The sequence below is a fragment of the Trichogramma pretiosum genome, unplaced genomic scaffold, assembly GCF_000599845.2.
Source record: "Trichogramma pretiosum strain Unisexual culture from Peru unplaced genomic scaffold, Tpre_2.0 scaffold29, whole genome shotgun sequence".
Lineage (NCBI taxonomy): Eukaryota > Metazoa > Arthropoda > Insecta > Hymenoptera > Trichogrammatidae > Trichogramma > Trichogramma pretiosum.
The window spans coordinates 777,680-849,768 of record NW_019641669.1 but is presented as its reverse complement, the minus strand read 5'-3'; the positions used below and the strand labels follow the sequence as shown (position 1 = coordinate 849,768).

Below are 72,089 nucleotides of genomic sequence, written 5' to 3'. Positions count from 1 at the left end.
GCGCAAGAGTGTACAGCACTCGATCGAGCGACGAAACCAGCCGAGAGATAGAGATTGCGAATCGAATGTGCTCAAGTGCGCTGGTAAACAGATTAGCCGAGAATAATTTTTACATCGACCTCGATAAATAAGTAAATAAATAAATAAATAAACGAGAGAAAAATCACGGTCGGTCAAACGCGCGCGAGAGCGTGCAATATATGTTATGTTGTATCTTACGAGCTGCTGCGCATGAAATAAATGTACGGTCGCGTGGCAACAATCGGTTGAATTAATAATCGTGATATGTACCAATAAACTAGGCGGGTACACGAGCAAACAAACCACATTAAACACGTTGCTCCGGTTGTCGTTCAATTCTCCATATACAAGTAACACGCTCCATTGACTGAATATTATTCTATATCTATATATCGTAAGACAAGGGGAGACTAGTCTACGTGTCTGTCGATAGCAGAATAAGTGAAAGAGAGAGAGAGAGAGAGATGCGATTTGGCTGGTCGCATCAGACTCTTTCTCTCTTGCTCTTTGCTCTCTACGCGATGTATGCATGGTGCGTGTACACGAAATTGAACGGACGGAGAGAGCTATATACACGCCTTGCTGCTGCGTAATCTTGGGCTTTTGCCCGGCACTCGAATCAAAAAAGCTCCGGAAACTGCTTGCTCGGTCGTTCGGAAAATAAACCTTCCTTGAAATATCAGTCTCTCTCTCTCTCTCTCTCTCTCTCTCTCTCTCTCTCTCTCTTCACCTTTACTCCACGCGCAGTGCACGGCATGAATTTCATAACTCGGAAATAATTTCTCAATTGCGTATTAATACAAAGCGAGTGACTAGGCCACAGGCATAAATGCAGCATACTGCGATTGCTGTAGGTGCGGAACTATTACTTACGCGCTATGAACAATTGTGCGTGATTCGTGTCGATGTGGTGAGAGAGAGAATGTAAAAAAACGCCAGAGAAGCAAAGAGCGTGTAACACGGAGGGTAATTTAACCGGTCAAAGGCATGTACGGCGCGGAAGGCAAATGTGTTCACAAAATCGATATACGATACTGGATTTATACATATATATTTACGTGTGGGTGTACGTATATATAAACGCGCTTGTGTGTTCGTGCGTGTGTTTAACACGGCAAATAGTCAGCGCGCGCGGCCATAGTAGTCTAGCCGCACAAACAGAAACGAGCGCTCTTGCATTCTGTGCGTTCACGGGTTAATTGGTTACTAGCCCACCGAGATGAACAAGCATCGAGCAACAAACCAATGGCTATATATACGCACTTCGGCACGAGTGTGCGTGAATCGTGTGCCTGCGTGTGTGATTGCGTGTGTGTATCTACGCGTGGCCGCTGGCCAAGTGGGCACGTGGAACCTCGTAATACCTGTCTGCGTGTGTATAAACGCACGAAAGCACCAACACTCGTACAGATTTAGAGAGACAGAGAGAGAGAGGGAGAAATTCCTCGTAGTGTATGTGCAGATTCTGCACCTGCACTCTGCCATGCACTTGCTGCAAGCTCCAGCTCGCGACTCGCACTCACGATCAGAATGCGCGCCTGTACTCTGGCTGCACTCGCACGTTGTAATACTCGCTTAGCCTATACGATCTGACGTAAACATACACAAACCTGTACAGAGAAAAATCACTTATACACTTATACATGTGCATTGTGCGTTTGTATAACACTTTTTACCGAAACTGCGGCTTGGATGTTATCGAGAAGAAAATTTTAATGCTCATTAGATCGCCACGTGCCTTTTTTTCATTCATTTTCTCTATCTCAAAGCGCGAGTGCCTTGCACCCCTAGGGCGACTTTTTAATGGATGTTCACAGCATCGAGCATGAATTTCGACGCGCTTATATTATATATTGTATATACGGCTGCATCGGTGGTGGCTCACTGCAAGCACCGATGCGTAAACGTATACAGCGTCCGGACTGTATTCACAATCAAACATGCAAAACTAGGACGGAACCCCATTTGCGACAGAGGCGAAATCAAGTTTTCGCGATTGCTGCAACTGTGCAGGCAGAAACCTCCCTCGTTAATGACTTTGTTTGGTATCCACCACAACTGGAGCATATTTTTAAGAGCACGAGAATGAGAGAAAGAGAGAGAGAGAGAGATGTGAAATCGTAAGCAAGTCAGAATTCTTAAAAATCGTTTGTTTGCCTCGAATCTCAAATAATTTTTCTCCTTTCTACTGTGGCCATTTGTATTTATATATAAATGATGAAAGAGGTCGATTTTTCCGTTGCACTTTTTGAGTCTTCGACCGAAGATTATCGTATAATCATCGGTAGACGAGAGGTGGCTCTTCGTTATCAAAAGTTTAACGAAGGTTGCGGCGGCTTCCAGGTCATTTAGTATCATTAGCCCAAGACAGCGGCTGCAGCTAACGTGCAAGGCTTCAAAGGGGCCGAGTTCTCACGCTGCTTTCTTTTTTCTTCGCTAGTCTGGAGATTACGTCTACCAAGATCCACGATCACCGCACCCGTAGAATTAACAAAAGAATTCTGCGGATCGTCGTCATTGTCACAGCCAGCCAGCAGTCACCTACGAATACGTTTACTTTTTTCACACTACCCCGACACAAACTCTTCACGAAACCTTCGAAGTCATTTACTTAGTTTTTTCCTCACTTCTTTTTAATAGCTCGGAAAAATATTGGCTGGTTCGAAACTTCATCAGACTATCATTGAATTTTTAATGAGAATCGGCTTGTCCTCGAACTTTTTTGCACTCTGTGGAAGCAACAAAATTTTTGACTTTTGAATAATTTAATGAAATTAAGTCAGCTTGTAGTATTAATTAAATAATTTCACGAGTTGATAATGAAAAAAGTTGCAGCTCAACTGCAAATATAAAAAAGTTGAAGATTTTTCACTTTAAAAAAAGTTGGTAAATTTCTCGTACATTTGGATGAAAACAAAATAACTACCTAAAGCTAATGCATGCGAATGCACCACAAGGAAAGACTTTAACCAACCTGAAGTTATTTCAATTTTTACTTAGCAGTAGCTTCGTCGAGAAAATCCATGCAGTCTGTAAAAAACTGCTGGTAGCATTTGCATTAATCTTTAATAATCTCATACATCATTGTGGAAAGTGAAAATAGTTTGATAAAAATCAAATGACTTGATTGACAATAATTATGGTCAATCGTTACAATGCAAACTGATAATTACGATTTCTACAAACGACGATTTAAATTTTACAAGAGAAACGAAATTAGACTGTACAGGAGAACTTCAATGTACAGGTAAATAATTACATGAGTACCAATCTAATTATAAAATTATTAATTATCAAAACAACGAAAAAGTTTAAAAACATTTTTATTTCAGACGAGATTACTACCCCCACATTAACCATATTGCCAATATCACACTTTTATAAGGGACGATGGAACGTGAAAAATTAATTTCCGGGAGCCGAAGAATAGTTAAAATTTAAATTTATACCATAGAATTTTTTGTAAACTGTTTTTATAACACCCTTTTTTGATACAAAATCAATGTTACTCTCGTTGTATAAATAAACAATAAGAATATACTAAAAATATAAATTTACCATGGGGGTTGGTGCGCGAAGCGCGCAGGGGGGTCGGATCCCCCTAGTATACTTATTAATTAACAATGAAAAAAAATTTTTTTTTTATCGACGGAACGCCATTTCAAAAGTTTTAAACTCCCAAAAAAACGCTCTACCAAATTTTAGCTCATATGGTTGAAAAACCCCGTGCAACAATACGGATGTCGATTAACATTAAATTACGATGGAGATTGTGTCACGGAGATTATGTCGCGCGAAGATTATGTCGGTAACCCATGGCTAGCACCAGCCTGAGTCACCAGGACGAAGGTACAGCATGTACCAACGTGAACTGCCAGGACCAAGGAACTGGCCGTACCAGCCCGAGCTAGCACCTTAGCAGACAAATTGGAGTGAAAATCAGGTTGGTCTTAGATATACCTATTGAGGACTGAACGATACCGTCACGCTGCGTAGTGGCGAAATTCTGTACTAGCGCACTAGGGCAATTTTGACGAAATAACATGGGAAATTCGACAAATGTACAAAATAATAAATGTTGCACAATGAATTTTGTACATTTATCATTTTTAATTGAAAATACATACCTAAATATGAATTTAGAAATTTTAATCCTATTAAAAAGTTGATAAATAAGTGTTGATAAACAACATTTAATGTCAAATATCCGAGTGCCGCACAGCGCGGCATTATTTAGTCGAATCGTTAAATTTGTAACTCGCTGTAAAAGTATCTAAATGCACCTAGAAAAAAAATGGAACGCATCATTTCGATGGGAAATTGTCTCAGCTTTCCGATGATGAGCTCAGATTTTCCGAAATTTTCCGCTTTACCCGGGAAAATCGATGGAAAAACTTTAAACTCAATCGATGGCAAAAGTTGGACTTTTAGCCACTGCTATTTCGCTTTTTTTTCACTGCGCGCAGCTTTGTCACCTAGCAACCGTATACTGTTATTAGAGGTTTTAGTTCGGATAATCAATCTTATTTATAATAAGTAGCGAAATGAGCAAACATGTTATTGAAAATGCATTTGCAGCATGCTGCCGAAGACTCTGACGATGAAAATGAAATTTGTCGGAAATTCGAAGAAAAAACTGATTTGATTAGGCTATAGCCGGTATATGATAGGTCAAATTTAATACAATTATTGGGAGTAAATTTAATAGTAAATTCTACGACAAATATTCCTAATACTTTTAATGATTATACTTTTGTCAATTGTACGTTTGTTAATTGTACATTTATTAATTACAACCAATCTAATAACGAATCATAATTATAATTAATATTAAAAAATCAGTTTCATAGTAAATAAACATATACATATGAATATGTATTTGTTGTTTTCGATGCCCGCCCCCCTGACCAGCGACACTCGCTGCGCTCGTGCCGCAAATGTCAGGGCGGGCATCGAAACAAAGCTCTGATTTTTTGGCTAACATTTTAGTTGAAAATTCAAAAATTGATGGACTGACTCGTACTTTCGCCCGGGGATCAAGAAAAATTGTATACGGCACGCGGGGCAATAGTTGAAGGCCCACCACTGCGTGAAGTTGGCCCTTCACGCAATGGCGGAACTTCAACTTTCGCCCCTTATACCGTAATGTACTATTAACACTGCGTGCACGAAACACGGGTTTTCTAAACTTAAAGCGTCAGAAAACCCTAGTTTCTCGCAAGAAGAGTTAAAAAATATCGTTTGCAACTAGTCCGCGAGAAAGTTGACTCACCCAGGAGTCTCTGCACCCTCGCTACGCTCGGGTGAAAACAACTCCTGGATGAGTCAACTGCTTTGCGCACTTGTTACAAAATATACTATAATATTCTCGAAATATCTAGAGAAAAATTTTTTTTTTCATTCACTTGGCAAAAGCACCACCACTTTTTGAGCGCTGAGTCATAATTTTTTATAGTCGAGGAGGTTAATGACGCAATGTTGATGTCGATAACTTCCTCCGGCACACCTTTTCTGCTCAATGCTTTGCAGATAGCTTCGCTGCAACCAGGGTAAGCGACTGCCACAGTGGATGATGTTCCTGGCTAGAAGATCGTAATAAATTTACATTAGGTTTGAATTTTAAGATTTTTGAACATATCAAAGATTGAAACATGCTTTGTCGTTAATGATCTTTTTTAAAACTTTCAGAATGATACTGAATGGTGGAAGCACATAAAATTTGAGATTGTCCCAACGCACAGTAAAAGCGTCGATTTCTTCTGATCCTGGATCGACTTTCCACGCGAAATATCTATTATACTTATGATTGGCGCAGCTAGCAAAAAGGTCAATGTCCATTTTTCCTAGCTATTGCTCAATTGAACTAAAGGCAAAACGAGACAGTTCGAATTCAGTATCTTGCCCTAATCTGCGAGATTACAGATCTGCCTCATAGTTATCGGCTGATTTTATGTAAGAACCAAAAATTGACACATTGCGTTCTTCACACCATAACCAGATCTCACGAGTTATCGAATTAAGCTTTTTTGACTGCGTACTGCCATATTTATTTAAATAAGCGATCGCTGTCGTTTTATCGATCCGTAATATTATTTTACAATTGTGCGCAGAACTAGCAAAATATTTTTAAGACCGTAAAAAGCTGCTTTTAGTTCTAAAAGGTTTATATGAGAATCGCTCTCTTCGTCTTTCCAAAAACCGTGTGCTTTTTGATTGCGCATAACCGCACCCCAGCCCGATAAATAGTGCCGCTCATGGCTCTAAAACCGGGATAAACAAAGGCATCAAGAAGCTGACTGGCTTCTGCATCGAGAATTCTCGAGCCATCGTCTCTTTGCAGATCCATTTTGCCTGCACAATCGATGCATCCATGGCACCCACATTTGTTTTGCCTACGATGGTGTAGCCAAGGTGCTAGGGCCCCGGTTCGAGAGGGAAAAAAATTATTTCCTGAAGGAAGCCGGATTCTTCCACGGATGTAATTATCCGAGGGCGTACCCAAGAGCAGCGTACGTCCATGCTAACACCAACATCGACACTGGTAAGTCGGCATTTTTAAATTCTATTTTATTACCTTCTTAAGTTTGCTTTCTAACTCGATTTCGTTGCAGGCATCAAAAACCATGATCGTTCCCGATCATTACTTGGTTATTTAATGACGGGAAAATTGGCGTACTCCGAAAATCGACAATTCCGAGCCCAATTTTCCCGTCATATTACCGAAATCAAGTCGTGGTTAGAGAAAATTCGGACCAGCATGGACGCGCGAGTAGAGATCGTGGAAGTTATCCACAATTTCAACGAACTCTCCAAGCTGTCGGCCATTCCGAAGGAATGGTCGGCCGTGCAGTCAAAGGACTCCCAATCGCGCACGAGTCTGCCCAGCAAGACCCGGGGTGCGGCGCTCCAATGCATCCTAAATGCATTGGTGCAGGAGAATGCGTCCATGCTGCTCCAAGGATGGGACAGTCACGTGAACGCAAACCTGCAGCCACTCGTGGAGATGCTGGACAACGTCCACCGGAAATATCCACTTACTCTCCCTCGAGAGTACTTTCCGGTGGCGTACTCGTGTGAGACGCTGGTGGCGGCGTTCATCTCTGGGTCGACGGGGAGATATGACCCAAAGTTTGTGGCTGAGCTTGACTCCGAGGCGGACAAGTACAGTAAACGATATAAGCCGACCACCGAGTTCCCCAAAGACTTCTTCCGAGAGCGTGGAAGTAGATTCACATTTATTGACAGCACTGGGCCAGAAATGCTGCAATTTATTTTCTACGCTCTGCAGAAATTAAAACCGGTCAAGAACGGAACCATGTAAGAACATTGTACCAACATATACATAAATTATAATTATAAATTGTACCTAATAACTTATCTCTCTATTTTTTAGTATTGCGAGATGGGTTCAGGAAGACCGTGGGTACACCGGAAATATCATCCGAGATACGGGCATTCAATACGACACGAAATATCCTGTTCACAAGCTGATGCGAAGGTTGGCGGCCTACGTGCACTTCAAGAGCACCGATGAGTACCCGCGACTCATCGAAATCAATCCGTGTGAGTACTTCGCCAAGGAGAGAAGGATAGTCAAGTGCATCTTTTGGGACGAGGTTTGTTGAGCTTTTCTACTAATTGACTTGTGAATTTGATTCGATGACGGGGAGGTCCAGCTACGATATCACACTTTCTTTCAGGTCAGTGACAGCGTCGAATCGTCCACGCTCACGATGACGAAAATCTTGACCGGCATTTTCCTTAACGAGCAATGCTCCGTTATCAAGTTCGTGAAGGAATGTGTCCGGTACTGGCCTCTGAAGCTGATGGACTCGAAGAACACGACATCATGGGCCAAGGTCGTATTTAAGTTGGAAGACGTGGTCCAGGGGGTAGAGCTGAGCGGCAGGGTCAAGAAAACGCTCAACTTGAAGCAGTATAAGGACAAGGTTGGTTGTTTTTTTTGAACCATGGCAGAATATTGTTTAGGTGGGGGAGAACTCTAATAGTGTGTGTGTGTGTGCATAGTGTGCATGAAACATAATAGCCTTCACAGTTTAATGTCAATCTATATTTTCAGCACAGTCACAACTTGAATAACGGGCTGCAACCACCAGCTTGAGTACTGTACAACAGGTCCACCAGTCAGTATACTTTGATACACCGTATGTGATATTCAGCAGTCATCTAGCAAAAATGGAAAAAATATTTCTTCAAATTCAAACTACAACCTTAGCTCGTTCCAAAAAAATCATTTTTGAAGAGATTATTCTCAATTCTTCTGTCGAAGAAATAAGAAATAATTATCGTCAACATATAAAACAAATCTCTGATCAATTGAAAACGAGAGAAGACAATAACAAGGACATTGATCAACTTCTAAAAAACAGCCAGGAACTTTTTGTACTAAGACAGAATTTGGATAAAACGAACGTAAGTACTTTTTTGTAAGTAAAAAAAAGTAAAAAAAAGTGTTTTTTAGGGGGGGGGGGGNCGGCTAGGAGGGGATAGTGAATGGGAGGGAGGTGAAATAATTAGTTGAGATTCCCTTTTTAAAGAACTCTGTTTATTAATCCACCTCTCTTTCGCCTCTCTCGAGGCTTCCGAAGATACAAGTCTTTCTCGGGTCTATGCAGGGTGCGACAAAAGTATGGAAACCCCTGGAAATATCGCTGAATATTCGTTAAAAAAAAAAATCAAAGAACCTATATCCGACGTATTTTTCGACGAGGAATCCGATGGTGACCTTGAATTTGACCTTGAACATAACCTCAAAGCTGCAGTGACTCAAAAATCAATTTTTCAAATGTAACCCCCATTTTTTATTGCAGATTTGAGAAGAGCGGAAAATTTCACGTTAAAATGTATGTTTTGTTTTTTTTTTTTAAGACCATTTTTAGGGGCGCTACAGTTAGAAAATGAAGTTATTCCGAGCTTAATTTGAGGTTAAATCGGGGTTTTATTTGAGCTTGTAGCACCCTTAAAATGGTCTTTTAAAAAAAAAACAAAACATACATTTTGACGTGAAATTTTCCGCTCTTTTCAAATCTGCAATAAAAAATGGGGGTTACATTTGAAAAATTGATTTTTGAGTGGCTGCAGCTTTAAGGTTATGTTCAAGGTCAAATCCAAGGTCACCATCGGATTCCTCGTTGAAAAATACGTCGGATATAGGGTCTTTGATTTTTTTTTAACGAATATTCTGCGATATTTCCAGGGGTTTCCATACTTTTGTCGCACCCTGCATAACGCCCAGACTTAACAATCTCACTTGGGTGAACCGCACTTTTACTCCGTGCCACCTAGCGGCGACACGGCTCATTACAATACATACAAAAATTTATAACAAGAAAATACAGACTGGAGACACTGCAACGCCGCCAACAGCAAATTTTGGCTGCCAAAGAGAAAATTAACGAGACCGTGGAAAAGCTGATGGCTTCCTACCTACTTTTCGATGAGGAGGAGGAGCGCCTGAACATCAACCTCGGGGAGATAAACGACGAAATTGCACGCGAGAATAGAGAAAAAGAAGAAGCGAGGCGAATCGTCGAGGAAAAGGTCAGAGTGGACGAATTGCTCGTCGAACAGAAGAACGAGGCTTTGGCGAGGAAAGCCGAGGAGGAGGCCGCGACTGCACGGAAGCGCCAGGCTGCAATCGCCTTCGTAAAGGTAAAATATCTTACTTTCGATTTTCAATAATTAAAATTTTTTACAAGTCCATACGCATTGAATATATTTCAATTTTACTTTTTTACGGCAGAAACCACCCACCGAAAACGAAGCAGTAATGCAGGCTGCCGTTAACTGTTCGAAGTACCAGAATATTTTCTGGTCTTCCAAAACCAGAGTGCCTGGGTTTATTCGGCCTCACAAAATATACCGAAAGCATGCCATTCGATGGATGAAAAAGGCTTCGATACCGGAGTTGATGTCTTACGGCATCGATGACAAGCAGGCCGCAGCACTGAAGAAAGCGTTAAAAAAAACAAAACAACCTAAGTGCAAATATTTTCCCGGACGTAAATATATGAATGTGTGTGTAAATGTGCGAGTGAATGTTAAAGTATGAATTGATGAGTGGAATGCAGCCATTTTATCTTACGATGAAATGCAAGTCTCAAGCCTTGAAAAATGCAGAGAGCACTCGAAAATCATACTTGATTTTAGAAAAGCTTTTTATAAAACTATCAAAGAATAGTTTTGTAGGAACCTTTATCATTGAGCAAAATACCCAAGTTTTGTAACGGGTTAGCCGTCACATTATACTTCAATCCTTGCTCGAGTAATTTAAGAAGTAGTACATCGTTATTCGATGGACTTCACACGACTATTAAGAGAGAAAAACAAAAGCCTCTCTCGATATCGCGGGCGCGCCGATATAAGTTCATTATTGTTTTTCGTGTGGACGTATACACATCTATCCTAACCTAATGGGGAAAATCAAGAGGAAAGAAAATTTGGAGGAACGCCAAATTTCTCGGAGAAGGAGTAGCCGCGAACGACGTAGCCGTGATGGACGTAGCCGTGATCGATGTAGCCGTGGCCGACGCAGCCGTGACAGTTCGGAGAGACACTATGGTCGCCGTACGCACTCTCGTTCCAGGTCGCGCTACTCCCGTTCTAGATCTCGTCGTTCTCGCTCGAGAACGCAGCACTCTCGTCGTAGGAGGTCGTCGTCTACTAGCAGGGACTCCTACTACAGCAGGGACTCCTATTACAGCAGGGACTCCTACTACAACAGCGACAGAGGTAGGCGTCGTGAGCGTCGTCGGGCCGATAGGGAGAGTCAGCGAGATGCTCGTCGACGTCCTGATTACTCATCAGATAGTTCCGAGTCAGAACGATCCTACACCCCTCCGCGGGAACCTACTCCGCCAGCCGCACCCACTGGAGGTGAGAGCCTATAGATCTGACCCGTGAGGTCAGACACTTTAGAGCTTGGACCTAATGATCTTGTCCGAGAGGCAAGACATATTAGAGTAACAACCAAAGATCCTGTCCGAGAGACAGGGCTTTTTTCGGTGCCTACACTGTAATATAAAATGAATACGGTTACAGCAGTGGACATCCCTAAAGCTCCGACGCATGCCGACGCTAGTCAGGAAGTCATCATTGTCAACGACTCCAACCCATCTGCGCTGAGTAAGCCAACTGACCCGATCGTAGTCGAGCTTGATGACATGGCACTGGAAGTTTTGGGCGAGGATTCTTCAAAGCCGCAACCGGCAAAAAACTCCGTGCGAGAAGAACTAATAGTAAGATGGAGTAATTGGATCGTTAATGGCCTAGGTGATAAGCTAGCCGATAACCTCTTCGAAAAGTACGAGTCTGTTCCCGAGCTTAAAGCACAACAATTGAACGACGAGTTTCTATGCTTTTTAAGCGATAAACATAAAAGACGAGACTCGTATTTTGTTAATACACAAAATAAAGCAGCTGCTGCGCTATCGGCTATCGGCTTAGTAATTTCATCACTTTTGGCTGACACAACAATTAAAAATCGTAAATTTATGCTTGAAACTCTGCTTGATGCAGGAAAAATAGTTTCATAATTGCATTTTGGACAATTGAGCGGTAGAAAGGCTTGCATTATTCCACTGGTGAAGAAAAATTTAAGACATATTTTTGGAAAATTAAAATCTGATTCTTACCTTTTCGGGAAAGACCTTTCTCACGAAATTAAAAAATCCATGGGGGAATCTAAAAATTTTCTCTAAAGATAACGAGTTCACTCAACAAAAACATAATAATTATAAAAAATTTCATAGCTCTCGTCCATCTTTCAAACGGAATGTGAGCCAAAAAGATCAAAAGCCGTATCGAAAGTCTACAAACACCAAGACACAATACTCGAAAACTCAACCGAATCGTCGTTTCGGGCAACACCCAAAATAATATCTGAGGGAAAAATTGCTGGGCGTTTATCTAAATTTTTCGACAATTGGAAACGTTTCACTGACGACTTGTTTGTACTGAATTGCGTTAAAGGCTACAGTGTAGTTCCAGATTACCCATTGTTTCAAAAGTACGTTCCTGTCGAAAAAGTTAGATCGCACGTTGAGAATGCCAATGTCATGAAAGAGATCGAACGCTTATTATGTATTGGTGCGATTGAGTCATGTGAGCACGAGGATGGAGAATTTATTTCGCCGTTTTTTCTAAAGGAAAAACCAGATGGTTCACATCGTTTCATTTTAAATTTAATCCAATTCAATAAATTTATAAATGTACCTCATTTCAAAATGGAGGATATCAGATCTGCGTGCCGAATTTTGAATCATGGAGATTATTTGTGCACGGAGGATTTAAAGGACGCCTTTCTCCTCGTACCATTATCGGAAGATAGTAAAAAATTTTTTCGTTTTGTTTTCAACAAAAAGTTATTTCAGTTCACAACTTTACCGTTTGGTTTTTCGCTTAGTCCTTACGTTTTTACTAAGTTACTAAAACCTGTATTTGCGTTTCTACGATCTAACGGCTATAGATCGAATGTTTATCTCGACGATATGTTAATTTATGGATGTTCGTTTGATGATTGTATGAAAAACCTACATAAAACTATCCAACTGTTAACTAAACTTGGATTTGTCATTAACTATGAAAAGAGCAGCCTGATTCCTTCTATACGATGCAAATTTTTAGGGTTTATTATCGATTCTATGAAATATTGCGTAGAGTTAACCGAAAAAAGAAAATTGGGAATTATTAATAAAATTAAATGCTTCAAATTTAATAAAAATTACAACATTCGCGATTATGCCAAACTACAGGGATTACTAGTTTCAGCTTTTTATGGCGTAGAGTAAGGTATGTTATATACGAAAAATTTTGAGGTCGATAAAGCTGCAGCTTTAGAGTCCAGTTTTGGTAATTATGAGCGGAATATGAGTGTATCACGTGCAACGTTTGAAGATTTTGAATGGTGGAAACAGATTGTTATGACAAGTTTTCGACGTATTCGAAAGTTCAAATTTGATATTGTAATTTATACCGACGCTTCTCTGTCCGGTTGGGGCGCATCGTGCGATGGAGAGAATATCCATGGGTTTTGGACAAAGGAAGAAAAATTGCATTCAATCAATTACTTGGAACTGCTTGCAGTCTTCCTGGGTCTTAAGTTCTTTGTTCGATCGCGTGTTAACTGTGAAATATTGTTAAGAGTCGATAACACAACAGCTGTCTCGTATGTTAATAAAATGGGTGGTTCGCGACACTTAAAATACAACAAATTAACGCGTGATATTTGGCAATGGTGTGAACAAAGGTCTTTATAGTTGTACGCGTCTTATATACCTGACCGTGATAATACACAGGCGGACGCTCAGTCGCGTGTTAAAAACATCGACACCGAGTGGGAGCTTTCAAGCTACGCTTTTAAACGCGTAGTGCACATTTTCGGTACACCGAATATAGATTTATTCGCGAGTCGAGTTAATTCGAAATGTAATCGGTACTGCTCATGGTATCGAGATCCTGATGCAGAATTTATCGATGCATTCACGATTTCGTGGGCGAATGTATATTTCTACGCTTTCCCTCCCTTTGCGATCATTGCTAAAGTGTTGCGAAAGATCATACTTGATAAAGCTTGCGGCGTTGTAATCGTCCCTTACTGGACATCACAAACGTGGTTTCCAATTTTCAAAAAACTGTTGATTGGCGATCCTTTGTTTTTAAAACCTAATATAAATTTACTGTTATCACCTTGTAGGCCAAAAACTCACCCTCTGGCTCACCAACTTACGTTGCTGGCAGGGAGATTATCCGGCAGTCGTATATAAATAAGGGCATGTCTGAAGAAGCGACTGCGATACTGATGGAAGGATTGGCTATCAACACAATTAAGCAATATGCCTCCGTACTTGTAGAGTGGGTAGCTTATTGTAAAAATAGGAATGTTTGTTACTATTCTGCTCCAGTTGCTGTAATAATTGAATATTTGACCGCTAAATTTAACTCTGGTGCAAAACATGGTACCCTTAATTCTGCCAAAGCTGCTATTGCTCGCATTTTAAATTATAGTATCAGCGATAATGAGCTTTTAAATGTATTTTTTCGTGGCGTTAATCGCATCCGTCCGACTAAACCGAAATATTTACGCACATGGGATGTGAGCATTGTGCTAGAACATTTGTCACATTGGCTTCCATCGGAACAGTTATCTTTAGACCAATTGGGCAAAAAATTAGTTACATTACTAGCCATTGTCACATCTCAAAGAGTTCAAACTTTAGCGTCAATTGAATTAGAAAATATTATTCAGAGAGAGGGGAAAATAGAAATAGAAATTCCAACTTATATCAAAACATCTGCACCTGGTAGAGCACAACCTATACTTCAATTGCCTTTTTTCAAAGATAATCCAGAGCTCTGTGTCGCTTCTACGCTTCATATTTACATAGACAAAACAAAAAATCTAAGAGCAGAACATAAGAAATTATTCATTTCAAGTAAAAAACCTTTCGAACCCGTATCGTCTCAGACCTTAAGTCAGTGGATTAAAAAGATATTGAGTGATAGTGGAATTGATATTTCTGTTTTCTCGAGTCACTCTACGAGACACGCTGCCACTAGTAAGGCTTGTAGCAAAGGTGTAAATGTGAGTGTGATTAAAGCGACTGCAGGATGGACTGAAAAGTCATCTGTTTTTGCGAGATTTTATAATAAGCCCATCATGAAAGATAATGAATTTGTTAATGCAATTCTATCATAATTACTTCAATTTCAATTTTTACATTCAGTACAGTTACATGTACACTTGTTCTTCTTGGTTTTTTTCCTGTTATTATCCTGTAATTAAAAGGAATAAAAAAAAAAAAAAAAAGTGTGCTTATACATTTAATTCCAAAGTTTAAATGTCACTCGTGTGATTAAATTTAATCGCTATAAATCTCTAAACAACTACTTCTTAAATTACTCGAGCAAGGATTGAAGTATAATTTATAATCAAACGAACTTACCTGTAAGTGAAGTTCGATTTGAATTATACTAAATCCTTGATCGAGTAATTTACACCCACCCATTTATACACACAAACATATATTATATTTTTTCCCTACCCCACTATAGCGATTAAACTTCTCTAAAAAATGAACTTATATCGGCGCGCCCGCGATATCGAGAGAGGCTTTTGTTTTTCTCTCTTAATAGTCGTGTGAAGTCCATCGAATAACGATGTACTACTTCTTAAATTACTCGATCAAGGATTTAGTATAATTCAAATCGAACTTCACTTACAGGTAAGTTCGTTTGATTATAAATTATAAGCTGTAGCACATTCTCGCGGCCCTTTTGTAATTAATAAAATATCATCAATGTATACTATGAGCAGAATACCTAATTTTTTTAAAAATGAAACTACAGGCTTCAATAATTTAGTAAAAAACACGGAGCTACGTTCAAGCCAAATAATAAACAATTAAATTCATAAAGCTTTTTTTCATATTGAAAGCGTAAATACTTTCTATGACATTCGTGGATCGGTACTGAGTAAAACGCGTGCTTGATATCAATAGATGCCATAAAATAATCTTTTTGTAACAAGCTGATGACAGTTTTGTGACTCTCTATCTTAAAGTGAGACGCTTCCACAACCTCGTTAAACTTTTTGAGATTCAGAATCAACCTGTGAGAACCATTTGATTTCGGTATAACAAAAATCAAAGACAAGAATTGGCCCGTAGTCGGGTTACATTCTGAAATTGCTCTTTTTTCTAAGAGCTCAGTAATTTTAGTGGAAATAATGGCTTTTTCTCTCTCAGAGTGTGTATGTTCAGGCTGAGAATACAGCTGGGTAGGTCGAGATTTAAAGGGAATTTTTAGCCCTTTGACCCAAGATAAGATATTCTTATCTGACGCAACGCCTGAACTGTTTACGTATAATAGATATACGACGTCGTCAGGTTAGAGCCTGTGCGACGTACGGTGATGCAGAATAATGCGTGCGAAATTCCTACACATATTATATATAATAATATCAGTCGAGCGGTTAAACTTCTACGACTATCACCGAGCATATAAAAGTTTGTGTGCGAGGTTAGACCTCCACGCAAACATAAAATAACAAGCCGCACGGTCTCGAAGACTTCGTGAGCTCTTGATTGATCGCAGCAAGGCTGCACGAATGTTACATTGTGAGTTCAACTTACGAGTCGACTCGTCTGAGCTGCTAGAAGAAGAACGAGACCGCGAACGTTTTCTTTCCTTCTTTTTCATCTTCCTCCTGAGAATTTTCCAAACCTGCTTGGCTATCAGTTGATGAGACTCATCGACCTCTGATGATGATGATGATGAGTGTCGACGTTTTCTAGATTTCCTTCCCATCCTGAAAGAAAAAACTACTCGCACTATAGGTTAAGTCGCGTGGTCACACCGACACACAAAAAAGGAATGAAGCTCGCTCGGCGGGGCGCGAGGCGCAGTGGCGGCAGCGGGCAACTTTTTCTTTGCTTTAAAAGTGTGGTAACAGTGCACATCTAAGGATACTACCATGTGATCTCTGAAGGAGGAGGCGCGTAGCATAATTTTTCATCATATTTTATCGTCCAAGTACTTCTAACAAAACCTATAAAGTAATATATATAAATTAATTAATAACCCAATGACTAATTAATTAAAATTCATTTTTATCATGCAAGACTTCTGATAAAAAACTAATGTATATCAATTAATTAATAACCTAAATACTAATTAATTTCTTTGACATTTATTTTTCAGTGGGAGAAATCCAAGCAACATGGAATAATATGGAGAAAAGCTTCCGTAAGAATTTTTCCAAAGAGAACAATTTACCGTCTGGCTCGGGAGCTCAAGCTCCAAATAGTTTTCAACAACCACACGATATGTTGTTCCTGGCATCATCCCTCTGCTACCGACAACCTACTTCTTCAATAGCTTCAATAGATTCAATAGCTTCAACATCTCATGGTATGTTATAATTTATGTTCAACAAAATTTTTTTTAATATTTTACCATTTTAACCAATTACAAATAATATTTACAGGTTTTCCATTAGCGACCATTTATAAATTCGCACCTGCTTCTTCAATAGCTTCAACATCTCATGGTATGTTTTAATTTATGTTCAACAAAGATTTTTTTAATATTTTGAAATTTTTTATTGATTAATTAAAAATTAATAATGAACAGCTTTGCACTCATACCAACCAATTACTTCATGCTATTTTCAAACCCGCATTCATACCACAATCCATTCTTTAGACAAGTGAATCCCTTAATCAAGCTGGATTTCCTATCCATCCATCTAATCAACCAAAACCATTTTTATATGAAGCTCCTAAATAAACACAAAAACATAAAATAAACCTAAAAAAACATAAAATAAACATAAAATAAACATAAACAATTTTACGGTTAAATAATACCACTTTATTTCTTTTATATGATGTGCAATATTACTGACCAAAAGGAAAGTATAAATATTAAAATAGTCAAGTTAAATTCATTCACAATATATAATTACAATATATAATTCACTCTTATACATTAGTTTGGAAAAATTTATCATCTTTCAATATTGGAGAGCTCAAATTCACTGTCGCACAAACCACTGTCATGATATCTTCTGCAAATGGAACAAGGTTGGAAGGCATTGTTGAACCTAAAACTTCAAAAGCTTTTATTCTTTGATTCGACCTCTCCACACGGACCCGAGCTTTGGCAACTTTAGGAGTTCTAATGGCATTGGCAGTATTAAATTGTTTTTGTCCTTTTAAGTAAGGAGGCTTAATACATTGTCACTGGTTTTTTTGGTATAATTCCTCAATCAGAAATCCACAGTCTACCATAATATAGTCTCCAGGTTGAAGCAAAGTCATCAGCTCACTCTGTTCAAATATTTTAGAGTCACTCGTCCTACCACCATACACTTTACTTATAAAAGAAATATCCCCTGCTGGAGTTACACCTGTCATAAACTTTAAGGTTACATTTCCTTTGTAGTAGGAGTATGCAATGATCTGACAACAAATTTCTTTTGGATTTTGAATGAAAATTTCTGTATAATCTAACACTATACGAGTATCTTCAAAATCTTCAAAGCACAATGGAATATTTTTTCTTATTTCATCTCTAGATGGCCATCGAATACACCCTTTTAGAACTTTACTCAACGTAACCAAAGTTTCAGTAAATATTCTTTGACACCGTTGTTCACTAACACTATTAAAAATAATAGCTAAGAAGCTGTAGCACAGATTTTGCTACAGCATGCAAAATGTTAATAACACTCTATCTCTTGTCTTCATCACTGTCTTGTGGTCTTCAAATCTATTACCAACAACTTCCACATATCACTTAACAATGGTATTGAAAATATCAAAATTTTCAATTCCAGTGGCGGCACTTAACTTCTTTTCACTTGTAAGGAACTCCATAAATTTACATTTACTTTCATCAGATGCACAAACATCTGCTTCATAAACTTCTTGAACCATATTGACTTCAGGCTCAAAGTGTAAATACTGAGGTCCGCTTGAATTTTGATTTTCCAATAAATCTTCACAAATTTTTTTGGCATCTTGAAGTTCAGCTTTCTTAAGTGTATCGCTCTCAGTGCCTATTTTCTCAATTATCTGTTTATTTGGTTTTAACTGATATCTCTCTATTCTTTTTTCCTTTGCTTCCATAGTTTTAGATGATCCTTGGCCAGGTAAATATAAAGAGGGGATTGATATATTCCTCAATCACCTTATGACTGCATGTTCAGCTGTAAAGTAGTATTTTCAATTAATTTATTCAAATTTAAATGTTTTCAGTATTCTGTTTATTAAGAAATCTTACCTGGAACACAAAAATCGTTGCCAGTGAAATGTCGACTGCAAACACAATCATTTTTGCAAATCTCCTTAAGATTAACTGCTTGCAACCAAGCATTAAGTTTGTCAACAAACCGCTTATTGTTGAAGTGGTCTGCTACCGTAACCTTCAATTTACCACGAGTCGGAAATACGTGCATGCTTATTCCCGGATCTGTTGACTTTTTTAGACACCGAGGAACCGCACAAATAGAAAAACTTTTTTTTTATATCACTACTATTGTTTTCCAACTCCATTTTAGCGTAAATTTAATTGAATTTTTAAAAAACGTCAATGCTCCCATGAGCCACCGTGTATAAGCTCCTTGGCTATAGAGGACATATTGGATTTTTTCCCCCTCCACGCGCTCGCATTACTTCCCAATACCCACTAGGGTATCTCTCGGAGCGACTACGGAAGTTTGCCTGTAATATCAGCGACTTAACTAGAAAAAACTTGCGCGAGTTCTAATGCAGAGCAGTACAGGTATGCCGAGTCTGGATACATCTTGATTGACAATGTAAGTGCGTTTTAATTGCGCAGTCAATTTGCATGTCCGAATGGCATGGCTAGAGTGTGCGTTTAATGGCGTATAAGTGCACGACTTTCAGGCGTAGCCGGCATTCCATTAGACGTACATCACGTGCACGTGCACAGAAAGAGTATATCAGTTTATTTTTCTTACTGCGAAACGACTTGCCGAACGCGTTACCGAACCTCGGAAGAAGTATGGTTCGTTGAACGCATAACGACCCTTTCTCTTGCAGGCACGACTTTTCAATGGCGACGCGCCACCTGGCGGCCGAGTCGGAAGTTTGAAAAGTCAAAAGGTGGGGAAAGGTGTTGAAATAATGAGGCGAGTATTTAGTAATTTAACCAAGTTCACTACTTAGAAGAGGTCCTAGGTCAAAACTCTCGAGTGCTCGTCGCCGTGAACGCGAAGACGAGAGTCGATGTGCTCTGGCTGGCTACCGAGAGACGACTCACTCAGTCGGCCAAAGTGGCTCGCTTATGTACACAGCACACCACGCGCTGATTGGCTGATGCCACGAGATGGGGACGAGTGCAGCAGTGCACGTCGTTTGAGTGGGGACGCACGCAGGGGTCTCGACGTTAGTGGGGATATCACAATTCATTGCCAAATGTATTTAATGAAAGATCATCTCTTATTTTTTAAAAAAATTCTGCTCGCTCCGAGCTCGCCGGTGCACAATGTTTGAAAAGTACAAACAGAAGTTCATAAGTTACTACTAGATACCGCATAGATTCATTTTCGGAAGCCAAAAGAGAAAGAACGAAGCTTCAGCATTTAGTAAGGGTAATTTCCTACATAATGTTACCTTTTCTGAAATATTTTTCAACTTGAATGGCCGTTCGTACATTTTTACCTCTCGTTTAAACATTATTTTTTGATAGTAATAATTTAAACCCCCCGGTAATGCTCAAAATTAAAACCTATCCCAAAAATGTTTCTTGTTCCACTGGTAAAGAGTTTTCTTCTGAAATTTTACGTTATGTGATACAGTTTTTTGCACCCTCTTCAAATACTCTAACAATTTTATAGATTTTTGTATTTTGTAAGTGCAAAATACTTTTGTGGGTCGAAATACGTGTAATCACATTTCTGGAGCTGATAATTTTTCGAATAAAGAAATTAAATAACATAATTCTTGCTACTCATTTGTACTCAAGGACTGAGCCATCAGTTGTTCATTTGGCAGCAGCATCGGAGCATCTCAATTCTGCGCGAATGCCTCTTCTCTCGTAGGTTTCTCCTATGGCGATAATTGTTGCAACTTCGTGGGACCAGGTGAAGCTGACCATAGGAAGAACGAATAGTCTCCCGGACAATCTGCTCATGGCTGGCGCCTGCAATAAAAAATTACAGATTACTAAATAATATAAGCAAACAAACAAAAATTAGATGGAAATAGCAGGGTAATAAAAGAAGTAAAGTTAACCAAACCAGCAAAGTTAGTCCAGCACATCAGTGATAGTTTATGTTACCTATTTATTATTCTGACGGAAAATTTAATAGCAACAAGGTTGATATACGCATCAAGTGAAGCAAAAGTACAATAACCCTTTATTTCTTGAAACGGTAGACTGCGCAAATGGTTCTTAGTATACTAATTCTTCCATTTTTCTCAAAATAGCTAAGTTTATAGCATGTTTACTCTCTTGAGATTTTTACAGGAGCTTGTGCAGATTAGTTTGAAAACGTGTCTCTTGGGTGTCATCAGGGTATAATTATTTATTTATAAAATCTATGAACTGATAAATCCAAATTATTTTTGAAGTTCGTTGCCACATAAGTTAAGACAATTATTGTCTGAAAAATTTTAAATCACTCAAAGTAAAAAATTATCCTTATTTTTCCTGTGTTTCGATTTTGAACTATTCGATGTTATAGACTATAATATGTGCTGTTAACTCAATAACATCTTTTCTGAATCAATAATGAAAATGATAGATATTCAAATCACAATCTAATATCGTAAAATCTGTCTTACATGTTACAGAGACGATAATTTTCGGACTCTTTCAACTTCGACTTTGAATATATTCTATTACATATCCTTGTAACTACGCAATATGCTAATGAACATGATTTGATTTTTTTACAATGAAGATGAATAAATGGTTTCGTTTCACACAAAGTATAGTCATACGTTGGAAGGTACCTACATTCTTATGCACTTGGGCTTCTTTCTTTTCATTTTTAACTTACTTTGTGGTGACCTCAAACGATTTTCCATTTTAGTGTATGTAGCGAAGAGTGAATGCCTCAATCAATTATTCTTCAGCGATGTGAGAAGAAAGAAGTCCCATTATTTTTATACTTTCATTGTGCTTTTAATATTTTAATGGCTATTGCGATCGTTCAATTACTCAAATGTTTTATACTTAAGATTATTCAATAATTAAGACCCTAAAAAGTATGTCTAACTCTTGTGAGCTTGCGTTTGAAGATGTTTTCGAGAGCAAAACAGCATAAAATAGAATTTTTCGAAAAATTTGAAGGATGGTTCACTCATTCAATAATTGTGAATGGAATCTTTATTCCATGGAAATGTCAAAAAATTAAATCATAGATCAATTTTGAAATTGTAATACAATGGTCTTGACACTGCTTGTATGGTAAAAACTTTTTATTATCACTCATTTGTTAAATTACACGAGAAAAGTCTCATGGAACGGATTAGCAGACTCAATTCAGTAGCAATAAAGGAATTCATTTCAAGGAGAGCAAAAGAAAGAGTTCGTAAGAGAGAAACAACAGTAAAGCAATTAGTGTTCCTTCAATTCACTTAAATCGGTGTTTCTTCTTTCAAATGATCTCTTAAATGGCTTTTCCCGCTGTAGTGGCAGTGTCAGATCATCGCGCGAAGTTGCATTTCACGCGAGCAAACGTATGCGACTTTTCTTTTGTAAGCGGAGGCGACTCAAGATTTTCTACACTTTGAACTTTCTTTTTCTCTTGCCCATCAACTCGCTTTCGCTCTTTCTCTCTCCTTTCCCCTCTTTGACAATGCAGCAGGTGGAGTTAAATTTTACTCGAAAAGGACTGTGATTTTCCACTTTCGCAAGAGATCAAATACAAAGTTTTTCAAACTGTAGAGTCGTGCCATTCAAGTCAAGTCCGAACTAAGCGTAAAAACAAGTTTTGAGTGACTTACAGAATTTCATTGCAACGATCTTACCTCATTTGTAAACACCTAAGTAACTATGATAAAACTTTTAGCCTTCGGCTGATTTATGCATTATTGCAATTTATTTTTGTTTGCACACTTGTTGTAAAGTTTGTTTAATGTGATTTTTTTGTGAGGGTCAGCTATCAAAAGTTTATTTCTAAAAAAATGATTTCCTCGTAGATTAAGCCCCTGCAGCTAAATTATAGCTCATGTATCGATGAAAAGACAAAAACTAGCGCGGAAGTGCGAGTTAATAATGTTCAACGACATAAGTAAGATCAAACCAAGAAAAAAACGGAAGAAACTAGCAACCGATTTATTATTTCGATAGTGTTTTAGTGTGAGTGCGAGTGTGGAGAAGGAAAAGCGCGAAGGAAGTTTTACGAGTAGCGTAGCGGCAGTAGCGGCTGAGGGCGCACCTGCATATCCGGAAATTTATCATCACTCGGCGGTGCGCAAAGCTCGAGACAGAGAAGGAAATCGTCTCGAGATAGCGATACGCTGTTGAAAGAGCTGATATAGACGTAGAAAGTTAAGACGCCGTTGTGGGTGTTATACTGACTATCTTGGCGAAATTTGCTTTTAGTTCTATTACAAGCCAAGCTCGGGTATTTATTCATTTATTATGCGCTCTAAAAATTTTCATACCGATTCGCGCTGTATCTCTGTGAAAAACTCGAGAAGGAAAAATAGATAAAATTAAAGAGTATAGAGCACGGTATGGTTGAGGAAAAAATCATTATCGCTGCGAGAGAGCTGCTAAAATTAACCCAAGAGAAAAGAGCTCTCGAGTCGCAAAGAGGAATATTTGCAACCGCAAGAATAATAGGCTCAGTGTAGCGGAACGTACGAGCTTTCGCGCTCGCGCGCGCATTTCGAGAAGCTCGTGCGAGCGAAGGGGGGAAGAGGGAGGCGAATATAAACTTGCGAAAGCTCGGGGTGCACTTTCGCAGGCTTTAACGATCTCTGAGCATCGTAAATTCTGTGCAGTCGAGTATGCGTGTCACTTGGCGACAAGGACGACGAACGAGACAATAAGTAAGAGTTAATGCCGAAACATCGTAACGTCCGTCGCGCTAGTATACCGCTCGCTGCCGCTGACGACGATGAGAAATCATGTGGTGCGCACATCCCTCTTTCGCTCTCTTTCGCTCCCTCTCTCTATTTCGCGAATGAATATCCTATATAGCGAATACGCTCGAGTACCCGCAAACATCGAGCGCAAGAGGAAGAGAGAGAGAGAGAGAGAGAGAGAGATCCCTGTGATTGATTACGATGTGTATACGTTGATTCATGCCTGTATTCATTTGGCATAATCAAATAATTACACTTGGCTCCTATCGAATGACGGATAGCGCCGATAGTCGGCTGCTGCTGCTGCCGCATGTATAGTGGCGTATACGCAGCTCATTGTGTACGTTTGGGTGCAGGATAACTTTGCTACTTCAAAATATATACTATTATACCACTCGAGCTTGCGCGTATACATTAAGTTTCGTCGGTGCGAGCTTCACGCGTGCGCGCTAACTTTGCATTCGTTTCTATCCTATGAGCTATTTTCGTTGTATTATTTGTTTCAGCGATTTCTGCATTGCGTTATTAATGAACAGCAAGCTGCAATCGATAATTATATTAGGGTGTTGCAGGTATCGCGAATTTTCGAGTCGAGATTTAAACCGCACCGCTGCACGATGGTCGAGCTTGGATCGCGCGCTCACACGAACACGCACGTATGCATATGCACGTGTAGAAAAGCTGCAATATCGACCGAGCGAAATGGACGCGGGCGTCCTTGAGGTCCGAGCCGGTCCTATATAGCGGCGCACGAGGTTCGGGCAAGCACACACGTACTACACACATCCATTTATCTGTTATAGTTTTGCATTCGTGTGTACGCGCGAGGGTGGTGTATGCGCTTGGTGTGCGCACTTTTCCCTCTCTCGATTCGCTGGTGCGGCACATACATATCATACTCACATAGCTCTAGTTATATGTGTGTATGTGAGCAATTCTCTAAATGAAACGCATTTTTGGAGGTAGATTCGCGGCAAATTTTTTTTTCAACCTACGCGGATACGGACCCCCAGGAAATGTTTTTGGGGGTCGGAACCATTGAAATTTCAATAGTGCTTACTTTTATAGCTACTTTTGTGATTTAGAGGACAAAAATCATGTTTTCTCGTAAATACGGCTAATTACTCAATCTCTAAGTCGCTGAAAAAGTATCAAAACTCATCTAAAAAAAATAACTGGCTACTGTGTTCGATAGGAAATTTTCTCAGCTTTTCAACGGTGGTATCAGATTTTCCGATAAATCGCACATTCACCGCGAAAATCGCCATCAAACATGCCAAGCTAAATATCTCGAAAAACTCGGTACGGAAAAAGTGATCTTTGAGGTTTAATTTCGATTTTTCCTTTTGAAAATGAAATTTATCGGAAAATCTGACTACACCATAAGAAAGCTGAGGAAATTTCCTATCGAAAACATACCTTCATTTATTTTTTGAGTCGAATTACAATGTTATGCATGGGAATTTCTTTTAGTTTGTTCGCTGTTTTCTGTTTCCGAGCTGATTCAGCTCGGTCGCGAGGTTTTCGGCTCGCTGTAATCAAAACTAGCTCGTAACTCCACTGAAAAAATAAATAAAGATATGCTTTCGATAGGAAATTTCCTCAGCTTTCTTATGGTGTAGTCAGATTTTTCGATAAATTTCATTTTCAAATGGAAAAATCGAAATTAAACCTCAAAGATCACTTTTTCCGTACCGAGTTTTTCGAGATATTTAGGTTGGCCTGTTTGATGGCGATTTTCGGGGTGAATGTGCGATTTATCGGAAAATCTGATACCACCATTGAAAAGCTGAGAAAATTTTCTATCGAACACAGTAGCCAGTTATTTTTTTTAGATGAGTTTTGATACTTTTTCAGCGACTTAGAGATTGAGTAATTAGCCGTATTTACGAGAAAACATGATTTTTCGTCCTCTAAATCACAAAAGTAGCTATAAAAGTAAGCACTATTGAAATTTCAATGGTTCCTACGTGGTTACATGTTCCTAGGACCCCCAAAAACATTTCCCGGGGGTCCGTATCCGCGTAGGTTGAAAAAAAAATTTGCCGCGATTTTACCTCCAAAAATGCGTTTCATTTAGAGAATTGCTCATGTATATGTACCTGTGCCCTCTTAGCGCGCCCCGAGATTAGCTCGCTCGTGAGCGTGACGTCGGGGCTTACGGCGGAGAACAGCGACGGTAACCGAGCCGTCAGACTTTTAAGACCGACTCTCTTTTTCAAAAGTTTTCCGCCAAGAAATTTTCAAGTTCTCTCTCTCTCTTTCTTTCTTTCTTTCTCCCTCTCTCTCTCTTTCTCTGCCCGATGGATTGGCCTCCTTTAAGATTTTCAAAGTCTTAGAGAGGCATCATTTCGCGCTGATTTTCGCTCGCACGCTACGCGAAATTGAAATGTTCGTCATAGTCTATAAAGCTCTAGCGGAACAAGAACTTTAAACCACGCAAAGCGCTGAGTATTTTCTTCGAGATTGGAGGAATTTTTATTTTCTTGCAAATTAAAAAAGAAAAACGAGAAATATTGAGAGAGAATAACGAGGAGAAAATATCACTTCATTCGCTGAATGAAGAGCGCACGAATGACAATTCAAGTAAATTCTTGGGTTAATTTAATTTGATTAAAGAAAATTCTACGGTTGATTCAATATTTAGGACAAGGTAAATGCACAACTTTGGGATTAAAATAAGCTCGAGAATGTGGCATTTAGTTTTGCCATCGAGCAAATAACGTAAATCCCTACTATCCCAAGCGCATCGTCGCCGCTCGTTGAATATCTTAATTCTCGGCAGAGGTGCAGTGGGCGCGGTGTACGTAAGGAGGAGAGAGCGGCAAAACGAGTCAAGCCATACGGCGCTTATGGTGTCTGGGACTTGAGTCAAACGCAGGCTCTTTCACTCGACTTTTGTCACTGCTTTGAGCGCGCGCGCGCGAGTGCGACAGGCATCCCTTATAAATACGAACGAGCGCAATATAATGCGTCGCTCGGGTATACATGACGGGTAAAGGGACGAGGTCACGGTGGGTGGCAGGCAGGCAGGCAGGCAGCGCAGGCAGCCTGTCAGGCGAGCGCAGTACGAGGGAGTGAGAGCGAGAGAGAGAACGAGAGAGGCCGTCGAGGCGCTTGCGCCGAGGCCGTTGCTCCTAGAGGCGCCCCGAGAGCGCAGTCGACGCCAGTACGTCGGGCTGTAGCCCAGTGTTCACGTCTACTGTGTGTGTCGGCGTCTCGATCGCGTTTTACAATATATGTATACGTTATATACGCACATCATTACATTGGCGCGCAACGTCTATGTGATGCTCTCGCCTCGCCCACATTTCCATTGAAAAATCTGCCTGTCGAGAGTTGCAGAAATTGTTGCACTGGGCCGTCGTAGGTATATCGAAGTGTTTTTGTAGACAACGAGAAGGTCGAAGCTCGGTGAAGAAGCTCGGCAGGATTACGTTGGGAGGTTAAGGCAGAAAAAATGCATCTTACAGCTGGCCTGATGATCTATGACTAGTGGTGCCTTGCCGGATAAGTGACCCAGTATCTGAATTACCGCACGTGCGTGTGTGCTATAAGTGAGTGAGAGTGTGTTGTTGCTGTTCTTACCTGTTGTTTTGCAGTTATTGTTGTTGTTAAATTGTTATTGTTATAATTTGAGTGCGACGTGTTTTTTTTATCAGTCTGAATGGAAAAAAAATAATAATGAGAACCAAGAGTGATTAGATAAATTCAACGAGTTACGAAGGCAGCGAGTGTCGTCGGACAGATTGTAACCGGGCTGAACTCTACCAAGTGTTTTTCTCTCAGTTCTCTCTATGTGTCACCACGAGTAGTAGCAGCAGCTGCAGGATGCGCAAAAAGCTCGTAGCCTCGCAAGCTTCCACTTGTTCGCCGTCTCGGTCTCTCTCTCTCTCTCTCCCCCGTCAAAGTGATTAACTAACTGGGCAAACCAATTAGGCCAATCAGTGCTACATTGAGTGAAGAAGAGAGAGGAATATATAGAAAGAGAGTAGAGCTTTAAAGGATGGCAAGAAATGCTGGTTAGGGAACACAGCTGGAACGACGGGCGACTACGACGAAACAGCAGCAGTAATAGTACGCGACGACTGGACCAGCTACCCGAGGATTAACTGAGATAGCAGTAGCAGTAGTAGATAGCGATATAAAGCTCACACACGAGGGGCTACGTAAAACGATGAAAAGGATAAAGTCGAGCGCGAGCTGGCCAACACGGAGGACGACGCTCGACGACGAAGACGACGCACGCAGAGCGCAGCACGATTGATTCGAGTCATCGTCGTGCGTGCCCGTGAACGTGCGTTCCGCATAAAAGTAGAAGAGGATGGGCAACCACCGGCTCTTGGCCTATCTCTGGCTGCTGCTAGGGGCGATGATGGCTCAGCTGGATCGGCGCGGCGCCAAGGCCGAGCTCAGCTCGCGCATAGTGCGCACCCAGTACGGCGAGCTGTCGGGTGTGATCGTCACCCTGGGCCGCAGCCTCGAGAGCGTCGAGGTGTTTCGCGGCGTGCCGTACGCCTCGCCGCCGACCGGCAACCTCAGGTTCATGCCGCCCGTCAGTTCGGCGCGCTGGCACGGGGTGCGCGTCGCCGACAAGTTCAGCCCGGTCTGCCCGCAGAGACTGCCCAGCTTGACCGAGAAGATGCCCAAGGGCCGAGCCGAGTACTTGAAGAGGCTTCTGCCCTACCTCAAGAATCAGAGCGAGGACTGCCTGTATCTCAACATCTACGCTCCTGTGCAAGGTACGTGTACATAGTGTGGCTTTTTGCTCGAGTCTTTGCTTTTGAGATTTGCGCCGCCGAGCCGGTGAGCGAGCGAGAGATATATTGCATAATGCATCCCTCGGCCTAAGATCTCTCCTGCCTGATCGGTTGGAAGAGGGAAAAATGCAAGCAATAAGCTCACCGCGGAGCTTCTAAGATGCTTGTGCGCGCAAGGTACTGGTATAGGCTTAGACTCCCACGCAGTGAATGTATGCGCGATATGGCCTCGCGCCCACCTACCTGTCTGCAACCAGCCAGCCAGTCAGCCAGCTAGCTAGCCTGACTGACTGCCTGCCTGCCTCATGCTTGTCTATCTGACAGTCAAGGGTTTAGCGTGGTTTCTCAAATCGATTTCTCCTTTCTTTGCCGCTTCATTGCGCGCCACAACTGGTACGGAAAATTAATCGCAAAATGCGCACCTGCGGCGGTGGCTGCGGCAGCTCGCTCTCGCATCCGAGAATCTCGAGCAGTTTTCTTACGTTTTAATCGCTACGCGAGGCGCACTACTGCGATCGCAAAGGAATTTCATCCTCTTTCTTTCTGCAATCAGATTTATCCGAGCAGCTCGCATTACAAAATAATGTGAGTATATCGTCGAGTGCGATCATCATTTACAAGGAACCGGTTCGCATATATCTCTTTCTCGTAGGGTAAAAACATTAAATTTTGCCGGTTTGAAGAGTTCGTCCAGATTAACACTTGAGAATGTGGAGGTTTTAAAGCCATGGGCTCGAACGATCTAGTTGAATTCTTAAGCGGCTTTCTCTCTCAAGTGGAAATTCCTTGCAGTGGTAGGGATATGAGGAAGAGAAAAAGTCTAGCTTGGGTTAGTGGGAGTGAAAGAGAGATGAAGGCTGTGAAAACTTTATTATCGGTGTTCGGGAAAATTTTCCACGAAAACTGTTTGTTATGATTATATGCGTAAGTTCGTTGAATTTTGATGAATGAACTTTATTCCCTGGGCAAATTTGTTCTATTATTACTTTGCCGATTCAATGTTTGGCTCAATTTGCAATCTCTAATCTAATATTTTTATGAATGTGCCTCTAACTCCCCCTCTCTCTAGCTCAACTCGTTTGAATATTGTATGCGTCGAAATATGATGATCCTTTTTTTTTATTTATTAGCAGTATAATATGATTTTAAATTATTGAGCCGCGACGATGTGCACTTTCCGCGAAACGAATACAAAAACACAGTGATAGAGTCGGTATTAGGTCAGACGCTTTGTAAATAAAGCACTGCGTGCGCGTGTATGTGCACTCTGCAATATAACGTTTCGATCAGTAACACCGACGCGACAGCACATATACATACGTAAACGGATAAAAGAAATAGATATTTTCCAAACGCCGGGGTCGGCATCAGTATGTCGGATGTAGCAATGAGCATTACACCGACAAAAAGGTCGAGCGTCGAACACATAAACATTAGAGTGCCCATTATTTTATTTTTATAATTATTCTGTTTGTTCTATTGGTTCTCTTAGATTGCTTCAATATATTATGAAATGTCATGAAATCCATAACTCTGAGGTAGATAAGTTGTTGAAAAAAAGAGATTGTATTTTAAAGCATTTAAGGAGGCTGTAGCGATATTGAAAAAATCTTTAGACCGGAGTGAAATTTTAACCGCTGATAGTTCATGAAATGACAAGATTTTTGGTAAAAAAAATTGGGGGTTTCCTTGCAAATTTGGGAAATAATGAAATTCAAAGTTTTGGCTATTTAACATTGAATCAAATGGTAAGTGGCAGTTGTTAGTGTACTATGAGCTCAAATCTCTTTACAAGTTAATGAAATTAACATATGTTATAGGAAATGTCATTAGCTTTCGAATGATGTAATTATAAATGGAGGTTTCCAGGCAAATAAAAAAGGTATTAAGAGTCCAACACATTTTCCCTATGTTCTGCCATGCTAACACTGTGCGCTGCGTAACGCATATAGCCTTGCGCATGTAGCCACCTTGCATCGCTACAGTCTCCTTAAACGGTAGCAAGAATTACTCCTAAATCTTTCCGAATTAGTCAAAATTTTATGACATACTAAAGCATTCTGAGGGAAAAAGTAAAAATTAAAAAAAATGAAAAAATAAATTAAGGTACACGCTAACATACAAATATGCGTTCTGTAAACCTGCGCGGAGCCGTGAATGATGTAGAGCAGCAGTCGTATGGCAGTGGTATAGAAGGCGGTATAGTGCGCCAGTATTATGGCTTGTATAGGAGTAATAGTAGTAGCGAGTCGAACATAGATGACTCGTCAAAGGGGCAAACGCCTTTGTCAACGTCAAACGCACGCACCAAACCGTCGCTCTCTCTCTCTCTCTCTCTTTCCCTTGTAAAACGAAAGAGAGAGGGAGGCAGAGAAGGTACAATGTATGTGTGCATGCTTTTTCAGACTCACGCGCGCCCGCCCCGCTCACTCATCACACACGCCATATGATGATCTTCGTGATGCCTTTGAAAAGGCTACAATTGTGATTTTGCTACTTTTTTTTAACGTTGCCCCACGTCGTCGTAAAGCTCCCTCGCTCCTTTGATCTAGACCTTGACACTTTTTCTATTTTTAATATCTATATGCGAGCGTAAATGAAAAAGGAAAGGAGCGCCCGCGTATCTGAAACTCGGTGTGACGTGCGATATTTGCTTGATTTGAACGAAGAATTTTTTCCAAGTATATAAGCTTGATCAAGCGTATCAGTGAAACTCCGTGCTTGCTTCTATAATATAACTTTTCGAACTTGCATCCACGTATTGCTCGTGAACTGCGCACGTGTGTCTATCCTATACACACACACACACACACACACACACACACACGTGCGCGCGCGCGCAAGAGTAGGTAATTATTATTATCAAACTCCGGGGTTAGGTGGAGCAAGGGGAGTAGTCGAGCTTGCTGGTCAAACTCTCGTCTGCGTGGTGTACGTAAACAGATCGATTGACGCCGGGCCGTGGCCACGGCGAGCGTCGTACTTTGGCCTGCTCCTATAATATACGTGCAGCGGGGGCATTAGCATACAAACAACGCAGCGCAGTGAGCTCGCGCCCACACATCCACACATACACGCACTGCAAGTATATATCTCGGGGCCTGGTGAAATTTCAATCGTTGTCGCTCCGCACGCACAAAACAAAAGCTTTACTACGTAGTGCGTGTACGCCGTCGTGCTTTGGGGAATAGAAATTTGCTGCTGAGATGGATCGATTAAAAGCTTAATTGCCTTTGTTGCTGTTATACAGTCGTTGTCGTCGTTGTCGCCGTCGTTGCTGCTACTGCTGGCGCTGTCGCTCTTGTTGTTGTTGTTATCGTTGTTGTAGTCGCTGTGCCACTGCGCTGCGCACTGGTAATCCTTGTTATTATTATTGTCGTTACTACTTGCGTGCGCTCGGGTGTGTGTTGGTATATTACGCATGCGTGCGTGATACAGGCTAGGCGCGCGCGCTACAGTGCTAGCTGCTGCTGCTGCGGTGACAGACCATGATTTCGAAACTCCATTTACAATACCTCATTGTTTCATTGGGATTTGATGCAATTGTGCAGCCCGAGCTATGCTATGCTGTGTAGCTGCAGGTACTCGAGCTGCTGCTATATTCGATTTGCTCGCAGTCCGTACCTACGCTTTGATTATTGACACGCACTCGCGTGAATCGATTTTTACCTAGCGATGTATAATATAATGAATTCATAAAGTATTCGCTCGAAGTTCATGTATATCACGAGTTGAACAGTAAACGATCTAAAGCGTCATGTGTACCAAATAAAGAGAACACGATGCCAACGACTCGGACGATTGAAGCTGTCACGTTAAAAAATGGTGGATAAGGCGATGTACGTACGTGTATTATATGCAAGCTCGAGGCAAATTTTTAGTCTATAAAAATTTTCCCTCTCACCCTCTTACTATCTCTTTCTTTCTCTTCAATATTTCCTTCGCGAGCTTGCAGCAGCACTACTAGCCACTCGCGTGTAATATACCAGAAAATGAGGTTGCAGCTTTGGCAGCAAAGACCTTTTTTGCTCTTTCTTCACCACACACTCACTCTCTTTTCGGGCTAGTCTATATCCCTCTGTCAGGCTGCCTAGTGTACGCTTCTTTACTCGCGTCAGGCCATGTCAATTTTAGGATTTATCGCATGATCTACGAGCCGAGCCGTGTGAGCTCGCGCACGCGTTACGTTACGTGTGTGTGCATGTGTCAGAGCTGTTGCTGCTGCGCCGTGCAAGCTCGTGCACACGCTCTGCACCACCGAGTATGTATATGCACGTACACGTATATATTTGTGCAGTGTGCAGGGTATATATATAACTATTTTTAAAGAGGCTATCGAGAGTCGAGGCTATATAGCGTGCGACAGAACGCGACTGAATTTTGTAAAGATGAATGCCACACTGCAGAGCTGCATCGCGCATGTATGCGTACATACATATCGTGTGCTTGCGCTGGTTATAAGACTGTGGGCGCGCGGGTGTTTGCTCCGGGAGCTGGTGTGTGCATGCACGGCACGATGCAATCCGCAAAAGCATTTAATGACACCGCACAGTGGGTATACACAACGCGCGCGCGGGTATATGTATATGCATGGCAGTAGTAGCAGCAGCAGCAGCAGCAGCTTTTTACGATTTTCGGAAACGCGACACGCTTTACGATCCGTTGGTCGCTAGCGCGCGCGCGTATATACTACTATCCACGTACACACACTCGCATTTGTGCCGCAGCTTCTATAAATCCAATGCTTATATCAGTTCGGCTTCGTGCATGTTGGGACAAAAACGAGAGTTGCTGCTGCTGCTGCAGAGAGAGCTTTTCACGCCAGGCCCCGCTATTCAAATGAAGTACTTGCCACGCCGCTACCGCTACCACTACCACGCTGCCGTACCTTGGTTTTCGAATCGAGTCCTTGCGCAACATAGTACACATACACATACGCTCCTCTATTACACAACTCGGTATCGACAGATATTTACGTATTGCGGTACTATCGCGAGGTAACTGATAAAAAAATAAAACTGGAAAAAAGGGAGAATCATGTCCTCGCGCACTTCCTTTGCCATTGAATCTTTCACGTCAGCGATAGTGACCTATTTTCAATTCGCGCTCACGTGTGCAGTCCGACACAATATTTAATCAGAGCTCGAGCCCGCGCACAAGCTTACATTTACAACGAGTATAATTATTTACAAGCCTTTATATACGAGGAATTCATTCATTTCGTTACACCAACATCCCCCGTGCGCACGTGATAATTTACAATGTTGGCGTTCGAATGGATTTCGATTTTTCTCTCAGAGCGCGCCTCGTGCAGCAGCACCATCCTGCTGCTGGCATCATCTCGTCTGTGTGTTGCGCAGCAGCTATCGCTCGCTCGCGCGCAAATTTGGTGCATTCCTGAGCATAATGATATAAAAGCTCGGGAGCACGTGCTTAACTCGAGCAACCAACAGCGTGCGTTTATCGGCGAAATTCCTTTCTCTCTCGTTACAGACGTTAAAACGCGCGCTCGCAGCACAGCAGCCATGCTAGCGAACTCATATATTTGTGTGTGTAGCTGCCTCGAGCGCCAGTAATGAGCACACACATATACACACGTGTATGCGCGGCTATTGCAAAAAATCCATCCGGCGATTTATGGCTCGGCGTTGCACGTACATATAAAGTAACACTATCCCTACCCTCTAACTCTCGGCCCCACGAGCGCCACCATTGAAACGGGGCCCTGAGAAATTAATGGCTCTTTTTCGCGTATACGATTATACTCTTTGTTCGAGGCCCTGTACTCACATTTTGAGAGCACACAATGACGTTAGAATTATTATTCGCGCTATATATGTAGGGGAAAATAATACGCAGGTATTTCGCCGGGGAAAACAAGAGAGTACGAGAGAGAGAGAGAGAAAGAGAGAGGGAGCCAAGGTTGGTGGTGGTGGAGGGTGAGAGGTTGAAAGATTTTTTTCCTGTCGACGTATACACCAGCTACTGTACACCCTCCACAGTATAGATGTAGAGAAGCAAAGTAAGAAAAAAAAGGAACGGGCGCTCTTGCGAGGAAATATCGCTGCGCGGAGAGTAGGTTTTCATTCTTTTTAAGCACTGTTGAAGTTCCTTCTCTCTCCGGGAATGTCTGACTGTACGGCTCGCGATAGAAAAGCTCGGAAACAGGGTCATCGTTCACGTGGCACGGACGCACTGCCTCGCTTCGCGTAACGCGCGCGCGAGAGCTCGCGCTGCTGCTACTACTACTAGTACGTACTACCTACTACCCATGGCTTTTCAAGTTCGTTTCTCTTTTTCGCTAACTGCACACTCCTCTGTCTCTCTTTTTCTCTCTCTTCCCACTTTTTCTCTATATCCCTGTCTGCCTCTCTCTCTTTCTCTCTTTCTTTCTCGTGATGCAGTGCGCGAGGCTCGAGTACGTTCAATGCGAGCTTATCGTTATCGCTGTGCGAGCAGTGCTAAAAAGAGAGTCACCTTCTCGAGCCTCGAAGAAATGGCTGTGTCATTCTTGTGTGCTTTATTCCAGGCGGGCTTTTTTGCCAACTTAATAATTGCAACTTAAAAAATTCCCATTATGAGTCTTCCAATATACTTCTTTTAATAATCAAGTTTCAATAATCAAGTTTCAATAGAAATATCAAAGGATAAAGGCGCGCTGGTAATTTATTTACGAGCTTCATTAACGAAAAGCTCGGCGTGTAAGCCGCTGAAAGTTCGTCAAACAATTTCCACCATATACTTTGCAGTCCCAATCGACAGGCTTCTTAATGCACACGGGTCGAAGGGAGAGAGAGAGAAAGAGTGGAGGGGGAAAAAAGAGGTTGCTATGTATAGAAACAGCGCCTGGAGAAGAGAGGCATTTATCACATCCACTTGAGAGTCCATTCGTATTTCACCCTCGACAAACTCTTTGAATCAACTTTTAGCCAAGTATAAAAAACCGTCGAACTACGTACTTTGGGTTCTTTTATTTTGTTCTGTTTTTTTTCACTGAGGCAAGCATATAATTGGCGGAATCGCTTCTCTCTCTCTCGTTCTCGCAGCACACGACCGAAAATTATATGCGTACGAGAGTGAGATACTTCCTTCTTTTTTTCTGCTCAAATCAATTTTTACACCAAATCAACCGTCTGCTGTCAACGATACTTTGCGAAAAGTTTGTTTTTAAATTTCATCCAGTACGTCCTGTATATATATAGATTTCTTTTGGCAAGGCAAACTTTAATCCCTGGAGAGAGAGCAAAAAAGCTCGATCTTTTATTTAACTTTGAAATCTAGATTTAAACAGCAGCCGTGGAAAAGAATACCACGGAGAAAAAAGTCGATCCCAGTACTTTTCAAGCTGTTCATCTTTCAGTTAAATTTATTTTAGAGCAGGGCATTATTAAAAATCGTATCTTCTGCGAGCTTCGGGATCGATGGCACAATTGCGCACAGATATTTATAAACTACCTTTGCCTCATCGAGTTTATTCGCATGTTTACGCGCGGCGCAAAGTACGTCAAAATATTGAAAGGACACGGATCGAATTCTTAGCGTGTGATTGTTACTCCGAATTCAACTGGATTCGATCGTTCTATCCTTTTTTTTGACTCGCTGCATTTATTCATATCAACCTATGGTAAACCAAAAGCGGCATAGAAAACTGACCGATGGCAGCAGCGTGGTGACCAAATGCGTGCTCTATCGTGTACACGCCGTGGATGACGGAATATTCATAGATTTTTTTATTTTCTATTTTCACCTACGATAAAAATAAAAGATGCGGTGAAAAGCGTCATGATCGGAGCTATATTGTTTTTTTTCTTTTTTTTTCTTTTAATTTAAACGAGATTAATTCAAGGATTCGCAACGCGAGAGGATGCCCGCTCAAGCGTATAAACGAGCTGGCACGCAATCGAAAATTATTCAAAATCGTGCAGAATGCGCCCTTGTACTCACGCATGATTCACTTTTGCGTTTTTAATCCTGCTTCAAAGACACATAGGTGCGTGCTGAAGCTAAAAGAGAAAATCCGCGTGCGAGTGACCCAACCACGGCCCATCCGGCTTTGGGAGAATACGTTTATCTGTACATTTAAAGATTGATGCAATGGCTCTGCGCATGTATATATAGGTATAGGTCGATGCGATCGATGCTCTCTCTATCTCTCGAGAATTCATGGATTTCAATTCACGAATACAGTATTAATATAGTACAGTGTTAGTGCCTCAGTGCGGACTTTTACCGGTTCTTTGTGCATGTAGGCTGCAGCCACTCCGAACTATTTTCTCTTTTGCATAGATTATTTCTTGGACAGCTATAGGGGGATCGTCAAAACGACGCGCAACTTGCTTTGTATCCGTCGGATCATCGAGCTTTAACAGGTTTTTATTTCATTTTTTATATCGAGTAGAAATTTCTAATAAGTAGTCTGGCCACACGTTCTGCACGTGTACGCACACAGAAAATCACAGATACACATAGCCAGACTCGTGCATCGCATGAAATATACAATGATATCGTAACAAAAGATATAATAATTGTGCCAAGAGCAGAAAGAAAAAGCATTTGGCTCTGCGAAAGACATTCGGATACGGATACAGCTTATTTGTTTCCTGCTTCCTTTTCTCAGCGAGCGCACATTTCATATTCCATTTCTTTCTCGCCGTTCGCTCGCTCGGCTAGCTCATAGAACTATTTCTCTCTCTCTTTCTCTCTTGCTCTCCTTCTCGCTCTCATTCGGTAGCATAGCAGCATAGCAGCATTGCAGCAGCAGCTTCATTCCATGGTAATTACGCGCTCTGCACCGGACATTTCGATTTCTCGCTGCACACCTCTCTCCGCCCTCGTAACCCTTTTCTCTCTCTCTCTCTCTTCCTCCCCCTCTCCCTCTCTTACAATTTCTCGAGGCGCGGGCTGGTCCAGCGATTCCAATAATGCTCCATCACGTACTGCTATCAAGCCAGATCAGCCTCCGAGTCTCGGGCCATATAACATATAGATATATATATGCGCGGCTCGTTCACCGCTGAGCTGAGAAATAGACCTTTGTATTATGCTATGTAGTCATGTATAGTGTGCGAGCTCGTCTCAAGATGAGCTAGGAAGAGGCGCGCGTATTTGCACGTACTTCAGCGTCGGTCCGAGTTATAAATCGATTCGCCGCACGGTAATAAACGTTCCGCTGATATTGATTCCATTTTAGGATTTGATAAAGCGCGGCAATTTCGCACGTATAATGTTCTGCGCGCGCGTTAAGATGCAGCAGTCTCTTGAGACTTATTCGCGCACATAGATGTATATGTATTGTAAATTCAGTCTGATAATTTAAGTGAAGTTTAGATATACTAAATGAGATTTTTTTTGCCACTTGCAAGTTTTCTCCGTCTGTTGACATAATCAACAAGCTCTTTGACAACTCCTTGACAAAAGAAATTGAACACGTTTGATAATGATAAATCTTATTACGAAATGAATTTTGGCCCATTAATCATTATATTTATTCATAAAAACATAAAACTATAAATAATTTGTGTGTGCATGTATAAATCAACACAGAGAGGTCATGAGCTCTGAGCAATAGTTCCTCGTGGTACTCACCACACCAGAAGAGAGCGATTCTTAGATCGGTCGAGCACCGGCCAATTCGCGAAGTAATTATCGACGCACCTAAGTGCACAACACTTACGATCATCAATTGCTTGATTTTTACGGGTTGAATCGATATCCAATGCGTCTGAAGTAGTTCCACTTCGATAAAATATGAGCCACGCGCATAAGCGTGTTGCGAAAGCTTATTGCGGACGAGCAAAAAAAAAATACGCACGATTTTTATATTATAGACCTCTTCCGATGTCTACAGAAACGGGTCATGATTTGCGCGCGCCCCAGCATACAGCTTTGATCGAACTCTCATCACCCTTAGCCGCCCTTTTTCCATACATACCCTTTCGACGATGCTGCACGCGCGAGCGCTAACTGCGATAAAATGAATTGGAGCTGCCTCATAAATATGAACGAGTTTCGCTACATCGCGTGAGTATAATTGCCCCAGTTATCCGCCTCAGGAGAGTGAGTGAGCGTACGGCGAGCGAGAGAGGGAGAAAGTATAGAGCTGCTACTTGTTAGGGCATATTAAATACAAAACGAATTCCTGCTCGAGCGCAAAACCTTATATTATTACGTGTCCGTACGACGCCCGAGCAATCTCGACCGAACCTGTTAAAAAGAAATAAGCTAAATGCTGTTATTGCTGGGCGTGGAAAATGCCTTTTATACAATCAAGAAAGATGCCTATCTTGACGCGCGAGTCGACAGTGCGATATATATTATATAATATTCGTATAAAGAATTTTGTTAGTTGTCGCACTATATGTAGCTGCTGCTATCTGCAGAGTACTCATGGTTAATTATTGCGATTCTCAGCTTGTATAACTTTTTCAAAATCGAATTTTTAATTCAAACGAACATTTATTGGTAGCGTAAAAGCACTTGCAAAGGTTTAAAATCAAGACTTCCAATACTAAAGCTTCTCCTTTATGAGTTCTCCTCCACCGTCTTTATAATTATATATTATACTGCTCCACGGTCGTTGAACTTTTCGTTAAAAAAAAAGGGAAAAAACATTATAGACAGCATTAGCATACTTACTCATTATCCGAAAATAGCTCGTTCAGAATATTATGTTATACAACATTCGTCTACTCATCGTTCGCACGATACTCCACTCTGAATTTAACAATAGCCCATTATCATCTATTTTACTCCTCCTCTGCCGCTCGCTCGCTCGCGCACTAGTTTTCTCTCCCTTTCGCTCTTTCGTTATATACGCTACTTTACCACTCTTATTCTCTCTCCCTCTCTCTCTCTCTCTCTCTGCTTCCTCTCTTTTCTTTTCAACAATAAAAACACATAAAAGTCCATTATATGCTTTATCTGACACACCGAAATCGAATTATGCAAAGAAAAAAGCATAATAAGAACGAGAATCCGTTCAGCAAAGTTGAGCGCGACTAGTTGCAATAAGCTCGCGAGTTTTCCCCTATTAATTATAACAGCCTTGTGTGTATGCTACGGTATCGTGAATGGCCCGGCTCTAGATATGTATGTATGTTCAAGCGACGCGAGAAAAAAAGTAAATCTGCTTTTGCTGTTGTTGCTGCAGCGCATCTAGGTCAGAATCAATTACGCGTCTCATTATTCGTGTATGTGTATTCGCATCCATGTATGTTTGTGTGTGTAGCCTAAGAGAGCAGAAGCAGAGACCATCCATTGAAATTTGCCGGTTTATAAATGCACGTCGGACGGAAGGTAAATTTTACACCAGCCATATGCACGCGGTTGCGGAGGGGCCAGTGAAGAGAGCCAGAGAGAGAAAAAGAGAGATAAAATAAGCGCGGCGCACACCTGCAGCTGCGCGCATGATGCAGAAATTGCCAACGCAAATTGAACGAGCGATAATTGCGTTGTCGATATTTTTCTGATGCCTTCTGATTGGACTTTTGTGTGTGAAGCTAGCATCGTTTTTGTGTATATGCATATTTAAATTGATGCGGATATACGCGCGCGCGCGAGCGCGAGGGAGCGTGCATGTGTGACTGTAAAATTCACTTTTGTTCTCGCGCCGCGAGCCTGTTTTCTATTATTGCCAATGTACGCACGCGCTTGGATCGCGGCAGAAATGTGCGTAAATCACTTTTAAATATTTTTCATTTTTTAAATTTCGCTCTTTTATTCCCTTACCTATCCCCTCGTTTCTCTTATTTCTCGATTGAAGAGGCCACTTGTGTCTTTTAATCATCGACTATAACGCTGAACAATAGGGCTGTGAGGCGGAGTAGCTCTGAGAGAACGAGGGTAAAAGTTGCCGATATTAAACGTATAATAATGACAACAAAACTTTTTATCGCATTTTCTCATCCATAAAGCTCGAGCCAAATACGACTGAGGTATTTCTTTTGAAGACAGGAGTAGCTGCTGCTCTGGGCAGCTTTACGAGAGCGCACACTATATAAAACGCGATTCTTTCATAAATATAATTAACCATCTTTTGTATACACTTGATGATAAACACAAACGAGTGGAAATAAAATTGAAAAAAAGTAGAAGAAGAAGAAGAGTTAACCTCGTATAAAATATTTCGTCGTCGTTATGAAAACTAACGGGCGCCTACGACAATAATGAAAAGCATGAAACGATGTGCGAATACGACACATAGCCCCGGTGTATTATACGCTCACTCTCCATCGTGATGGAGTATCCACTTGAGACATAAATCCTGCTAGCAGGCAGGCAGTCAGGCAGGCAGGCAAGCAGGAGCCTTTTGCACACAGTTTGCCACGTCGCAGTAGCACCAGCAGTAGCAGTATAGCAGCTCGTGCGTGTGCAGTAGCAGCAGCAGCTTGAGCAACAAAATTTTTCAGCCGAGTCAAAAAGAAGAAGCGCCGCCACGAGCGCGCGAGCTGCGAACGCTATAATGTGAACGGGACGGAGAAAAAATATATATCCCGGTCGCCCGTGTGTATATCGCGCGTGCACGCCCTCGCGTAGCTCACACGTAGTGATACATTGCAGACTCGAGCTTAAACGTTTCTTCATATTTATGCGACAAATCCTCTTATGTGCCATTGCGTCGGCAAGAAGAAGGAGCGTCGTCGTAGCAGAAGAGGAGAAAAACGAGCCAACAGCGTGCTGCGTGACAATGCGCTCACGTGTAGCTAGGTACGTAGGTGTATGAGGAGCAAAAAAGAAGCAGGTTAAGACTGCGAGAGAAAGATAGCTGTGTGGTAGCAGCTGAGGAAGATTTCATCAACATTAGAGGTTTTTCTTTGCCATCCCAGTCGAGTGTGTGCAGATAAACTGGGAAAACAAGCGAGCACAAGCAAGTAGCTCATAAAAGTATCCGCGCGGCCGCAATCTTGACTCTCTCTCTCTCTCTCTCTCTTTCTCGTCTCCGGGTCGACTTTCATTTTTTTGCTCCTTCGCGAGCTCTTTTGCATACACAGCCACACAGGCCTATTACATTTCTGATAGATTCTCGAAAGGCTTTCCCTGGCAATTTTCGGGAACACAATAAGCCTGCACCTCGTCGCTGGTAGACAAAACGTGCACCGAGCTCCGAGCTACTGCGACGCAAAAAAAAGACTAGGAGAGCGAAGAACCTAGGTAAAACCTTAACTACTAAGATGAAGAAGCCGTTTCTTCTCAGAGAGGATGCACAGAGAAAGAGAGAATAAAAGCTCGAGAGCTTCGAACAAGAAGAGAAAGATTGAGACAGCATATAGTGCGTAGTACAAACGCACTACTGCAGGAATGTAATATCGAACAAAAGACTCTCGGGTTACATTTTTTTTCGAACTTTTGTGAAATTTCGCCGCACTATATACGTATATAAGATTATTATTAGGTAAGGTACAGGCACGTATAAATGCTTTCTCTCTCTCTCTCTCTCTCTCTCTCTCTCGCTCTGCCCGACGCCGAGCACCACCGCTATTCTACACTGCCCCTAGAACGGCCGCAATGAACCGATCGTTCGTCATCACGGCCTCACGGATCTTGAACGAGCTGCCTTTCGTGATCGATTTCACCGACATCACCTGTGACCACAGAGCCTCACTCTACGACCACTTTTTATCACTGGACAGAGCTGAATGGACCGACCGCTGCTTGGCGGAGGGTCTGGTACTTGTCCCTCCGGCACTGGAGCGCGGACTGCCCTCCTCCACTGAGAGAGCATGAAGAACTCGAAGAAATGTCTCATTATTAAATATATTCTATTGTAAAAAACTTTTTCTTCGCTTTACCAAATTATAAACTCAACTGTACATATTATCTATGTGGGCCACATGGGGTACTACCCCGAGGTCCGAATCAACAATAAAATCAAATCAAATCAAATCTCTCTCTCTCTCTTTCTCTTTCTCTCTGGCACGCGCGGGCGTGCGAGCTTGGTGAGCTTTCGAGCGCAATACATACGCACAGTATAATATTTATGCAAGAGTAACGATAATAATGACGATGGATAACGATGATGATATAGCAAGATAGAAAAGAGGCTGAAAATCAACGCAAGCACGAACTTTTATGTACAAGCTCCATATATATACGTGCACGCGGATATGTGCAGCTGCACACGCGTATAATAACTCTTCGAAAAATATTTCATGCTCGCATTACACATTTTCCGTTGGTGTATGTGCTATGGTATGTATACGCGTACAGCTGCTCGTTTAGCGGCATATATAATATGGCAGTTCGCAGCAGAGTCAGCAGCATGGAGGAACGGCACGAACAGGCGCGGGGGGTGCGAGCGCATATACTCGCTCCTTTTTTTTCTCTTAAAAATTTGATGGCCTGATCGCGTCATCGCGATACAATTTTTTTTGATTGGTCATTGGAACTTGTGTGGTGGCGCCATCTCCAATTGAGCACGAGTTTTTTAGATCATGATAACATGATAGCTTTTGAATCGTAGACAACTGGTTTGTGGAAGCTCGTTGAACGGTGATTAAATGTTGTAAATCGGTATACTTATGTGGTTGTAGAAGTCTACATTAGGTTCAAATATCTTGAAACAAATCTTTCATGTATCATTGATTACTACGATTGTGATAGTAAAATTTTCGCTGACCAAATCTTCTGGTTTAAAAATTTTTGGAGAAAATCATCTCCTTTTCTCTGCATACTCGCGCACGATAAAGAAATGTAAAAATATTAATGTATAAAAAGTATTTTATCAAAACTACCAGTGTAATTCTAAAAAACAAAACATATGTGTTACATTTTGATGAACGTGTGAAGGTTAGACATGTCACCGCTAGGTGGCATATAACGAAGATTGTAATTCCCATAAAGAAAATAGTTGAGTTTAGTAAATATGTATCACCACAAAAATACTAGTTGACATTTGGCCAAGCATCATTCGGCTCTTCTTTCAACCTGACGAATAATCGAAATTGATGAAGCGATCTTTTGAAAAGTATCATATCAAGCACTTAATAAGTTAAATTATATCCTTGCTGCTTTCCTTTCTTTCTTGGTTATATTCAAAAATTTTCTATCCTGATGATCCCAGAAAGTGAGCTGGCGAAGAATCTCTAGAATCAAAATAATTAATAAATTTCACTTGGGTACCGTATTTATGGCTGTTTATTATTTTGAATATTCAAATCAGATGGCCTTCCCATCAAACCGTCCGCATACCCTAAACTCTCCCACACTCGTATCGAGATGCCCCAGTAGAAAAAAAGAACCATACGTGTGTGGAAGCGCGAACGTTATATTATAAAGCTCACCACTTCTGGACACTTGGAACTTTTCAACGGGCACACGCGTGGCAGCGTAAAGAGCAGCAGCAACGGCAGCAGCAACAGCAGTCGCGAAATATGAGATGTCCAAGTGGAAGACGACTACTAGTAAGGCAAAAAAAAAATACTCGAGAAGCAGCAGCAGTAGTGGTAGTGTTACACGCATAGCGAGGTAGCCGCCCCTCTAATGTCTTTTTTCCCAGGGTTGAGACACACTCACGTATTCTAGAGCTGTGCATGCGGTCGCTCCAAACGACTCCATCCCACTCTATCTCTCTCTCGCTCTTTCTTTTTTCCTACGTCTTTCTCTCTCTTTCTCTCTTGCCCTCACTCACTCTTGAGCTAACTTTTTTTTCTCTCTCTAGCTCACGAGCTCGAGCTGTGCACGTGAAAATCCTTTTCTTTTGCCGCGGCTGCATGCAACTGCGCTGCGGCTTCATTAAGTGCGCAAGCTCCACGCGATCGTTCAACTGTGATATTATAATACCGAGTGATAATGATAACGAGCTCGAGCCATATCCGGGGAAATACTCGATTGTCCTGTACCCAAGCCTCGAAAGAGGCCGCGAAAATAAAAAAAGAAAGAGTAAGATTTTCACGCGTGTGCATGGCTGAACAGCTTGAATACGTGACCGAATTCGAAATGAAGCCGGGAGACCAGCCCCGATCGCATTGCACATATAGGGTATACATATAGTCGACCCCCTGACCGCGACGAGGCGCAGCTGTAGTTTAAGCTTCGCGCCAATAAACATCTATTGGAGAGTCGAATATTATTTAATCAGGAAAATGCAGGCTGTGCGGTGGTACGTATACGGCGCAGAGAGCAGAAATCGGCCTCTAACAGGCTGTTAAATATTCCAGGACATGTGCACACGAGTGTGTTTGTGTGGCTCGGGACGCTTTGCTGGTGATGGCCTCCTCTGCAGTTCCCTCTCTCTTTCTCTTTCCCTCTAGGCAGCATATAGACACATAACTGCAAGAAGCGTATAATAAATGAGCGTTATATACGTATCTACGTGCGCTTGCGCACGTATGAGTCTCTATATGTGTTAGTGTATAAGTGTGTGGGTAGGCAACGTATCCGCGGATGCATATAATTAAAGGCTTACGAGCCACAGGACTCGTATACTTTAATTTCCGGCCGCCTGGAAAATTCATTAGAATTCCTATATGTTAGCTCGCTAAATCTCTCTCTCTCTCTTTCTCTTCCACTGGTGATGCTGCTGCGCAGCTCATACCGAATATATATGTGTATATAAACACAGGCGCGAATACACGACGAAATTCTCCTCGGCTACTTTTACTCACAGCTCTTCCGCTCTCTCTCTCTCTTTTTCTCTCTTATATGATGTTGCTACTACTACTAGTGCTGCCGCTACGGCAGTTGATGCTGCACCAGCTATTGCTCTACTGCTGACTAAATTGAAATTTCAAAAAAGAGAAATTAAAGTTTGAAGCTACTTAAATTATATAACGTATAAGTACGAGTGTGCACTGTAATGCGTTCGTTTTTTACTTTGAGACTGGATTACACGCGTACTTATTTAGACGCAGCACGTAGTAGAGGAGCTGTGCACTTTATATTTATGAACGCGCGCGCGCGCGCGTGGTACTCTTCTTCAGGCCTATACTTGCGAAATAGGATCATCAAAGCTTTACGCGCACGTGCGAGGGAAAAATTCGAGCGTAAACGGTGTGGTACACTCCAGTAAAGCTAGAAACGATACAATTGCAATAGGCTTTGGTTCGAAGGGATGCTGTTACACTACATCAAACACCTTCGGATATATGTCCTCTCTAGGACGGATTTGAACGCGTGCTAACCCAATGTAACGCGGCAGCAGCCGCAAGGAAAGTGCGAGGCCAAAGCTCTAAGTTAGTGGTACAGATCGCTAGTACGTAGCACACTCCCGCACTCGATAGCCCCATACATACATCAAAGTACTCAACGCAGCAAAGCTGCACAAGAAGCTGCGATATTTGAAATAGTTGCAACGCGCTCGAACTGTTCGCTCTATGTGTTCACGTGCACGAGCTTGCGAGAGCTTCTGTGTAATTGCATCAGAGAACTTGCTAGCACCGATACGAGTAGCTGCGTGTGCGGGTACGAGTGCCCGCCGTGTGCTTGTGGAAGGTGTAGAGCAACGTACACGAGAGTGTACAGGTGTGCGTGTGCGTGTGCATGGCTTACGTAACATTTGTGGGCTTTGTATGCGCATAGTCTCGCCGCGTTGTCGAAAGACGTGCATATTCTTGTCTAACGCAAATGTTCTGCTCGAGAAGCCACGATTATTTTGCGCCGATTGATTGCGAGGATCACCAAGTATATACACTGAATTGTATACTATTCACTAGACGCCCGAAAACTTGATCGTTGCACCGCGATATCGAGCTTTTTTTTCTACTTTGACAAAAGTGAATTTCTAGGCGGGTCGGCAAAAACGATGCCAGAGGACTTTGTCCACAGGATATTGTCTCTGATCCGTAAAAAATATCCGGGGCAAAGTAGCGCTCGAGCAAAACTAAGTGGGTGGGTGTGTGTATGTGTGCGCTACAGTGTGACCAAGAACTGCTCGGGACTTTGCAGTGACTATGCGTCTTTAAGAGGAAATCTTGATTTCCCTTGGGTGGATAAGAGACTGGATTTATGCGTATACGCACTCGAGGATCGTTTTAATGATCGCGCACGAACAAAGTGTTTACTTCTAGCAGATATAGCAAGCGATGTATTAAACGTATATATGTTTACGTAATTTATAGCACATTTGGTTTTTTTTTTGTTAATTCAAGCTATAATTGCTTGCGGTAGCAGCGTATAACTCCATTGATATATAATAGAGCCTACCAAACGTTTTCAAAGTAATACGTACACACATGCTCACTTTTTTTTCTCTTAAAAAATGTGTTTCAATCTTATAATCAGGATATTAGGAATACTAGGATTGTTGCGGACCAGTGATCGCAGGTCAGTCAAGCCAGCGTTTCTTCGGTAAATGTTTATCAAAGACTCACGTTTTTTAATTCAAGTTCGGTGCGCTCGCGTTACCACGAGGATGAAGGAGACGTGCGCGTTAATTTTTTTTTCGGATGGCTGGTAGAAAAGTTATCTAGTCAATTATATGTACCTATGTGTTGTTAAGATGAATAAAAAATTTTTTCAAATCATTTTTCTTTAATTAATTTGAATATTTTTTTATAACTTCTTCCTTTTAACTCATGTTTCCCGTATTCACTTGGTTTATTAAAAAATCACCCTCAAATATCTACAAAAGCCTTCGTGAATGGTTTTCTTAGTAAGTTCGGTGGTGATGCCGGCGAGGACAAACTGAGCTTCAGCTTGTGCGAACCACACAGTAGGTTTATCTAACCAAAAAGTCGGTAGACGAACAGAAACACAATGGACTTGAGGAGCACCAAAGCCGGCGACACCAAGGTTGTACTGCAGAAAATGTTGCTGTTGTTGAGGCGCTACTAGACCTCCTGCAGCTTATACTCCTCCTGCTGCGTTATCCAATGCTCGCTGTTGTTCGAGATGCTGCTGCTCGAGACGTTGTTGGTCGAGACGTTGTTGCTCAATCTGCTGTTGCTGACAGATGATTGAGTAAGATTCAGCATTAATACGAATGTATGCGCTGGAAGTAACGATACCTCGTCAAAGGTCCAGTTCACCAATCTATCCTCGGTGCAGAAAGACTCACGCAGTTCACTATATACATGTATGGAGTCCCCAGCGACTCGAGCGCTCGATATAATATTATATACATCCATACGCAGAGACGTGAGCAAAATGATAATGGCCCAAGAGCGGCACGGCGCATATCCGAAGATTATAGCGAGTATTAGTTTGATGCCTGCGCATGAAGCTCGCTTGGCTGCTACTGCTCCGACTCGAGCATCCTTCATTGATCTAAGTGTATACGTCTAGTAAAACTACTCAAAACTAAAATGCAGTATCGATAAGCAATTTCGGCTGCCGAGTCTTGACTCATATATATATAAGCCGCGGCTTTAGAGAGATAAAACAACTTTTCCCTCGCTCTGCAGCAGCAGCGGCAGCCGCTCTAAACACAAATAAGCCGAGAGAAGAAATTACCACGATAAAAGTCGTTAAAAACACTTTTGCCGCCTCGAATGAGATAGGACGCGCTCGAGCTATGCTGCCGCTGCAGTTGAATGCTGCTGCACACACACACACACACACACACACACACACACACACACACATACACACCCAAACGCACACAGAGCTAGCACATAGGATATTCCGCTCTCGTATATTTTTCCTTTGGACGTTGGGAAATAAGGGGGGTGGGACAAATCTCTGTTTAATAGCTGCGGGATTTAATGCCTCCGTTCTCGCCGCGAATCACATGGCAGCCGTGTGCGTAGCCGCGCCGTCGTCGTCGTAGTTTGCTTCGCGGCGAAAGTCGTGCTCTCACACTAATTTCTTTGACACACGCTGGATGAGCGTTCACGTACATCTGTGTGGGCTTTCTGCGTATGTGTGTGTGTAAGCCGCACTCAACATCTATTCTACGCTAATAAGTTATAGTCGCGCGCGCATATAGCCGTCCGAAAGGTGATTAATGGACCGCCGCTGCCTCGTCGACGTCGCACTTTCGGCGCTTTCGGAGCTCTTCACTTTGCCTCCAGCGGCGGCGCAGGACAAGTAATTAAATTGTGATTCGTTTATTGCCGAACTTTAAATAATTTCAGCCGAGGCTTCTTTGCTCCGAGCTCTGCATTCTAAACTGCACTTGCGAGTGGTGGATGTGGGCTGTATGCAATAGTGAGTATACCGAGTGAAAAGCTTGGGCGAGATGAAAAGAGTCGCGGCAAACCAGCGTGGGCCATTGTGCGACGATCGACCGATCGTTGCGAATTCGAGCTCGCTGGGAAAGTCAATCGAGTAGTTCGTACGTTCGTCCGAGCTCTTCTCTCACTGCGATCGCTTGTCGATTAATTAAGCCTTGACCGCAATTGCGAGAGAAGATTCAAGCTCTCTTACTCTCTATCTCTCTTTCGCGCGCGCGAATGCATAGAGCGACTGTACGGAGCGCAGTCGTGTCGCCCCCGAGTGTGCTGTTTTCAGACTTTTGAGGCGCAGATGGTAATGTGGCTTTGGTTGCTCGAGAGTTGCCACTGCCGCCGCCGCCGCTGCTGCTGCTGCTGCTGCTGCTTCTATAGCTACTGCACGAACTTTCGCGAAAATTAGCAGCCACTGCTGCACACAGCTAGCTCCAAGCCGCTGGTCTTATCCGCTGCGCACTTTTATACCAGACCTGGGAAACACGTGTTATGAGGGTCGTTGTCGCTACTCCCCCGCCACATCCTCCCTCCGGTCGAGAGCGAGCAAATAAATCAAATGGCGTATGGTATTTTTGAAACAAATTGCTTCGAACAATCCGAAGCTATTTAAACTTTTAGACCCCGAAAAGTAGCGATAACGTTTGTACGAATCAGTAGGTGGTCGACATCACACACACACACACACACACACTGCACACACACACACACACACACACACACACACACANCAGCCGACGCAAGCTGTATGCCCACGTCGTCGACTCCATACTCCTGTATGGAGCCCCCATCTGGAGCACAGCAGCGCAAAAGCGAGCCTACTTACGCCAGGCGGAGTCAGCCCACCGACGAGCCTGCCTGCGTGTGATCGGAGGCCGGCCGCATGTCTCCTACGAGGCCACATATGTCCTTGCCGGCATACCACCGCTGGCCCTCCTTGCGGACGAGCGAGCGCGACTCTACGGCCGACGCCGAGAGAACGCAGGGGACGAGGAACGCCTGGCAACGCTAAGCAAGTGGCAGGAAGCATGGGACCGGTCGACGAAGGCCCGATGGACGCATCGACTGATCCCAAACATCAGGGTGTGGATCGAGAGGAGGCACGGAGAGCTGAACTACCACCTCACGCAGCTCTTGACCGGGCACGGCTTCTTCAAACACCATAGCCGACGCTACGACCACAATCAAAGCGCGCAATGCCCGGTCTGCCCCTCATCCATCGAGAACGCGGAGCATGTGTTTTACCAATGCCCGAGGTTCAGCGAGGAAAGAGAGAGTCTACACTCCCTGCTCCACGAGGTCATGACGCCGGAGAACACCACCAGGCTCATGCTCGCGAGCGAGCCGAACTGGCTCGCGGTTGCTTCCTTCGCCTGCTCAGTCGTAATAAGACTGAGAGACGAAGGAATGGACAGAAGGTGATGACCGGACGATGCGGCTGGAAGAAGACGCCACCGCATCCAAGCCCCCAAGAAGCGCAAAACGCCAACCCCTCCATCCCCGTGAAGTAATGCCTAACGGCGGTTTCCGCGGGGATGGAACAAAGGGAAAAATAGACGTGGATGTACCTACATACTCTATGTAAACTAATCTGTTATTTTCTTTCTTCTGCTACATTACTACTTAATGTAAACTCCTTTTTCTCTTTCTTCTAAATAAATCACCGTTATACATCCAAAAAAAAAAAAAAAAAAAAAAAAAAAAAAAAAAAAAAAAAAAAAAAAAAAAAACACACACACACACACACACACACACGAAGGGCCACTGGCTGCAGAGTTCACTCTGCCCACGTCCAAAAAAAAAAAAAAAACACACACACACACATACACGACCACTCGAGACTGCTCTCTGTGTGCAGTTGAGCCGAACTTCTATCAAAGCTCGGTGTCGACGAAACGAAAGCAAGAGGGAAAAAAAGAAAGAAAGAAAAAAGAAGGGTGAGATAATCGAAAAAGAGAAACACACACAGAGTCAGAGCAAGTGTGAGCGCGTTGCATTGCTCCGTTGCTCGACGAGATCGCGTAGACAAGGAGAAAATTCAATGGATCACGCTCGTGTATATAGCTGGCGCTCGTGGCTGACGCTCGTTGGCGCGTTACAAGCCGAGTGCTTCCCTGTCTCTCTCTTTCTCGCGTACATACAGCTCGACGAGTCTTCGGACACACCGCAAAACGCTACTTGACCTAATTCGTGCGAGCGCGCGCGAAACTCGTCGGCGACGACGACGACGACGAGAGCCTCGAGCAAAGCCATATACACTAGCTGATGGAATTCGAGCAGAAGAGCAGCTCTCACAAACACGTTATACTTTTTTGCTACCCTTACTTTCTCTACTACCCCTTTACGTGTTCGCGTCGCAATTCTCGGGAGCGAGCTCTCGTTGATTCGTTTTCGCGTTTATATATGGTAGTCGCTTGCTGCTCGTCTGTGTATGTAGTTGCTAAACAGAGTAGTAGTATCAAACTTTTCATATAGAAACGTTGCGTTCGTTTAATTTTCCGAAAATCAAGAGATCTTTCTGCTCGTGCTTCTACGTACATACGTATGAAGCAAAAAATATGCTGCATATGGTTCGATATTGCGCGAGCGTTGGATACTTGCAGGCTGCGTATTTTCGTCGAGAAAATGTGGAAATGTCAGGGCAAGCAGCGAGTGTGCGATCATTCCAGTTTGAGAAACGGAAATCGTCACTAAAAAGCCACTGCAATAGAGGCGTCTCCTTTTTCCCGCACCCACTTTCTTATTCTCTCATTCTATTTCTGGTAAGCATCGAGTAACAATACGTACCAAATGGTGGGAATAAAAGTCATGAAAAAACCTCCAACGGCAGTAAAATTTTTCACACGGTCGCGCAAAAAATGTACCTGCAACTGCGCCCAGGCAAGAAGAGTATACAAGGGAGAAGCCCGAACGTATACTCGAGCACGCGGACGTGCAAATTTCGGGAGGCGTGTTCCGATCGATCGACAGCTTGGGATACGCGCGTATTCGGTACGATCATACTTAGTTCACGTTGGTAGTTGCGCAAAAAAACTTTACCACCACGCCGAGCGAGCGAGCAATAAAAATGATGAAAAAAGCGGGGGTGGGGCGAACATCGCGTGCGCGCCCCGCTCTCTCGAGTCCAAGAGATATAAAGACAGATCAAACTTACTAAGTATCCAGAGCCGTGTAGGAGTGGGGAAGCTGTTGGAGCTGGCTACAAAAAGGCCTGCGAGAAGCGTATATAGCAGGCAGAATTTCAACTGTAAAAACCGGTTGTGATACCGCGCGCGCGCGGCTATTCGAGCTAGTAGTAGTACGAGTGCGCGCTACGCTCAGACGCACGGTAACTTTTTTTATCTGCATGCCGGAGAGCATAGACTCTCGCGCGCTGCTCCTGCTGCAGGTCATATGCCGCGCCGGAGTTTGCCTTTCTATGTTTTTCTCTCCTTCCTCCCTCTCCTCTCTCACCCGCGCTTTTATGTAAATACAAGAGAGGACCATGAGATGGTTAGTTTTTCGGGTGGGGAAAGACAAGCGTCCGCGACGCGCGGACCCATAAATTTAAATAGCGGGGCTTTGCTACTCGGCTTTGTGACATTTTCTTCTCCCTTGAAATATCTCCTCTTCGTATTATATCGAATCTCGTAAAACGCAGCGAGCGTTACTCTTTCGTCTTCTTTTTTTTTATGTGTACGCAAAACAGCAAAAGAGAGATAGAACGAGAGTCAGCATATGTGCGATATATAGGTATATTATATTTGCGTGCTTAAACGTCGGTCTGGAGCATCTCGCGCGCACGTATATAAGCGCGAAGGGGTTCGAGGCTAAGAGAAAGTAGTCGTAGCACGCAGAAGTAGAAACGCAAGCACACATAAGAGTATTAAGAGAGTGGGAGAGACAAAAAGAAGAATATAGAGGGGAAGGGAGAAGAAGAGAGAGAAGAAGAGAATTATACAGTGCTCTCTGGTTGAACGCCAAAAGATTTTCGATATTTTTTGGCAACGGCTCAATCCACCGTGTGTAAACCGGTTAAAATGTTTTCGGGGGGAGAGAAAAAAGGGGGAAACTGGGGGGAAGGAGGAGGTGGGTCATTGCAATACTGCAACTAGCTCTTTTTCTCTCGCTCGCCATATTCGGACTCGTACTACCACTATCCAACCCTTTCCCTGAAACGGCCTGCGTGCGCATTATAAAACTCGCAGAATTCAAATTTCATTCGAGATACTTTATCGCGTCGTGTGCATCATAAGTAATGAGTTTTATGTACTGAGGAGAATTCAAGAAAAATTCGAGTATTTACATTAATATTTATTTTACAGTAGAGAACGATTTTTCTTCATGTAGATCACTTCATATTCCCGTAAAAGCATTAAAATTAATGTGATTTAAATAATCATATTACGTTGAATTAAATTCTATACACTTACATTAATTTTCAAGTTGTTTTATTTAATGTTGTACATTTCTACTAAAAATACATCACAACCGTATTCTTAACCTAGTCAATGTTTTTCGTTACCAGGTGAGTGAGATATAAAAAAAATGTTTGGGTTATATCCTGAGGAGGTCTAGAAAAATCTAGGAAAAACGTTACTAAAATAAATGGCGACTGACAAGTTCGTCTTGTCGATTGATGCACAAAGTTTGTGTTTTAAATTGTATTTTGCCTAAACTAATTATTTAATTCACAGGAGAAAACACAAAAATTTGCAAACAAATTTCATTATTTCATTTTTACTTCTATAGAATGATTTTTACTTTGTCATTTGCAGATTTAAAGATAAAACTATTCGCCATCTAGCGGTGACAGTTAAAATTAATTTGATAAATAAATCAATAAATACAAAAACATTAATTTTCAATAAAAATTTTATGTGAAACTGTCGCAAATAAAAATCAGTATTTGTTAATATAAATTTAATGTCTGATCTCACATTAAATTGGCATCAAATTTAATATTTTTTAATGGCTTATTCTTCTTTCATTCGGTAAATATAAAGAAAAATTCTGCTAATACCTTTATATTTTGATTTCTAAAGCAAAGTCATTCACGTTGTAGTAATCATACTAAGATGTAGGAGCATTCCAATCCAATCGAGGTCTCAATTGGTTTCTTTTTCAATTTTTCTTTTGCTCTTTTATCGACACTTATATATACACTACCCGATATAAAAAATTAAACCGTAGTTTCAAAATAATGAAAACGCTTTAATTAATTAAATATTCTTCAAATAATAGCACAATCCACGATCATAGTTAAGAGGTAGTTTTTTTATCTCAAGACTTGCATGCTCGTTCACTTTTTGCGCGCGCAAACCAACGAAATCCCACAACGAGATCATAGAAAATGTTCCGCTTCACACAGAATCAAGAGTGAGATTGCGTTAGAATCAAATCTACTTGCCTCGAGCAGGGGAAAAATTCTTATTACCATCCACAAGAGCAATGACTTCTCATTTCGAAACTTCCGTTTTTTAATTTCAAAACGAAAAAACTTTTGCGCTCTCAAAAGAAAATCACACTTACTTAAAAAATAATTTCCTCGTAAAGCTTATACGAGGTGAAAACTTTTTTACATAAAGAAAATGCTTAAAAGAAAAACAGAGAGAGAGAGAGATTTGTTATGGTACTTACTTACATCGCGGGAACGACACATTTCATTTGTGTTCATTTTTTTTTCGCTCCAAAATGAACAAGCAGTAGTATGCTACTTTAATATGTCTCTCCTTGCGAAGAGCTAGACGGAGATTATTTTTCATTAAACTTATTCGCTCTGGGCAAGTGTTAAGCGTAAGAAATTTACAATATACATGCACAGTAGGTTACATCGAGCAGCAGCAGTAGCAGTGGCTGCCTGTTTCTGGATCTTTAACGAGTCGAGCGACGTGTAGCCGTTGTGTGTATAGATATACAAGGGCGGCCAGGGTTGCGCGCAAGGTCTTGTCAATTTTGCATTACAAGCGAGCTCGAGCGTCAGGATCAGATGCGAAATGCGCGGGGATTTGTTATGTACGTGCTTTTGGCCAGTGAGTGGCACCATATGCACTCGATGGATTATGAATAAGCTTGTTTTGCTTGCAAGCTCACCGTGTGTACACACACACACTCGTACACAGACCTGCAGACTACACTGCTGGACGGGGGAGCGATGGTTTGCTGTGTATGAAGCTCCGACGGGTCAGCAGCTCTCCGGCGCTCCAAATCCAGCGAGATTGAATTCCGTGAGCAAACAATATCATATGTGTGTGTGTGCTTTTTGTTCTCAATAATTTATATACCTATGTATAGAGCCGACTATGGGCGCGCGCGCGCGTTGTTTATTAGAGTGCCTCCCAGCGTGTAGTACAGCGACGTGGTAACGCGCGCGCGCGCGAACGATTTAACGTGAGTTAATTGACTAATATTTGAATGTATAAGGCACACTACTGCCTCTCGTAAATATACGTTACATAGACGCGAGCAGATGAGCTATAACGTGGCACTACACGTACTAGCTACAGGATAATCAAGTTGTTCGGCTCATCGAGCCGAATTTATCAGAATTCAAAATTCTGTCCCGAAACTATTATAAAGTTATGGCCCCCCAATAATGATAGCCCAAAAGTTTTGGAGAAAAAATAAAAAAAAAAGATAATAGCAGCACTCTAACCTGCGACCGAAGTGGATAATTCGATAAATATTATAAAGCTTTACTCGAGCGAGTGACTTTCTCTCCCTCTCTACAAGTCCAACGTGAAAACTTTTGCCCATCAACGCGCGACCGAGCAAAGAAAAAGTATTTTCATACCCAATGGGGCTTCAATCTCTCTCTCTCTCTTGCTCTGCTATAGTTAAACAGTTTTGTAAAACGAGGCAATATTGATGGTAAAGAGAAAACAAATAGCGGGCAGCTCAAGAGCGCCAAACCCAACATCGGTAAAAAAGTAGTCGTACGAGCTCCATTATTATACGATGCTCATATAAGGATGGGAACATTTGCCAAAGCGACGGTGGTGGCCATCGTAAACGAGGATTAGGTGGGGCGAAAAATCGCCATTACCTCGCACGTTCTTTATTGATAAGGCTCCATCGCCGCATAAAGTGTCGAAGCTGAGAGTGCCGCGGACCCTTACCGGAATATCTCCCCCTCTCGACGAGACAGTCTCTCTCACCCTCGACAATCCAATAAAAATGTAACAGGACAACAAACGTCATATCTGCAAGTTTTCAGCCGTAAAAGCCTGTGAGCAAGCTGCCACTACTACTGGCGAGCTGCTTCAGTGTCGAAACTCCTCTTCTTCTTCTTCTTCCACGTTAAAAAGAGAAAAAGAGACAGATAACTTTGCCACTCGTTTTCTTTCTCGCTCTCTTTCTGCGTTGCTGCGCGCTCCGCTGTCGGACAGAGAGAGAGAGAGAGAGAGAGAAAGAGAGTCTTGTGTGCGCGCGCCCCAGTAACACGCCAGCGCCTGCGCTACGCTAGCTGCTGCTACGTCCATTAGACACTTTTCCATTTTCCTCAATTTTCTTTGGCGCGTACGCTAGCAGGCGCGCTCTATGCTATACTTGTATATAGCGAACAGAGCACGGTACATCCTCTGTTAATGTCAGCTCTCGCCTTTCTCGAGGCCCCTGTATACTAACTCGCGCGCGTGCCTTTTTTTCTTTTTCCCTCGTTTCTTCTTTTTTTTTTTCTTCACTTCCATCGCGTTCGCTCGCCTGCTCGGCTGCTGCTACTACGAGCTTCGTCTTCTTCTGACTCTTCGCTTGTCTTGGCAAGGCTATTTTCTTTGTACTCGCGCGCGCGCGCGCGCGCCTGCTCACTCGCGAGTTCCGAGTGTGTTGCGCGCTCGAGGTACTTAATGACCATGAGGGAGAACGTTACTGCGGCGAGGGCAAAAAACTATCGGCTCGTTAGCCATCGACACATTTCAACCTCTATTTGTTCGCGCTGCCAGTTTCGCAATGCATCATGATTTTTCATTTACTTTTCCGTGAAGCCATATAGCAACAGCGGCAGTGAACATAATGTAACAGCAGCTGCGTCGAAAGAGATTTTATTCTATTTTTTCTTCTTCCGCTCGCCAATACTCCTCGCTCCGATTCGTCGGGAGGCTGCTTCCACTTTTCTGGCTCGCGCGCGCTAGCCGTTCCGGTTTCGGTTCGAGTTTCTGTCTCCAGATACATATTCGGTGCAGGCAACGATGTATATGAATCGTCGTCGCGTACTCGCGCGTCAGCTGTGCGACGACGGAGCCTAGTCGAGAGAAAAAAGCTGCTGCTGCTGCTGCTCGGCCCCCTACTGGCTCGATCGTTCGCGCGCGCACACACGTCTAGCAGTTGTACAGCTGCGCGACATGGTAAGTCGAAGGACATTTTTTGATCGAATTGAAAGGAACGTCCAAGAGTGGCGAGGAAGTGGACTCCATTTTTTTTACATTCGACCCTATTTTTTTTGCTCGCCGATATTATACCCAATGAAGTTTTCAACGGAGAGGCGAAAAGGACGACGAAGACGAGCTAGCTAGCAGTGGATGATGAAACGAGTTGCGGAAAAAGTTCAAATTGGCGTTTTATACAAAATCGTGTAACTAGATTGGGATGAAATTAAAAGTTGAGCATTCGAAAAAAAAACTTTCTACGTCTAGCCAGTGCTCAAATTTGCTAATGAGCTTAAAACTGCTTGAAAAAGTAATAACGATTCACTACCGGGGTAATTTCGTAGCCGCCCTGACCAGCGCCTCTTTCGAGCCCAATATACATTTATCGATCTTTTCATCAGATCAATTTTACGTAAATAGGCTTTTTCGTTGACCTTTCCGCCGACCCGCTCGTTAAACATCACTTTTACGTAAAATTTTCATTTTTGAATTTTCCTTTTCCGCCTATCGTAGAAAGTTGCAAAGTAAACCACACAGACAATCAGCCTTGGCGATCTACCGGAGGTCCGAAGCTCGAGCGTACGGTATAGATGTATAATTCCACGCAGTATATGTCTGCAATGCTAATTTCACAGGGAAATTCGAAGATCCTGGGTACACCTAAAGTTCGTCGAGACAATTATACCGTTATTCTAGGTGAATTCAGATGGTCTTAATCCCAATTAAGTTCAAGTATGGTGTCTGCAAAACCCTTAAAAAAAACATTTGTAATGATCCAGTATTTTCAAACTTTTAACCGACAAAAAAATTGCGTAGTGATTTCGACAAATATATATTGTTTTTTGAAGATTTTTCTACCTCATGTATGGTATGCCAAGAGAAGGAGAATTTTTCGAGGTTTCTCCTTCACAAAATCAAATCGGTTAACAAAGCAGTTATGTATTTTTCACTATCACCTTCGATTGGTTGGCTTAGTAAAAATAAATTAGGATTTATTTTTTCACGTGGAATTCATCTTTTTAAAATATGGCTTTTCTTTGTGGTCGTAAAAATACGATAGCCATAAAACGAATACAAACGAATACGAACCATACAAACAAAGCTCACATTTCTGTCCAGCAACGTATGACTATTTACAAAAGAAAGCCATTATTAATGATGATAAGAACAATTAAAACAATTGAGATGTCAAATTTCAGAATGCATAGGTATCGTTTAACGCGAGGCCGCTACTATGCTTTTTTGAAGTAATCGTATATAAATAACCAATTTATGTACAGACAGATATAGTCTCAGTAAGGGCAAACGCAATCTCTTATTCTCTCGTTGCCTCTCCTTCGTGCTCTCTACAGGGAATAACTTGGACGGTCACCCTAGAATACGAGAATTTTCTACCTTTTGCTCGTTTTATTATTGAATAATCCCCTTAATGAAGCCTAGCCGCACGCTCTAAGCTTTGGCATCGTTTGGATTCTTATGCCCAGGACTTTAGTGTTTCTCTACCATCCCTTCTTTTTCCTTCTTCTTCACCTTCTTCTACCCCAACTTCTACTTCTTCTTCTACTTCATCGAGTCAAAGCCGTGTCCATTTTATTTTTGAGAAAAAAAAAGAAGCGTGTAGATACGGTTCGTTCATTCTTCAATTTGTGATGGTTGCTCGGATAAAGATAACGTCTAAAAAGCTACTTCATAAAAATTGCAGACACAGCTACGATATGATCCGCAAGGAGAGAGAATGGAGAGAAAGAAGGAAAAGAAATAGAACGAGCACATGTTTGAACAATATATTGATCAATCGAATATGTTCTAGCATTAAGAAATAAAAAATAATAAAATCTCTGGGCAATATCGAGAGAGATAGTTTGGAAATAAAAATACGTCGAGGTGCACAGTGGCAGCGGCAGCAGCAACAGCAGCGCTAGAAGTGTAAAGGCAGCTTGCGCACGACTCCCAACGACCATCTCTCATATAAATCTTTCAACTACTTTTTTATATCCTCTCGTAATTCGACTTTCCTCATTTCGTCCACGAGGGCGAAAATTCCTCCTGCACCCTGTAGGCGTGTGTGTATTTGTATGGGTGTGTGTAAGTGTGAGTCTATGGGTGTATGGGTGAGTGCGCAAGTGAGTGAGTATACAAGTTGTTCGGGCAGAGAAAACAGCCGCTGCGTCGATATATACGCGCGCCGAGGCTATTTCCTATATATCGAAATAAGCAACTTTTCGAGCTTGTACACAAAGCTTGTGTGCAGGTCCTGTGCTGCACACACGTACACAGCTTCGCGCAGCCAAGTATTTACGCACAGGCACACAGCCTAGATGTTCTGATTTAACTTGCTTAATGCTTCGACCAAGTTTCCCCGCAGCTGCTTTCAGCCCGAGCTTCTCTCGCTCTCCTAACTATAGTTGGACTTTACACATGTAGAATAGCGATTTCAGCTCTTGTATTTCACGTCGCTCGTTTATTTTAATCAACGAGCTCGTGCGCGCGCGCCAGCACTTCTCTTGATCAACAATAATGGAAAGCCAACGCTCATTATACATTTATCATAGATTCTCGTTTACGCTCTATACCCACCGCTGATATATATTCTTGCGGCCTTGCGCACAAGTATGCGGTAAAAAATTTTGCATTCAGTCACACGCGAACCTGTACATTACAATAATGCAACGATGATCGAAAAAGGAACGAGAAAAATCTGGGTTGAAATCCCTCCGAGTACGACTGCGACACGCGATTAAGTCCGGATCTACCTGCGCGAGTATATCACGCGAGAGCCGGACCTGTCGTAAATTATACACAACTATTTTGAGGATCGACTCACATGTGCCCTGTACAAATCCAAAAGCGCGCGACAAGTACGACGCGAGCGACGTTGCGGCTTAAGCCCTTCGAGCTTACTCGCTCGCGGCCCACATCGTCGCTATATACATCTGCGCGTCTCTAATACTGGGCTCTGGTCCTGGACTTTATACAAACCTCCTTCCATGCTGCAGTCGCTGCTGCTGCACTGCTACTACTGCGTTTCTTCTTGGCCCTAGCCAAGCTCTCGGCTCGTGAGACAAAGCGAAGGAGTAGCGAATAAACCAGTGTGTACATATAAGCGCGCGCGCGGGTAGAGCTTTTGCTCGAGATTAACGACTCCTTCAGCTTTTCTTGCGCGATCCTCTCTCGCTCTGGTTCGTGCGCCACTTCGTCCCCGCGCGCTTTTCTCTTCCTCTCCCTCTCTCTTGTGCAACAAAAACTCATACCGCATGAGCTTACAATATGTACATAATATGCATGCGCAAACGTGTATATATGCGAAATAAATAGACGATAGCGGATTTAGCCGGACGTTTATTCGCTGCTGTGCAGCTCTCGCGTCATGAAGCGAAATAAAAACTCGAGAGCTGCTGCTGCTGTTGCCGGGCCACGACGAGAAAGCTTGAGAAACGCAGAATTTAGCGTGCTATTTAAAAATGATTTAATGTTCTCGACGCAGCTATTCCGTAGGAAAATTACGACGACATTGATCGCATAAATACAAACGTTATGGCATTTCATTATCTTGCGCGCTCCGTGTATAATTATGAGAACTCTCAGGAGAGGATGGAGAAGTTAAAAAAAAGCTCGATTCGTCTTTATTCCGAAGTCTCTCGCGAGCTTTTTACCCAGCGGACCCTGGCTGTACGCAGTCTAGTTTTCAAGCGCAGTATAAAGCTGCAGATAGTGTGCGCCTGTGCGCTACACGTTCGTTATATACGCTTGTATCCCTGTATAAAACGCTTGATTGGAATCGAAAAGTTGCTCGTTTGCCAAGGCGCAGACCTGCCGGAAAACAGAGAGAGATCGAGAGAGAGGGAGAAATAATGCAGCGCGCAACGAGCACGGAGAAGAAAGCGAGCCAGTCCAGGGGAGGGAGAAAGGCTAGCTGCTCTCGCCCGTAAATATTTTTCTTGCTTGACAGTCCTTTGAAAAAAAAAATAGGAAGACGTAATTTAAACTTCCTGATTAACACACCGAAGACTCCCAGTGCGAGCTCGTCCCCCTACTTTCTTTCTCTCTCTCAGCTCGTGTACATTTAATTATTAAAACAAGCTACATCAGATTGCTCGTTGGTACCTGGACCCGGTATAGCTAAGTGAGTAGGGATTCAGACTGTTTGTTCGTAAGCAGCTATCTATCAAGCAATTAAGAGAACCTTTTATTATGCTTGCCCGTACCTTTTTCTTTGTTAAACATTAATTTTTTTCTTGATAACAACCCTGTTGACGATGAAATTATAATGACATAATTCGTTCAAAAAATTATTCATGTCGAAAAGAAAAAGATGAAAAAAAAAAAATTAAAATGCAGGCCGAAGTATTTCTGAGGATGTTTTATCCTGCGAGAGTGAGACAATGCAAAAAATTTTTTACAACACATCTCTTTAAAATAATATATTACGTGGCCTAAGCAGTCCGTAGACTTTATTATAGTGTCTGAGACACGTGTGACTGTGTACCTTTAGAGTGGATTAAAACATGTAGCACTATACTTAGCCTGGCATCTTCTTATCTGCCCTGCGCGCCTCTCCCATCCCTGCGTTCCCTCGGTTCAAAGCCCAGGAGTACGCGCGCGAGCCCCGAGCTTTTGCCTTTTCTGCATTGTGCAGGCTCGATCTCGATAGGAAGCATTAACGCTTTCAATGCGCTCCACTAGCTCACGCTCCCTTCCCTCCCCCTCTCTCTCCTCCACACCCTTATATACAAGCCATACACACATATAAGCTGCAAATGAAGAAACGGACCCGATAAGTCGAGTCGCTTCCAGCTTTTCTTCTCAAGGGAGAAATGCAAGGAATCTCAATACCGTCCGCTCGAGTCTGCAACTTTTTTTGCTTCCTCGCCTCTTGTGCTTGCCTATATAGCGCGCCTCCTGGCTTTCGATCTCTCGTTTTGCTTTCGTGACGAGCTCCTGCTGCTGCTGCAGTATCCAGCTCAGAAGCCGGATTCTTTATACCCGCGTCTATCTTTTAGTACCGAGAGATCTGACACCTTTCTACTTTTTTTGTGCGATCCTTCTCGTACCTGGTTTGTATTGCCAAGGCAGGTGTTCGTGAAAAAAGTGTTCGGACTCACGAATTAGATTTTATGTAGTACGCAATGTAGTATTGACTTTATAGTCATGTTTTGTACGAAGTCTTTCTTAAAATTATTTTAAACAATGGATACATAGAGATCTAGTAAAATTGGATTGTTTTGAATATATACTTATCGAAAAAGTTTTCGCCCCTTGCGAGTTCGCAATACTCCATCTGTTGGCGAAATCAAAGAGCTCATACTCAAATACGATACCTTTGATTACGATAAATCTTGCTCATTTCCACTTCAAAAAAAAGAAGAAAAAATAGAAAAATAGTTGAATAAATGCCATCAATGAATGCTACAGAAAAATGGTACGGTATTAATATACTGAAGTTATTGGACGATTAAATAAGAAGCTGTTTTCATTTCTTCACCCGTTGTAATGATGATCGTTGCCGAGTCATTTGTTTCAATTAGACGAAAAATTCCGAGAATAATTATGCGTATAAAATTGTATCACTACCTACGAATACATTTAAATAAAGCATGCAAAACTCGATCAAGCAATTCATTAAACTCCACGTTACTTTTCTCAATGTAATAATATAAGCTTCGCTCGCTCTCGCGTCCCGTTGTCAGATTTGTTTCCGAAAGAAGGGAGCCAAGCGGGGGATGGTGGTGGTGGCAGCGGCTTTAACAAGCTAATTTACTAACGCAATGATAAAGACACACGCGAGGAGGGGCTGCGCAATTCATCACCGCGCGCCCCAGTCGACTCTCTCTCGCGAGCGAGAGCTAACAAGCGCATTGAATAAGAGTTGAATGCAGGCGAACTCGCGCAGCCGCGAGAATATTATAGATAACGAGTGCGCGACGTACGCGTATTATGCGCTCGAGCGATTGTGTCTCTCGTTCGCGGAGATGTATAGAGCGACGTACGTATGCAAGGTTTCGATATGTCAGCGCGCGTCAGTTGCTTAGAACCGTATATATTGGTGCACAGTTTTAAAACGTATAATAATAATGATTATTATAATAATAGTATTTAGGCTAGGTGATGAAGAATCTGGGCCAAACAAGTTCTGCACCTCTGCAGTCAACGATCGAGGCATTTTCTAATGATTCTAATTACGTATCCCTTGTTCTCGTTGCTTCTCTTCATCCCAGCCGTTCTTTTTCGAACACTATTCTCGCGCTTCTTTCGAGTACCTCGAATCCTCTCAAGTTCTCTCTTTTCCCCAAATGATCGAGTTACAGTAGTCCGCGTTTAAATTATTGCATGTTTACTGCGTTTCAACTGTTCTCTATGGCAACGGCCATCACCGCGGGTCAGATCCATTTTTTGCGCGAACTTCGAGCTCTTGAAAGAGCAACGAATAAAACTCGTTTCGAAAGTTCACGCGAGAATTACAAAAAAAAAAAACTATGGCTGGGGGAAAAGAGGAAAAAAATAATAATTATACCGCGTGGACATGCCACCTGCATCGCAGCGCTCGCGTCGAGTGTTTGTGTGCAGAGAAAAGTTTGGTAAAATACAGTATACTTTATTCTTTCTACTGGTTTGCGTTCACCCGCAAGCTCCCTTGCCTTGCGGAATGTATCCAGCATTTCCAATTCATTCAAAATAACAACTCCGAAATATAATAACAATAACCCGTTAGGGCTGGAAAAGTGTAGAAACAAAAAAGAGAATTATGATTTTGAAAAACGTGATTAGATCTGCTCGGGCTCAAATTCTTGAACGATCGACACAAAATATAACAATTGAGAATCCGAAGCCTTGAGCACTCGTTTAAAAATTTACCTCGGCTCTCCTGCGGTCGTCGTAAAGAATGTGTGCGGCTGAAATCGGAACGGTACCGTCTCATAGCCAAAAGTTAAACTTTAAAACAATTTTCGGACCGAGAGTTATGGTCGCAATTTTCGATACGAGATTTCAGCAGCGCAAATTCTATGACCGGAGCGGTCTTGCACGCATGCAATCACCGGTATGTAAAAGACTTCCGGTGTAATTCTGATGAGAGATAAGCTACACATAGCTTTCGGGTACTCGCATATAATGCCATTAAAACAAAGACGTAAATCAAAAGAGACTCGAGCTCGTGCTCGCTCGCGAGCGATGGATATTCACTAACGCGAGCGAGCTGTGCAGAAGATTAGAAGCGCGTCTAGAGAGGAAGGAGCGAGCGGAGAGAGAAAAGCTTCGCGCGCCCAGAGCTTTCGAGGAGTCGAGCTTGCGCGCTCCCATGGATTAAATACGTTACGAGAGCTCATCGAGCTAACAGGATGCGTTTATATACTTCATTATCGAGAATTCGAGTTGTTTAACATTGCGTTTTGAGCCTGGAGAATTTATATTCTTATCCGTTGACAAATCCCCGCGCTTCCATCCGAACGAGAGACTAAATTATATGCCTCGAACAAAAGACTGCAAAGAAGTAAGTTCATAATAAAATACTTGAAGAGATCTAATTTTTCTCTGGACCTGCAAGTACAATACCTGGACTTACAATTTCGACTTCGAAGATGTAAATTTATTTTGATGAAATTCCAGCAAATTTTCTCCGGCAGCAGCAACAAAATAAAAGAAAGATTACGTGCAAAAACGTTCTGTTAAAAAACAATTCCAACTAGAGTGGCAAGTACGATGTATTTCTACTTCGAAAAGTCAAGCTTCAACTTCCATTTAGGTTGCGAAGTAGTAATGCTATAATTTCTCATTCAATATTCATACCATTGTCTGGTTCAACTTAAAATCTACAAGGAGGATTTTTTCAAAGTAGTAAAAGAATTTTCTCGAGGAAAAATAAATGAGCGGAAAATAATAATTTTTGCCAGAGGCTTCGGTTCGCTTGCGCATCAAATTATTCGCTTCCGTAGCATCAAAGACCAATATGCGATTTTCTGTACTATAGGCGTCGTCCAGCGTAGGTACGATCAACCAGAAACAAAAAAAAAAGGGAGGACCCAGGCTGCAAAAAAACTGCCGTAACTGAAAAAATAAAATGAAATAAAGAAAAAAAAGGGAAGTAGAGGCAAAAAAATTCCTCGTAACCTCTTTTTGCGCCCATGCGACCTAGCAGCAGCATCAAACCCCCGTGTGATACCGGGGATTACACGTCAAGCGAGAAAATTTAATGGGATGGCACACACTTGCGAGTTAGCTTCCACAAAAAAGAAAAGCTTATCTTCCTGCACCCTGGCGCCCGAGTATGCCTGCCGCACACTGTATATGTACACTTGTCTGTGTGTGTGTATGTGCAGACTAGTGCTTAAAGACGCATGTATATACACTGCCTAAGCGCGTATGCTCTTTGAAGCTTCACGCGCTAAACTATTCGAATTCTTGATACAAGCCTCTTTCGGGCTCTCTCTTCGTTCTATGTGTGCGGCACAAGATATTTTGACTTACGTACGCGAGCACAGTGCTGTTCCGTAGGAGCGTGACTATACGTAGAACGAACACGGAAACGACATGGCCTAGCTCGTTCACGACTTCGAGGCCTATTTTCTCTCTCGACTTTCGTGAAAGTATGTGCGCCATGTACTTTGGTATATTTAAATTAGTAAAAGTACGGTTAAGCAGAAAACTTTTTAGTCGTTATTCGGGGCTCTTCAAACCTAGGCAGCAAGAATCGAGCCTCGCTTCTTCTTTTTTTTTTGGAGCTCATCCAAAATCCTTGCTCCAAATACGCGCGCGTGCAACTAGCTAGCTTGAGCACAGCGCGGAGCACAAGAATGATCTAATTGAGCTAAAATTGTAGCCGCAAGCTCTGCACATGACTATTTATCGCAATGCGATTTTCGAAAGAATGACGGAAGAGGGAAAAAACGAGAGAGGGAATTTATTGAACGAGAAAGCCATTAGTAGTCGGCAGCACAATGATTTCTTCAAGATATTTTGGATAGCTCAGTGCAATCACAACTAAGTATCCATGAAATCTGCAATTTTATCAAAACCTTTTCAATTAAATGGACTTTTTCTTTTCTACTTAATATAAGCGGGTGTGCAATTTAAATAAAAATCGTAATATAGTTCAAGCTGTCCTTCTTAGGCCAATATTTGACTTAGCTGTGCACGCGGTCTTTACTTATACAAAAAATCTCCGACCCTTAGAGAAATATCAGTTTACTGTAAGTTCAAAGATTTTTGTAAATATTGCGTAGAAAAATTCTTGCTTTGACGAAACGATACTTCTCCACTTTAATTAACTCTGAAATCCAATTTTATATTCATAGAAAAAGTTGTCGTTTGTTAAAAATAATTCGATTTTGTGCGAGAAACATTGACAAAAACCATATGTAACATTTATCCTCCAGGAGCTTCGCAGCGAAGGATAATGAGATAAAAAAGATATTAAACGAAGAAGAAAAGAAGATGCCTGTGATTTTTCATGCTCTTTTACTTTGCCGCGCGCGCAATTCGTATAGTATATATATACAACGCGAGCTCTCAAAAGAATTAAAAGATTTCATCTCATTCAAAAGCAGCTCTCGCATATAGTCCTTCTCACTCCATACATGAACCTAGGGAAAAAGCGGCTTATTCATAAGTAATATGTCAAGTTTCTTTACGTCGTCTCATTAATTTCGGTGAAGAGGAGTATATCATGGCGAATGTAGCGCGCATACATCCAGGGTACGACTATTTTCCCTCTCTCGTATACTATATAAAAATTAAATCATTTCATTCAAGTTAACATGCTGCAAAAATAGCGTGTCTTCTTTGCCGCGCGGCGCGCAATGTCTTTTTACATAAAAAAAGTATATATAATATCTATAAATAAAATATAGAAGTAGGGTTTTTTCTCTCTATTTCTTTCACCGCGCGTTGGCTCTAGTATATAAGCCGCGCGCGTGATACGCGGCAGCGACTGCACACTGCAGCACACACCGCACCGCGCCGAGGAGCTGCTGCTGGGCCAAAAGAGAAAAGTCTAGGTGATGCAAAACTCGTCCAGACAGTTCTCGACCGCCTTCCTCCCTTTTTTAATATTTCCCGCAACCGCACCCAATCTCACTCTCTCCAGTCGAGTCGTATACGTGCTACTACTACTACCACCGTGAGCCGTGTGCACGCCGTACGTACTACGGGCGCGTTCGCGCTCAGCAGCGTTATATTATATATCTACACGCGCGCGCGCGCGCAACGAGAGGACGTTTATATATATACGTACAGAAGACGGCTCACCTCCACCGCCGCAGTATATACCCTGCAGAAGCGGCAGCTTCTTCTTTTTTTTTTCAACTCTTCCACTGACTCTCTGTCTGCTGCATATTCATATTCCCACCTTTCGTTCGCTTCGCCTAAGATCTGACGGGGCTCGAAATAAAAGAAAAAGGAAGAGAGAGGAAAAATGAAAAAAAGAAACACGACGATTCATATACATAAATAAATATATATCTATGTAGTCGGCTAAATATACGAAAAAAAAATTCCAGAAACGTGACATTGCTCCAAATGCTCTCAAATATTTGATGATATTGTAATATTCTGACAAATGCATCGCACACCGTTTGCGCGATTATTGAAAAATAAAGAAGCGAGAGAGCGAGTTACCGGCAACGAGCGTGAACAAAATTTCTACTTTATTCGGTCGCAAGCAATTTATTTCAAGCTACGATGTTTCCCAGTGCTGAGTCTGCATACTGTTTTGTGTACCCCAAAACATGGAGACGACTGTGTTGTCGAAACATCGTCATCATCTTATTAATTTTTCAGTACAATACTTAACCACTCAAAACTCGTCGACGATGCCCCACCACCCCCACCGCATGGCGAACTTTTCTCTTGAGATTCTTCTCCGATGCTCGCTTGAAAGTTCTCTCTCTCTTCTCAAAAAACCTCGGCAACGTTTCGCGCGGAAATCGGCTAAAAGCAACTTTTTACTTGGAAATCGCGAGTGGTCGAATGAAAATTAGCTCGAAAAAACGCAAAAAGTTTCGTCCCACAGCGGGGCTACACGCGAACCATGAACGAACTTTTTCTCTCGCGTTCAAGTCTGCGGAAAAGGATTCGGATGCGTAATGGCGAAGCGTCGTATATTTATCTTGGCGCCGCACTCCAAGTAACGCACGGGGCGATTTTATCGTCGAAGAATCCGTGTGCGCCCCGATCTCTTGACCGCGCGCGAGTTATAGTACCGACGCGCACGTATAACGCGTGAATGCATTTACAAACTTTCCACACAGCTGTGCCAGTAGAGCCGAGCTGTCGTTACGATAATCCTGCGCGGGATTTGTCTGCACAATTTGGATTCGCGCGTGTTTAGCTCGAGTGCCCCTGCAAGCTCTCTTAGAATACTCGAGCTTTCGTGCGACACGGTCGCTTTCTCTCGGAGATCTGATTGTACACTGCGTGGTATACATCGAAATATACTCGAGAATCGTGAAACAATCGCTATCGAGCTGCGCGTGTCATGTCTTGGCCGTTAGTTTTTATTTATCGCTGGTAGAGCTCGGGAAATTCTAACGAACGTATTCAGTGATATCTATCTTACGTAGTGCTTGCAATTGCAATGCGGTGCGGTGGTAGCATAAAATGCAGTTGTCTGGCATAAATAAATTTTGTCAAGCGCCGCCTGTCTCCTGGGGGAGAGACATTTTTTCACGCTCATCATTGTTACTGTTATTGTTATTGTTGCTGTTATTGTTACTATTTACATAAAAGATAAAATTCCAATTTTTCATTCATTACAATGTTTGTGTTTCTCGCTCTCAGTGATCCTCGTCGTAGGTCTTCATCTCCTAAGCTTTTTCATATACACAGATATTCCACGCTCGCGCGCGCGCGCTCTCTCGCCTAGGTTGAAGTGTACACCTGCAGCAGCACCGAGCGTTAAAAATAACGCAGCGAATCAAAAGAAGAAAGGAGAGAAAAAGAGAAAAAGAAAAAAAATGTTTATACAGATAGATATATATGTGCGGATGGCTATGAGCGTTGCGAGAGTTAACGGAACGATAAAACGCTTTTAAAAATACTCGCTCGCTCGCGCGCGCGGCTCAAGTCCGAGTGCAGTGCAACGTTATTGTGTACGTGTCTGCGTGCGCAGTTGCGCGCACGTTGAAATACACTCGAAAGTAAGACACCGCCACAATAGTTGCGGCGTCAGGTTGGGGGGATGCAGGGAGGCGCGAGCCATATACGCACACATACGTACATGCACTACGTACAAAGAGAGAGCCATATCGTTTACGCCTGGCCGAGCTGTTCTGCTGCTGCTGCTGCTGCTGTTGCCGCTGTTGCCGTTGCGTATGTAGCGCTTATATGCACCTTATAGCCCTTTAGTATAACGAAATACTTTCGAGCGTCACGCAAAGCTTATTAATTAGCCACGCGCACTCGCGTGCAATGCACATACATTTAGCGTATGGGTGTTTGTTTGTGTGTGCGTGCGTATACCTCTTAATGCACGTGTGTAGCATTGCGGTTCACTTGTGCTTATTTTGCGAAATTACACGTTGGCCCGTAGACCATACTTGTGCGCCCACAGATACACACACGCATACTTACATATATACGAGAAGTACAAGAGCTGGTCATGCCACAGGCTTTATACTTATTGTGTTGTTCTGTTCCAAGAGCAGCAGTCGCGGCAACAACACCACCACCACCACTACCACACGACTCCGTATAAGCTCTTGCCTTCGCAGCATCGAGAAACTGGCCAGACCTCGGCTCGGCTCAAATCCTTCCTGACCTGTAAAGCTGCAGCCTCTTCTCCCATACACGAGAATTACACATATTGTGTGTATACCATTCGTATCTATACACGCAGTTATAATTCAGTAAGTCGCGAGCTTGCAAGTATGCGCGTGCAGCTTATGATGCCACAATACAATTACACGTATCGCTTTTGTACATTTTCAAGAGCGAATCTCCTCGCCTCCGCTATGGTGCAATCTTCCCGAGTATCGCTCACATATAATATATATCTATTATACTATATACATCGCCTCTACGATTTCCAATCGTAACGAAGAAAATACGTGAATTACGCTCGGGCTATCAAATAGACATTACTCGAGCTGCTCTGCGCTGCACGGATCAATATGGCCGTATAACAGATCGAGCCAGTTGGCGAAACTAATGGATTAGGGCAGCTTGTCTAACATCGTGCTCCGTTTATGACTCGCCCTCCCACGCTCGCCTTCGCCCTGCGAGCCACCCAACCCTCTCTGCTGGTATCTGTTTACTCAATGCTCTCTCTCTCTCTCTCTCGGCAGCTCTCTATCTTCAAACTGTCCGCTGCAACTACTCCGGGGCGCTTTGGTCAATTTCAGGAGGCGCCTCGGTGTCGTACACGACACGCTTCGTGCTCCGTGCTCCGCTCGCTGCTGCACTTGCATTTAAGTAAAAGTAAATCAATTTTGCGAAACTTGGAGAAATATTATAATTGGCGAGCGAGAAGAACGTCAATTTAATCGTTTATTATAGCGATGTCTTTGTATCGAAAATTCTTGTGTAAAGCTGAGTCGTGACGACGACTACGCAGATCTGCTGACAGCTCTTAATCACACGAGGATCTGGAGAATCGTCTCTCTGGATATATAAACTGCGATTCTCTGTCTCTCGAGTCGCGAGAAAACTTCGATAAACTCTAATTGTAGCATTTAGTCATTGCGAATCGACGAAGAGAGAAATGTTGCACGATTAGCGCTGCTGCTGCAGCTGCCGCTGCAGCACGAAACTTGTTGCATATACTCGAATAATTACAACTTTTCTGCAGGGTGCGTAATTTCTCTCCCTCCCCGCCCTCCATTTTGAAACGAAATTATCTTCAAAATACAATTCGATTTGCTACATTGATTAAAGCTTCGCCGCCCGGAGAAATTAATTAAAAACTAAATGGCGCGCTCTTTCAGCCGTGGTCTAGCTCTCTCGCTCTCTCTCTTGAGCCAAGTGAAAAACGTCATTTAAATGGGAAGCAATATTAGAATATCTGCAGCTAGCGTGTATACACCGGACTGAGTAATCCAATCAGGCTATATAAAGCAGCAAATCACTACCCGAGTTAATTCTGCTTTTTTGCCTAAGATTGCGCGTATCGATAAAAATAGCCTGGGGACGAAGGAGGAAAAATAAACGAAAAGCTCCTCCCTTCGTCGTACTAGTGGTAGTCGTCGTCGTCGCAGTCGTCGTTTCCTTTTAATTCCTCCAAATAGGATGTGTAGATAAAAGTTGCCGTTGCCCCTGAGTCGAGCTTTACAACGGTATACGACGGCCTCCCGACGGCAATCGAGATAGCAGAGAGAGAGGAAAATTAGTGCGGGGGCTATATAGGTCGAATCGAGCACTCCCGTGGCCCATAAGTGCCCTGCACTGCTTGACTGCCTGCCTGCCTGCTGCAGGCGAAAAGTTGGCCGATCCTCGAGGTCTCGAGTCGAGTCGAGTCGAGCCGAGCTATGGGGTAATGCAATTTACGAAAGATGAAAAATGTACATGGTTACGGACCAACGCGAGCATTGCACTCGAGTGCTTTTGTTTTGATTATATACTTTGTTTCGGTTGCGTAGAATGGACCAAGTAAACGAATAATCGACAATCTTCAAAAATTACATACAGATATGTTTTGATTATAATTTCGACTATTAAAGATTTTCTCTTACAAAAATTTTCTTCTCTGTAAATACCCGCGTGCGCATGGACAAACGATACATGCGCCATTCAAAATGTTGATCACAAACTGAGCCGAGGAGCCATCGACGTTCATCTGCCTCGCTTTATATCCTTCGAGAACGAGTAATGGTGTCAGTATCGAGCAATGGTGGCGCAGGCAACGAGCAACAGAAACAATAGAAAGAACCTCCACCCGCTTAGTCAGACCGTCGAAGTTTTTTTAAAGCTTTGCTTTGTTTTCTCTCCCTTCTCTCCAGTACCAATGTACTCAAATACTCGGACATTGCACGTAGCAAACAGCAAAGATAACTTTGGCTGAAAGGAAAAATGAACAATTCATCGCTGTGGCTGAAGAAAAAATTAATTCAAATCGAAAAATAGATCGCATATAGTTTTCATTTATTATAATGCACCGAAGTTCACGAAAAGCATCGCAAGCTCTAATTTATAAAGGCTTGGATGTAAAATCATGATACTCGCCAAACACTGCTCATAATCTTGCAAAATTGTGGTTTATCGTACCACGCGTCTACCTTCTACCTGCGTGCATGTGTAAACCGCCGAAAGTTGAACGTCCGGACTAGAAGTGAAATATCTGGTAAATTGTTGTTT

General features: G+C 42.4%; 2 protein-coding genes across 2 annotated transcripts; one reads left to right on the top strand and one right to left on the bottom strand.

The window, feature by feature from the left end:
* Positions 1–17,287: 17,287 nt before the first annotated feature.
* Positions 17,288–19,000, bottom strand: LOC106660038. The gene is made up of 5 exons (XM_014382849.1): positions 18,826–19,000; positions 18,345–18,601; positions 17,785–18,245; positions 17,592–17,718; positions 17,288–17,320 (listed from the first exon to the last, which is right to left on the bottom strand). The coding sequence occupies exons 1-5, from the start codon at positions 18,998–19,000 to the stop codon at positions 17,288–17,290; spliced, it is 1,053 nt and encodes a 350-aa protein (XP_014238335.1).
* An 8,933-nt stretch (positions 19,001–27,933) lies between these two features.
* On the top strand, positions 27,934–49,890 carry LOC111693992 (liver carboxylesterase-like). The gene is made up of 2 exons (XM_023460381.1): positions 27,934–28,351; positions 49,271–49,890. Exons 1-2 carry the CDS (start codon positions 27,934–27,936, stop codon positions 49,888–49,890), a joined length of 1,038 nt encoding a protein of 345 aa, XP_023316149.1.
* Positions 49,891–72,089: the final 22,199 nt, after the last annotated feature.

Coding starts and splice junctions, on each gene's coding strand:
- LOC106660038 (XM_014382849.1), bottom strand. CDS start 19,000: ATGCACGTATTTCCGACTCGTGGTAAATTGAAGGTTACGGTAGCAGAC. Junction 18,246..18,344: donor TTGATATTTTCAATACCATT/GTTAAGTGATAT, acceptor TGCATGCTGTAG/CAAAATCTGTGCTACAGCTT. Junction 17,321..17,591: donor CAGAAGATATCATGACAGTG/GTTTGTGCGACA, acceptor GTGTTTATTTAG/GAGCTTCATATAAAAATGGT.
- LOC111693992 (XM_023460381.1), top strand. CDS start 27,934: ATGGGCAACCACCGGCTCTTGGCCTATCTCTGGCTGCTGCTAGGGGCG. Junction 28,352..49,270: donor CATCTACGCTCCTGTGCAAG/GTACGTGTACAT, acceptor TCTGGAGCACAG/CAGCGCAAAAGCGAGCCTAC.